At 45.1% G+C, this 72,089-nt stretch overlaps 2 protein-coding genes across 5 annotated transcripts; both read left to right on the forward strand.

Annotated features, from left to right (window-relative positions):
- The first annotated feature begins 3,363 nt into the window (after positions 1–3,363).
- Positions 3,364–23,361, forward strand: LOC311122495 (AT-rich interactive domain-containing protein 1A-like). 2 transcript variants are annotated; one of them, XM_084158072.1, is made up of 20 exons: positions 3,364–4,562; positions 8,128–8,346; positions 8,493–9,116; positions 9,303–9,437; positions 10,147–10,387; positions 10,678–10,767; positions 11,129–11,302; positions 11,972–12,317; positions 14,135–14,280; positions 14,794–14,900; positions 15,173–15,388; positions 15,655–15,859; positions 16,880–17,009; positions 17,187–17,374; positions 17,467–17,626; positions 17,872–17,997; positions 18,232–18,328; positions 18,454–19,327; positions 19,535–19,665; positions 20,152–23,361. In XM_084158072.1, exons 1-20 carry the CDS (start codon positions 3,648–3,650, stop codon positions 22,078–22,080), a joined length of 7,053 nt encoding a protein of 2,350 aa, XP_084014198.1. In that variant the 5' UTR covers positions 3,364–3,647; the 3' UTR covers positions 22,081–23,361. The 2 variants fall into 2 exon arrangements, with proteins under 2 accessions (XP_084014198.1, XP_084014199.1); XM_084158073.1 differs by having other exon boundaries at positions 15,173–15,382.
- Positions 23,362–24,013: 652 nt separating this feature from the next.
- Positions 24,014–26,615, forward strand: LOC311114577 (GPI mannosyltransferase 2-like). Of its 3 annotated transcripts, XM_084157210.1 has the most exons (4): positions 24,065–24,112; positions 24,292–24,374; positions 24,523–25,692; positions 25,862–26,609. In XM_084157210.1, exons 2-4 carry the CDS (start codon positions 24,312–24,314, stop codon positions 26,150–26,152), a joined length of 1,524 nt encoding a protein of 507 aa, XP_084013336.1. In that variant the 5' UTR covers positions 24,065–24,112; positions 24,292–24,311; the 3' UTR covers positions 26,153–26,609. The 3 variants fall into 3 exon arrangements, with proteins under 3 accessions (XP_084013335.1, XP_084013337.1, XP_084013336.1); XM_084157209.1 differs by having other exon boundaries at positions 24,014–24,374; XM_084157211.1 differs by having other exon boundaries at positions 24,043–24,374; positions 25,912–26,615.
- The last annotated feature ends 45,474 nt before the right edge of the window (positions 26,616–72,089 follow it).

Genomic DNA, 72,089 nt, shown 5'->3' on the forward strand with positions numbered 1-72,089 from the left:
GGCATTGAAGATGAAACGTGGCTGGGTCTTTTAGCATGACAATGATCCCAAACACACCTCCCGGGCAACGAAGGAGTGGCTTCGTAAGAAGCATTTCAAGGTCCTGGAGTGGCCTAGCCAGTCTCCAGATCTCAACCCCATAGAAAATCTTTGGAGGGAGTTGAAAGTCTGTGTTGCCCAGCGACAGCCCCAAAACATCACTGCTCTAGAGGAGATCTGCATGGAGGAATGGGCCAAAATACCAGCAACAGTGTGTGAAAACCTTGTGAAGACTTACAGAAAACGTTTGACCTGTGTCATTGCCAACAAGGGGTATATAACAAAGTATTGAGAAACTTTTGTTATTGACCAAATACTTATTTTCCACCATAATTTGCAAATAAATTCATAAAAAATCCTACAATGTGATTTTCTGGATTCTTTTTTCTCAATTTGTCTGTCATAGTTGACGTGTACCTATGATGAACATTACAGGCCTCTCTCATCTTTTTAAGTGGGAGAACTTGCACAATTGTTGGCTGACTAAATACTTTTTTCCCCCACTGTATACTGAACAAAAATATAAACGCAACATGCAACAATTTCAACGATTTTACTGAGTTACAGTTCATATAAGGAAATCTGTCAGTTGAAATAAATTCATTAGGCCCTAATCTATGGATTTCACATGACTGGGCAGGGGCACAGCCATGGGTGGGCCTGGGAAGGCCCACCCACTGGGATGCCAGGCCCAGCCAATCAGAATGAGTTTTTCCCCACAAAAGGTCTTTATTACAGACAGAAATACTCCTCAGTGGGGTCTCCCGAGTGGGGTCTCAGACGATCCCTGTAGGTGAAGAAGCCGGATGTGGAGGTCCTGGGTTGGCATGGTTACACATGATCTGCGGTTGTGAGGCCGGTTGGACGTACTACCAAATTCTCTAAAACAATGTTGAAGGCGGCTTATGGTAGAGAACTGAACATTATATTCTCTGGCAACAGTTCTGGTGGACATTCCGTCAGTCAGCATGCCAATTGCACGCTCCTTCAAAACTTGAGAAATCTGTGGCATTGTGTTGTGAGAAAACTGCACATTTTAGGGTAGCCTTATATTGTCCCCAGCACAAAGTGCACCTGTGTAATGAGCATGCTGTTTAATCAGCTTCTTGATATGCCACACCTGTGAGGTGGATGGATTATCTTTGCAAAGGAGAAATGTTAACTAACAGGGATGTAAACACATTTGTGCACAATTTGAGAGAAATAAGCTTTTTGTGCGTATGGAAAAATTCTGGCGTCTTTTATTTCAGCTCATGAAACCAACACTTTACATGTTGCATTTATATTTTTGTTCATTAAAAATAGGAGCTCTATTTAGGGTACTGTATTTGTTTTAAGTTTCTTTCTGACCAGGAGATGGCACCAGTGTATCCAAATCCCCTTCCTTAGATTCCTTTAAAAATTCTACTCCAGCTTTTACAGGTGGCCAAAGCATAAAAAAAAAACGAAGTCAGGAGAGGAAGCTACATTAAATCTGTGTTTCTGCACAACTGGCCCTGTGTCTGTTCTCTGGGATGGGAAGGCCCTGCATGTCTTCCAAAGCGGCAAAAACTCCTGCCTCTTCCCTTATGTATATATAGTATAGTGGCTTTGAGAGAATGGGGACAATTATTTACATATCTCCTCTGAGACCTTTTGTCCTTAGTGAAAGGTCAAAATCCTTACAGGCTTTTCTGCTACATTTACCTTGTATTAAAAAATGGCTGTTTAAGATTGATATTTAGTATGGACCTCTAGATAGATGCTTCTTCTCATCTCAATTGGGGATGTAGGCTAGGTGCAGACACAGATGGTGCTAACATAGGAAAAATAATGGCAGGCTGTAGTACCTTGAAAGGCCATATCCCGACTGCCATTATACAAATCTAGATGTTGTTTTATTGTCAAATACACCGGATAGGTGCAGTGAATTGTGTTGTTTTACAGGATCAGCCATAGTAGAATGCCAACCCAGGAGCAAATTAGGGTTATGTGCCTTGCTCAAGGGCACATCAACATATTTTGTTATAGTTTTAGAGCACTGGGCAAAGAACCATCATTCATGAAGAGTGTTGTCGATGTGTTCTTGTCTGTGAAAGGGTTACCGAGTAGCACTTCTGTCGAGCATTCCCTAGTGTGTGTATCATAGAGTGGCACCTCCTTCCTCAGCACACTCCAGACAATGTGTGTGTTTACGTGTGTATGTGATTGTCTGGGACTGATCATCACTCTCAGGCTATGAGTGGGTGTGTCAGGGAGAATGTGAGGTTGAGTTGTGAATGTTTATACATGTGAGTGTGCCTCCTGACTGGCACTTCCTGCCTTTTTCCTTATTGCCCCCTGTACAACTGTGTGTGTGTATGGGGGGGGGGGGACTGTAGATTTATCTCACATTGATCAGAATATGGCTTCAATGCAACCACACACACACAAAAAGTGGGCTCTAACAAAAACAGTTGAACGAACAGAATGAATTTTAGATTAAGGATTTTTAATACACCCAAAGAACATGGTACAAAATGTTAATTAAAAAAACATACAAAATTTACTCTGAGTAGCTATTGATGTGAGTGGGGCAAGGTCAGGGTTGGCCAGCGTAGTTCAATGTTGGCGGTTGAGAAAGCTGTGTTCACTGCCCATCCCCCACACTCACAAGAGGAGTGTTTCTGCTAGCGCGGCTGCTGTTAGGAGCGAGAGACAGAGGGGGTGGGTAGGGAGAGGGCGGGGGAATTAGTGAGAGGGGACATTAGTAGTCTCGTTCAGGCAAGGTTTTCCCTCTAAAATTCTGAGCTAATATCCATTTTAGGGCCCAACTGAATTTTGATATTTAGAACATGCTAACATGACCAGATTGTAGCTGATTTGTGTGACTATCTTATTTAGTTTTTATTTTCACTTCCTCATTCATTCTTGCGGCCTCATCCCGTATTGCGCTCCGCAGTTCGCACACGATGACACATCGACACTGGTGAAATGCTACCCCCTCACACTCAGTCCTTGCCCAGAGCAGGAGTCTTTCAACCAAACGACATTCGTTGAACGTGGATACATCATAATGAAACAACGTAAATAATAGTTATTATTATTCAGACTTCCAAATCATGAAACATGACCACTCAATCATCAGGTTCCTGCTTGGCCTGTCTCATGTTGAATTGTTCAAAAACAGTCGATAGAATGGAACAAAGCAAAGACGCATGTTTTGAGAATAGTTGCATTTAAAACCCAAACATCACTTTATAAATGCAACCACTCGTGTGCCCTTATACAATGTAAAAATGAACGAATCCACTCCGTGTTCCCACTGAGTCTAATCCGTACTTTACTTATGTCTATACGGCTCAGTAAAATGGCTGTATCTCGCGGAGCCTCGTGCTGGTTCGCTCGGTTCCTTGCCTACACTCAGGCTCAGTAAAAGAGCCCCCAGAATATTTGTCTGTTTTTATGCATCCTTGAGATTTATTATTACGTGTCCAATTATTTTCACATCGGAATCGGGAGACAAAACCGGATTCGGTCCGGTGAAAGGGGTGGGAATGAATCGGGACAAGGATAAATGGTTATAAACAATTATTTATATTCAATGCTAGCGTTTGATTGTGACTGACTCGCGGAGAGAGGGGGGTATTATGGCCGCTCAGGTCGCCAGCGCCGCCACTCTCAACACAAGCCCGCCTTCCGAACTAAAGAAGCCGGATCGAGACCCAAAGGAGGATTCTATACTGGGGGAAAAGCAGCAGGAAAACAAGCAGCCGGGATTAGAGCGCGGATCTCCGGGCCGGGGGGATCTGCACGACGGGGCCGATGTTGGAAATGCAGGGGGAGGAGGGGAACCTGAGATGAAGAACGGGAACGGGAACCCGTCCAGGACTAATAATAATCAGAATGATTCCATTGGATCCGAGGGGAATAACCATCCCGGGATGGTACACCACCACGGGTCTGGTTTTCCTCCACCTTCTTATGGATATAGTCAACACTACGGCCGGGCCCCTTTTCATCAACATGGCGGACAACAAAGCCCTGGCATGGCAGCTGCTGCAGGTCCAGCCGTGCAATCGAGCAATATGATGGACCCATATCAACCCAATTCGCACGACCATGGCTTTTCTAACCACCAGTTTAACAATTACAATCCATTCCCGAACAGAACTCCCTATTCTGGCCAAGGATACGGCATGAACCCCTCGCGTAATACCCAGGCTCCGGCAGCTGGGGGACAACCAGCTAACGTTAAGCAGCAACCAGCAGGAGGACCCACAGCAATGTCTGCATCGTACAACAATCAGAGATATAATATGGGGAATCCACAGCCAACGTCTACCCCAACCCTCAACCAGCTCCTAACCTCCCCAAGCTCCACGCGGGTATATCCAAATTACCCATCTACTGAATATAGTAATCAGGAAGGAGCTAGTAAGGGACCAACAGACACGGGCAGTAGCGGTCAGTATGGAGGGGGGAATCCGGGTTGGCAACAAAGGACCCATCATCCACCGCCTATGAGCCCTGGAAGTACAGGGCAACCCCTAGGTAGAAGCCAGGTAAAGGCCCATGTTCCACTGAACCTTTATTACTGTACATTTGGTGTAATCTTATGTATGTAGTTCACAACGTAGCAGGCCAGCCATTGTTGCTAGCCAGTTTGCTTGTAAAGACACTCTAAAATGGCTGCCTCTCGTTTTTCCAACATCACCTCATTAAACAGTATTTGTTTGGTTGGTATGAAATGTGTCACGTTCAGGCAACTATTCTTCGGTAATCCTCCTTATGAAATGGAACTTTGAACGTTAAGAGAATGAAGGAGGCCCGAATCTTGAAAGAGGTGAAAAAGCTCTAAGGCGTATATTCATTACCCAGACTTGTTTCTCGGCAGGGCGGTATATAACGTAATTAAACAGTTATTCCATAGTAGGGCTATTTATTTTGTTTGCACTGCCAACGTCAGTCGTTTTGGAATACAATTTAATGTTTTATGAATAGACTATACATTTTTATGTCGACGAGTCTGTTTTGATCATTGTGGAAATTGTGAAGGAAATGCACAACATTAGCAAGGCCAGAACACTGATGTTGCCGAGACTCAAGTGTACGTGTGTTTTGAAAGTGATTTGACGTGGACTGCACGAGTAACTAAATTATGTAAAATGTTACATTTTAATCATCACACACTGACCTATTTATTTCTGAAACTGTCATTTGGCGCCTATGCTGCCAGGAACTGCTTCCCCCCACCGCATTCTGCTTATAAACATTAGCCTAGTGATTTGAGTGGCTGACTGCACATTGCTTTGCTCTGGGATTTGAATTGCGGAGGTAAAAATCCTGCTGTCAAAGCCAGTAGACAGTTGGTCTTGGTTTGACATGCTAGCTGAGATCTGATTGGCTCCTCATCCTGCTCTTGGCCATTTATAATTACATATGATGTAAAGCAACAACAGTTCCTGATAAGTGCACACCCCCACACTGCACAAATCCATGATTGCTCATACTAAACATATTTTTGGCAATTTCTCTAAATTACTACTTTTCAATCATGTTTCCCAGACCTATGACATGCCTGTTTGCACTATTCAACATGCATTCTAGAATAAGGAGAAATGGTCAGAGTTTGGCCCATTGACCAAGTTAATCACGTTTAACCTTTGTTAATCCAGTTTGATATTGTGTGCCATTTTCTGTGCCAGCAAGTTTTTCAGCTAATGTTAATTTTTTTACATGGTATAACCTGTTGAATTTCTAGATTCATGAACAAAACAGCAACCGTGGCCAACATGGTAAATAGAAGGGTTTACGGAACTCTATAGCCTACATGTATAAGTAAAGAACTGTATTTGCACCATCCTATAAAGAAAAGCAGATGAAAATGGCTATAGTATCTTGAGGGTATCTTTACCCTCATTGTTAAGCACCCACTATTTCCTCTCATTTTTGATCAAAGATCCATTTAAATAGTTTTTGTATCTGCACCATGCATTTAAAAGCTACAAATATAAAACAACAATTTTTCTTAGTGGTTGAGCTGTGTAAACAAGATGCCAGATGAGCAATCCATCACAAACAATCCATATCACAAAAATTTTAACATTTATCCCAATAACAATTTGAAGGACCATAAGACTGTGTGGGTGTGATATGAATTTGAAATACAGATAGTGCTAAATTAACATGATTATTTGACAAGTTCAGGTTGCACAGCCTTTATTTTGTCAGGGTTTTTCACATTTGGAAGCAACTGAATTTGACCAATGTAAGCCAGGGTTTTCCAAACTTGGTCCTGGGGCACCCCTGGGTGCGCTTTTTGGCCTTGAACAACACAGCTGATTTCAAATAATCAGCTTGATGGTGAGTTGGTTATTTGAATCAGCTGTTTAGTGCTAGGGCAAAAACCAAAACGTGCACCCAGGGGGGGGCCTTAGGACTAAGTTTGGGAAACCCTTATGTAGGTAACAACAAGAACTTGCTGCAGTACCTGATAACACAATTTGGCGCAATCATATTTGGGCATGACCACTGACCAATGTAAATATCATGTAAAGATGAAATCTGCTCTGGCTACATATCTAATCCATGAATATCGCCCAGAACTAACCCAACTGTCTTGAAATGTATGTACATGCTTCGAGACTACAGTGTGGCCTGTCTGATGTATGCCCAGCTGACTTTGGTTACATGTCATAACTCACCAGCATAGTAAAGCAGTAATACTCACACACCTTTACTTCTTCCCTAACAAACTTCTACCTGACAATGTTTTGGTCATCAATAGGATCTTTGTTAGGTTTGTGATGGTAATGCATGCCAATGGTAATGTGTTAGGGAGACATCATCCACTATGTGCCATTTGATGGGTTCATCTATCAATGACATACAGATGTATTCCTGAGGCAAGGTTAGGTGTTGACACTGCATAGCGAGGTGAACATGAGCCGTGTGTATGTGATATGAGTAGCTGCTCTAGCTCATGTGCCACTGTCTCTATGTGTGACTAAGAATTCCTTCTAACCCCCCCTTGGCCAATCACAGAGACAGTCCAGCCGCCTCTCCCCCGCCTAGGGAGTCTCCACTCTGTCTTATGCAGATTAGCCATGTGCTGCTTTTATTTCTTTCAATTCATTATCTGGAAGCTGGGAAATGTCAAGAAAGGCTTTTTGCCCTACCATTTCTAAAGGCCTTTGTTTAGCAGTGAGGTTCCAGAGCTGTCTCAAGTCTCAGAGCAGTGTGCATTGACAAGGGTACAGATAAAGAAACCAAACCCATAAGAATCCACTGTGGTAAATTAATGCTTATGTTTTCATTAGCTTGTCCATTGGTTGTTATTAACATTGTTATCGACATGAAATGTTTTGACGACCGTTGTTTAGGTTGTTTTGAGTTGAGCAAGTTAAACTGATAGGCCTATGGGTTAGCCATTTACATAGAGTGAAATTATAATGTTGAGGAGAGGGAGGCCTAGAGATTTAAGAAAACATTCTCCATTGAAAGGATACCTGACTCATAGTTAGTGGTGTTCACATCATAACAGAGTAGCGTGAGTAGGCTACTTCTCCCTCCGTTTGATGTCATTCATTCAGAGCCAGAATTGCCTTCTTCCCAAAAAGGGAAACCGGCTTGGCCCCGGACCAAACAGGAGCACAGCTGGGATGGGTTTAAGATTGGGCAGACTGCCCTCCATTTGAGATGAGATATATAGCTCTGTTGACTTCTGTAACTATGGCACAGAAAGGTAAAAGTCAGGTTAATGACCGTGGGAAATGTGAGAGAGAAAAAAAAAACTCCCCTCGTTCCCTTTGCTCTAGTAATGCTCTCGTGTGTTCTGTGGACTTGCCTTCTGTCATATTTTTTTATTTGTGCCTATCAGGATAGGAAAAGGCCTCCCTATAGCGCTTGCTGTGTTGGGAAGCTTGAAATGTGTGAGTTTGCTTGCTTGCATGAGAGACCCCTGCTAGATAATTAAAGTGCCTATAAACTATAGTATAGTCATCTGCCCGTATCCAAGTCTTTTGTGATCTATGGTACATCCTGTCACCCGTACCGCTCAGTATTTTTTTATAGTGTTCATGTTATGAAGTGTTGTTCATGTATTTGATCTTTGTTTCTGCTCCACAGCCCCCAGGTGCAATGGATCCGATGGCTAAAATGAGAGGCCAGCCGTACGGAGGAGGCAGTCCATACTCCCAACAGCCTGGGCAGGGGCCTCCCCCAGGAGCCCAGCAGGGTCATGCATACCCGGGCCAAGGCTACGGTCCCCTTGGTTCCCAGAGATACCCGGTGGGCATGCAGGGCCGCACCCCTGGGGCTATGGGGGGCATGCAGTACGGGCAGCAGGTCAGTGGTGTCATCGATCTGATTTATTCCTACATTAATCTCACACCTGAATCAGCCCTCCTCTTCACACACTACTATATGGCTTGCTTGTCATATCCCTACCCATTTGCTTGTTTTCTAACTCTGGGGTCTGTATTTGTGTATAGATGCCATCTTATGGACAGCAGGGACCAGGAGGCTATGGGCCTCAGAGCCAAGGGCCCTACTACGGCCAACAGGGCCAGGCTTCACACCCAGGCCAGCAGCAAGGGCCCTACCCCCAGGCACCACCGGGTCAGCAGGGTGGTCAGACATCCTACCCTCAGCAGTCCCACCCTCCCCAGACATCAGCCTCACACGCCCAGGGTGGGCCACCCTATCCACAGCCCCACATGCCCCCCCAGTCCCAGGGCCCGCAGCCAGGTCCATCCCAAGGGCCCCCGCAGTCTCAGCCGCCCTACTCCCAGGGTCCGGCCCAGGCTCAGGCCCAGTCTGGTCAGCCTCCTTATCCCCAGCTGCAGGGGCCTCCCAGCCAGCCTCCACAGCAGGCCAGCTCCCAGGTCCCAGCAGGGTCGCAGCCCCAGCCTAGCTATCCACCCACGCAGGGCCCACAGCAGCAGCAGCAACCCCAGACACCCTCTCAACCCCCTCAGCAAGCACCAGGTCACAGCCAGCATCCACAGGGCCAGCCTGCATCCTACTCCCAGAATCCTCCACAGCAACAACAACAGCTGCAACAACAACAGTCACAACAGTCACCTTACCAACGCTTCCCTCCTCCACCACAGCAGGTACAACTGAGTGTGCAATTTATGTTTTATGATTGAGGTACCTTTTGATATCGTCATTGAACGTGCAGTACCGGTTGCCATACTTGCTCTGCAGATGGAAGGCATTGGTATTGTCACGTTGTGTATTCTCATGTCCGCATATATGTGAATGCTCTTCAATATTGATTGTCTCGTTCTCTCCCCCAGGAGATATCCCAGGACTCGTTCAGTTCCCAGTCTAGCGCCCCTCCCTCCAACCAGCCCAAAAGTGTCTCAGAGGACGTCAGCCTGCAAGGCCGGCCGTCCAGCCTACCGGTGAGTCCTCACCCAACCTGTGCAAAGGTATGCTATACATTTATAAATCAAATGATTACATTGTTCTGAAATCATAATGCATTGAAACATGTTTGCATGCTTCCATGTGACCCATTTTAGTCTTCACATAGTAAAACCATTGTGTGGGCTGTTGTGGTTAATTAATGCAACCCCTGTTTATTGTGTGTGTGTGTCTGTAGATGTCATTGGGCATGTGTAGTGTTTCTTGTGTTGTGGACTTGCAGAAATGTTGTGTGGGAGTCTGGGAGATGAATATTAGTGAATTTGAGCAGAGCTCGGGCATGGGTAAAACGAGAGCGAAAGCGCACGCGCCGCTCGTGTGTGTGTGTGTGTGTGAGAGCGTGTATCAGATTCACATGGCAGGGTTGCTCTGCGCTGAGTCGGCATACATCCCCCGTAACCATGACAACCCCCTGCTCTAATATGCTCTCTCTTCCTCAACAAGATAAATAAGGATAACTGTGTGTGTGTCACGTCTCCAAACCTAGTAGAAAGTGTGCTATCATGCTTTCCAAGACTGAGGAGATTATCCTGTATGTGCTTCTGTTGTGCTAGTAGACAGAGCTACAGGAAATGCATGGAGTTGTTATCAAGACGACTCACTGCTAACTGTACAGTCAGCTAATGGCTGTCATGTCGATTCTATCAGGCCAGCGTTTTTCCACAGCGTCTCCTCACCATAGGTCCCGCTCTCTCCTGTCTTGTGTGTCTGCAGGATCTCTCAGGCTCCATCGATGACCTACCCACGGGCACGGATGGCGCTCTGAGTCCTGGCGTGAGCACTTCAGGTGTGTCAAGCAGCCAGGGCGAGCAGAGCAACCTGGCCCAGTCGCCCTTCTCGCCCCACACCTCTCCCCACCTGCCAGGCATCCGAGGGCCCTCGCCGTCACCCGCCGGCTCCCCCGCCAGTGCCACCACTTCCCGCACGGGGCCCCTCTCACCCGCCACAATGCCAGGTGAGCACACGTACACAAGTATGCGCGCACATACATGGGTTTTTCTGACATGTACTAGGACACATGTCATTTGTTATACAAATACACAATGACAACAAAATGGCCATGGATTGAAACACTGGAGCTACTGCAGCCTAGCACCTTTTAAAACCATAAAGCTGCTTGGCTGCATTAGCTCCAGTGTTTCAATCTAATGTCATTTTGATTAACAATATTTTAAGGGACATTAGTGGCCTTGTTCCTACTCAGACGTCTTATTTACATACTGAGATAACCCTTCTGTTGTTTAGGGACCCAGATGCCCCCCAGGCCATCGAGTGTGCAGTCTGACGGGAGTCTGCACCCCGCCATGAGCCAGTCTCCCATGGCCCAGGACAGAGGTGAGTTCATCCTGACTGAGAATCCCCTCACACAGTACCACCCTGCTCTGCAGAGACCACTGACAGTGTGCTGTTTTAAAGAAACTTTGGTTGCACTTTCTTTTATGGTACCACTGGTATTTACCTGGTACTTACTAGAACATTGTGTGGTAACAATGGGTACTTTCTGGTACTTACTTCAAATAATTTTACACAGTGTATAATTGGTTAATACTTTGTAATTGCCATTTTACTATGTACTTTCTAACTAAATACTAGCTATTTTCTGTACCGAGGCGTTCTGATGTGTCTTATGAGAGATTTCCAGTGTTTTGTTGGAGGATTAACATCTCTTTCACTCTCTCTTCTTTGACCCTGCCAGGGTTCATGCAGAGAAACCCCCAGATGCCCCCCTACAGCTCACCACAGTCTGCCTCTCCCCTGTCACCCCGACAGTCCTCTGGAGGCCAGATGCACCCTGGGATGGGGCCTTATCAGCAGCAGAACAACTCGATGGGGGGCTATGGACCTCAGGGTGGGCAGTATGGCCCACAAGGTGAGTTCTGTGGGTTACACTGCAACAAAGTAGAGGGTCTCGTGGCAATTAGTTAAAGGATCCTTTGGTTTAGTTTTGCATTAAGAGAAGTAAGTTCTATTTTATGTTAAAATTTAAACATTTGGTAGACTTGAAAAATAATAACTCTGTTGAAATACCAAATATACTTTTAATCATTTTGAGCTTTAACATTTTGGTTGTCCTCTGACTGCCAATGTATAAATGCTTCCCACTTAATTATCTCACCATCCTGTCAAGTTGCTTCTTGTTTGTTCCCCCATCCAAACCTATGAAATATGTATTTTTTGCCTCATAGGAATTCCATCCTATCAGCTCATCCCTCCCTCTCTGAGTCTAGCACAGCTATTTTTAACCATGGAGAATAGTCAGCTGACATAGCAGACACCCCCCTGTCAGTAGCGCTGCCACTGTGATGGCAGGCTCAGCGCTCAGTGTGCACAGCTCCCACTGCCAGCTCCCTGTAGTGCCTTGTACAACTTCAACTGACATTTGCAGTCAAGTCCACCTTTTACAATAGAACCCCAAGTTGATTAAAGATTTAGTTTGATGTTTTGCGCATATAACTAGTCTTCCCAATGTCACCTGAGCAGTGTTTTTTTGTTACACATACATTTTTTACACACACTGTTTTTATCCATTCTACTACAGGTTACCCCCGGCAACCTGGCTACAACAACATGCCCAATGCCAACTACCCCGGCCCTGGCATGGGCAACCCCATGAACCCCGGCCCTGGCATTGGCAACCCCATGAACCCCATGTCTGGGCAAGGGGGGCCACCGTACGCGGGCATCCCCCCTGGTAGAATGCCTCCGGGCCAGATGGGAGTGCGTCCCTATGGCCCCAACATGGGGCCCAACATGCCACCCAACATGGGCAACATGCCACCTCAGGTGGGCTCAGGGATGTGCCCTCCCCCCGGCCTCAACCGGAAGGCCCAGGAGGCTGCAGCCGTAGTAATGCAGCACACTGCTACCAACTCCATACACAGCAGGTACACTATGCTCTTTACTAACCCATATTACACATGTACAGTGCACTCTGAAAGTATTCAGACCCACATTTTGTTACGCCTTATTCTAAAATTAATGAAATATTTTTTCCCCCTCATCCATCTACACACAATACCCCATAATGACGAAGCAAAAACAGGTTTTTAGAATTTATTAAAAATAAGAACTGAAATTTGACATTTACATAAGTATTCAGACCCTTTACTCAGTACTTTGTTCAAGCACCTTTGGCAGAGATTACAGCCTCGAGTCTTCTTGGGTATGACGCTACAAGCTTGGCACACCTGTAATTGGGGAGTTTCTCCCATTCTTCTCTGCAGATCCTCTCCAGCTCTGTCAGGTTGGATGGGGAGCGTCGCTGCACAGCTATTTTCAGGTTTCTCCAGAGATGTTAAATCGGGTTCAAGTCCGGGCTCTTGCTGAGCCACTCAAGGACATTCAGAGACTTGTCCCGGAGCCACTCCTGCGTTGTCTTGGGTGTGTGCTTAGGGTCATTGTCCTGTTGGAAGGTGAACCTTGGCCCCCAGTCTGAGGTCCTGAACGCCCTGGAGCAGGTTTTCATCAAGGATCTCTCTGTACATTGCTCTGTTCATCTTTCCTTCGATCCTGACTAGTCTCCCAGTCCCTGCCACTGAAAAGCATCCCCACAGCTTCACCGTAGAGATGGTGACACGTTTCTTCCAGACGTGACGCTTGGCATTCAGGCCAAAGAGTTCAATATTGGTTTCATCAGAGCAGAGAATCTTGTTTCTCATGGTCTGACAGTCCTTTAGGTGCCTTTTGGCAAACTCCAAGAGGGCTGTCATGTGCCTTTTACTTAGGAGTGGCTTCTGTCTGGCCACTCTACCATAAAGGCCTGATTGGTGGAGTGCTGCGAAGATGGTTGTCCTTCTGGAAGGTTCTCCCATCTCCACAGAGGAACTCTAGAGCTCTGTCAGAGTGACCATCGGGTTCTTGGTCACCTCCCTGACCAAGGCCCTTCTCCCCCGATTGCTCAGTTTGGCCGGGCGGCCAGCTCTAGGAAGAGTCTTGGTGGTTCCAAACTTCTTCCATTTAAGAATGATGGAGGCCACTGTGTTCTTGGGGACCTTCAATGCTGCAGACATTTATTGGTACCCTTCCCCAGATCTGTGCCTCGACACACTCCTTTCTCGGAGCTCTACGGACAATTCCTTTGACCTCATGGCTTGGTTTTTGCTCTGACATGCACTGTCAACTGTGGGACCTTATATAGACAGGTGTGTGCCTCCACCCAATATAATGTTATTTTTTTATCATTGTTAATTGGTTGAGTATGCGTTATCTGGTCCTAACTAGCAGGTTTTCTTCTACGTTGAAGGTCCAGTGAAGGTAGTGAGAGGAGGAGTGATTAGAGCAGCGGGAAATAAAGAACAGAGGAGATAACCGATGAGATGAGGACAGACTCACTGAGAGGTAGACAGGGGAGAGGCAGATGAGATGTTCTCCAGACCCTGTCACTACGAGGAATACCTGGCTCTCACATTACATCTAAACACATGAAATGCATTGGAGAATTCAGATGCAGAGTCAGGATATTTTCCGTCTTTAGTCTTTACAGTCTTCACAGGTGTACAAAGTCACTAGCCATTTTCGTATCAAGAACTCAAGGAATTCCCCCTTGCAATGGCACTCATAACACACTCTTTCTTATTTAGTGATATAGTTGCATAACTGATTGTTTTTCAGCATAAGAGATTAATTTCTCTATAGGAGAGGAATGTTTTTTACTCTGATATCATGCTACATGCTAAAAGTGTGGTTGTCCCTCATCGTTCAGGATGCCTGGCTACCCCAACATGTCCCCTGGCATGATGGGCTCTGGTGCCCCCTATGGCCCTCCCATGAACAACATGCCTGGCATGATGAACGCGCAGGTTGGCCCGCCTTTCCCTATGGGGCCCAACATGGCCAATAACTCCAGTGGTGAGTACTGTAGTCCAATACTGTTGCACCATGGTGCCCCAGGTATTTCTGATATGGTAGGATTACTTTGGTTGGGACAGTGGCCAGTAAGTAAGGCCTGATGCAATTTGTCTGCAGTGTTTTCACAATAGACCTTTTTCTCATCTGAAAGTTCTAGCATAGACTGATAGTGCGGGTAGCTAAGCATGAGTTTTCCAAAACAAAGATTGTTTTAGTGCAGTGGTTGTTAATCTACAGGTCACACTTGAGGAAAGTTTTTGCATTGGTTTCACCAGAGCATTTCCTATCCTGTTAGAAGATAACTTTGGTCAATGAACAATGGCCGCGGTATGAATAAGTTCTATAAGGGAAACTTTGTTGTTAGTCTGTATTGCTCTGAAATTAGAATATAAAAAAATGTCAGCTGCCTCTTATGGTCGTTCAGCAGTTGTTTGGTATATGTCCTAATCCAGAGAATTGTTGTTCAAAAGCCGTTGAACAGTTCTCAACCCCTCAATGTACCCTTGTACCTAGGTATGGCCCCGAGTCCAGAGTTTGGTATGGATGGGAAAATGAACCAGGGCCAAAAGATGAACAACAAAGTGGACGGAACACCGAAAGCGGAACCGACTAAATCCAAGGTGATAAGATAATGATGACTTTGTCTGTCCACTTGGGACAATTTTGTTTGCGGGCTTGTGTGTATGTTAAAATAAACGACGTTATAAACCATATTGTTTGTAAACTGTTAACACGCGTGTGACAATCATACTTTTGACTTTATTCCGTGGTTATTACAGTTGCCAGTGAGCTAGCTACTAAAGGGGAATAAGACCAATGGGTTTATAACCCAACCCTTTCCCTCGCGACGGCTCTCTCTTGACGTCTTGTGTATTCTCTTGACGCCTTCCAGAAGTCGAGCTCTTCCACGACAACCAACGAGAAGATCACGCGTCTGTACGAGCTGGGCCCCGAGCTCGAGAGGAAGATGTGGGTGGACCGCTACCTGGGCTTTATCGAAGAGAAAGCCATGGGCATGACCAACCTGCCTGCTGTGGGCCGCAAGCCCCTGGATCTCTTCAGACTCTACGTCTCGGTCAAGGAGATTGGAGGCTTCGCACAGGTCAGTGTAGGTTTGTGCTGTACTATGCATGCATGCACTGTAGTGTGTTTGATCTGTGTGTTTTCCTATTGAGCTGCCCTCTTGGCCAGGTCTCCCCTGTAAAAGAGGTCTTCTGACCTCAATGGGAATTCCTGGATAAATATAGGTTTAATAAATAAGTAGAACACACGCACAAACACACCTTAGAACAAACACACCTTAGAACAAACACACCTCATCCCCTTATCTCTGGTCCCTGTTTTAATGTCTCTGTCTTCATGCTCTATGTCCAGGTGAACAAGAACAAGAAGTGGCGTGAGCTGTCCACCAACCTGAACGTTGGCACGTCGAGCAGCGCCGCCAGCTCCTTGAAGAAGCAGTACATCCAGTGTCTATACGCCTTTGAGTGCAAGATCGAACGCGGGGAGGACCCCCCTCCTGAGATCATCACTGACAACAAGAAGGCCAACCAGGCCAAGGTCCAGCCACCCTCCCCAGGTCAGTGCCAGACGGTTATCCACACTATGCTGGGTCGTAATTATTAGGCATCAAACGGACTGCGGACTGAAACTGGTTGGGACTACCTGGTCTTGTCCAATATGAAACCCTAATTTTCGTAGCAAAATATGAAACATGTATTTCCGTTGTGAAGTTAAGTTTTAACAGGGAGTCCCATTGAGACCAAGGTCTCTTCCACAAGGGAGCCCTGCATACGCATAATTTACAAAATACAATATAATACAAATATATATTTTTATAAAAAATAACAATCGCATTCATCAGCAAAGAGGTCAACATTTTGAACTGCCCGAGAGGCACCAGAACATCCAGTTGTAGGGAAAAGCAGATTTACCTAACTCTGAGGAGACTGAAGAGATTTCATGTGTTAGCCATCCCTGAGACCGGGTATGGTAACTCATACTTATTATTAGTTATTAACGAAGTTAGGTACGGTGGCTGTTTTTTTTTTAAGAGAGCTTTATGAATAAAAAGAAAGCGATGAATCGACCTACTTGAATTCAAAGAGGGCCAGCTTACTTTCTGGTAAAGAATGCAGTGATGTGTACTGAACCTGACGCCGTAATAAAACGACGTGCACTATGTTAACTGTATCTAACGGCTTTAATGAAGTGGCAGCTGCATTCATATAGATAATGTCGCCCCAGTCTAGTGCCGGTAGAAATGTCGATTGAAGGACCTGTATAATTAAGCAATAAGGCCCGAGAAGGTGTGGTATATGGCCAATATACCACGGCTAAGGGCTGTTCTTAGGCACGACGCAACGCGTAGCCTTAGTATATTAGCCATATACCACAAACCCCCAAGGTGCCTTATTGATATTATAAACTGCTCACCAATGTAATTAGACCAGTAAATAGTAATTATTGTCATACCTGTGGTATACGGTTTGATATGCCATGGCTTTCAGACAATCAGCATTCAGGTCTTGAACCACCCGGTGAAAGTTATGTATACCCAACTCTCTCTAACTGAAATGTCCCTCTTTTGTTCCGGTAGCTGGGTCAGGCTCTCTCCAGGGCCCTCAGACCCCCCAGTCCACCAGCAGCTCCATGGCCGAGGGCAGCGACCTCAAGCCCCCCACACCCGCCTCCACCCCACACCCCACCCAGATGCCACCCGGAGCCAGGTGAGTCGCAGTGCTTCAATCTCATCCTCTTTGAGTTATCCATTGCATTCAGGAGATTCAATTCTTCAATTGGAATTTTAATTTACTTATTGAATTTAAATGGAATTCACCCCAACTCTGTTTTTAGCTGCTTTGTTAAACCCCTATTTACTCACTAAACGTCCCTCTATCTTTTAGGAGCAATGTGGCGCTGCAGGACCCATTTGCTGACGGTAGTGACCCTGCTTTCCCCAGAAGGAACTCCATGACCCCTAACTCTGGCTACCAGTCTGGCATGAGTACCCCAGAGATGCCAGCTCGCATGGGTCCAGGGCCCTACGAGGGTCCAGGGCCTAACAAAGACCCCTTTGGTGCCATGCGGAAAGGTGGGTAGAAGAGGGCTGCAAGAAAGATCCCTAGAAACTGATGGTGCTGGGAAGCTGGGTCCCTTGCTGACGGAGTGTGTATTTCTTTCCAGTTGGGGAGCAGTTCTTGCCTGCCAGTCAGGGTCCTAACAGTGGGATTGCTGAGCAGCAGCAGTTTAACCGCGGCCCTCCACCAGGTGCTATGGGGAACATGTCGATGGCTCAGAGACAGCAGTACGGACCAGGACCTTACGGACAAGGCTACGAGAGGAGGTAAGACCCTACCCACGCTTACAGACCATAGAAATATAATTACTTAGAAAGGACATCCAAATTCAAGTCAGTGTGTCTATGATGGGTGGACTGGCGGCCATATTGAGTATATTTCTATTTCTATACAGACACCATCTTTGACTGCATAGTGAATGTGTAGAAGTCTGCTCATTTCCTTTTTTAATGGAAATTATTTGTACTAAGTATGGTCAACCAACCTTGTCCTGTATGGTGTTGTTTACCAGGCCAGAGCAGGGGATGGGCCCAGAGGGCAGCATGGGATCTGTTGCACCGCAGCCAAACCTGATGCCCGCCAACACCGACACAGGGATGTACTCGCCAAACCGCTACCCACCACAGCAGCAGCCACGGTCAGTTCACAACCCAGCAACCCTCTATCTCAGGAGAGGGCTGGCACAGACTTGTGCAGACACACACCATGCACTGACTGTCCCAGCATTTATAGTCTTGCAATATTTTAAAGATTGGGTTGTTTTTCACAATGAGGGTTTATTGGCATACTAGCAGTATACTGTAGCAATATTAGGTATATAGGCACTCGGCTTATGTGGAATGTCTTGCTGATGTGTTGTGGTTGTTTACAGGAATGATTCCTATGGTAATCAATATCCTGGCCATGGTACTCCCCCTGGAGGTTCCTATCCCAATCAGCAGCCAGGAATGTACCCACAGCAACAACAGGTGAAGGCTCCAACTCACTGCAAATGCACTGGAAGTGTGACGTCACTGTAAATAACAAACTGTAATGTAGTAACCACTAGCCAATGTAATAACACCGTCTAACTAAGCGTCTTTGCTCTGTGCAGAACTACAAGCGTCCCGTGGAAGGGGGCTACCCACCGGCGAAGCGTCACGAGGGGGAGATGTACAGCGGGCCCTTCAGTGGAGGTACACAGCAGCAGCAGCAGCAGCAACAACAACCGCAGCAGCAGCAGCCAGCAGCGGCCTCTGCACCCCCTGCTGGCCAGCCAGAGATGTACCAACCCCAGTACAGTGGCGGCTCCTTCCCCGGCACTGATCGCCGCGTATCTGGTCCCCAGGGCCAGTTCCCCTTCCCCTTCAACAGGGAGCGCATGCAGGCCGCCACGGGGCTCAACGCCCAGCCCTCCATGCCCCCTCAGATGATGCAGCCAGGCCCCGACGGCCCCCAGGGTGGCATGTGGCAGGGCCGCGGGGAGATGAACTATCCCGGCAACTACCCCAACCGGCAGGGTGGTCCACCAGGGGGCTCAGCCCAGGGACCCGGCCTGAACCGCGGTTCGGAGGAAATGATGTCATCGGAGCAGCGCATGAACCACGAGGGCCAATGGGGGCCAGGTCAGATGGGCCCTCGGCAGCCCCCCTACGGCCCTGGAGGGACGGGCCCGCCCATGACCCGCACCCTACAGTCCAACTACCAATCCGCTCAGGCCATGCAGAACCACATTCCACAGGTGTCCAGTCCCTCCCCCATGCCTCGTGGGGGCCCCATGGAGAGCCGGACGTCGCCCAGTAAATCTCCCTACATGCACAGTGGCATCAAGATGCAAAAGGCGGGGCCCCCGGTTCCTGCCTCTCACATAGTGCCCCAGTCTGTGCAGTCCCCTCTGATCCGTAGAGACATGCCCTTTCCCCCAGGCTCAGTGGAGGCCACCCACCCCGTCCTAAAACCACGCCGACGCCTCACCACGAAAGATATCGGTATGGCCATTACAACCCACAACACCACCCACAATCACAAAATTATTATACATGCAATATACAATATTCACTATTTAGGGATCACATTTGGACACTACAATGATAGGTTGCTTCGGATCTCTATGAAAGTTTGTGTATTGTGTGGTCCATCAGCTCTGTGAAGGGTATCAGCTTGAGTTAAAATACTGTATTTGTATATCTCCATAGGGACCCCAGAGGCTTGGAGGGTGATGATGTCCCTAAAGTCTGGCCTGCTGGCTGAGAGCACGTGGGCCCTGGACACTATCAACATCCTCCTGTATGATGACAACAGCATCTCCACCTTCAACCTCAATACGGTGAGCTAACAAGACAGGTAGCCTAGCGCTTACAGCTTTGGGCCAGTAACCGAAAGGTCGCTAGTTCGAATCCCAGACCGACAAGTTGAAAAATCTGTCAGTGCCCTTGAGTAAGGCACTTAACCCTAATTGCACCAGACCCTGGCCGTGACCCCACTCGCCGAGGGTGTCTTGGGGAGAGTCGGATATGCAAAAAAACAATTTACACATAATATTAATACACGCAAATAGGACAAATATAAGCACCCACCAAATTATTGTTATTACACTGGCCACAATGTGGGATAAGAGGTTTTATTTAATAAAACCCCTACATGGTTAACCTATACAATCAGGAATGTCATATTTTCTGATTTAGTAGGGCTTTTTCTTTTTACATTTATCCTTTCACATTTTATTAAATTCCCAAACCCTTTTCCAGATTTTCTGTCGTCCATATCATACAATGCAAACTATTAATCTTCTCCTCCATTTCCTCCTCCTCAGCTGCCTGGCCTGCTGGAGCTGGTGGTGGAGTACTTCCGGCGCTGTCTCATCGAGATCTTCGGCATCCTGCGCGAGTACGAGGTGGGCGACCCCGGCCAGAGGACTCTACTGGACCCTGAAGCCCTGGACCGAGACTGGAGCTGCACGGAAGATGAGGACATGGAGGTGGAGGGAGAGGAGGATGATGACAATGAGGAAGAAGAGGAGGAGGAGGTGGTGCAGCGTTCAAACCAACCGGCCGGGACGACATTCGAGGGACAGGCTCAGGTGAAGCAAGAGGATGAGCAGGAGTCGTGCTCGGAACAGGACACTCTGAAAGAGAAGGACGCTGAAGATGAGGAGAAGAGGGGGAAGAGCTCCTCTTCATTTGAGCAGCCCAGCTCTTCATCGGACCCCCCTGCCCTGGGCCCGGCTACCCCCCAGGAGAGACCCAAACAGGCTAGCAAGTTCGACAAGCTCCCCCTCAAGATGGTACGGAAGAAGGACCCGTTTGCAGCAGGCAGGGCAAGCCAGAGAGGCAAAGTGCAGGAGTTTGACAGTGGGCTGCTCCACTGGAGCGCCGGCGGGGGAGACAGCACGGAACACATCCAGACCCACTTTGAGAGGAGGGAAGACTTCCTGGAGCCACGAGAACGGGTGCTGGTCGTCCCCACAGCCAGGAGGAAAAGGCCAGAACCAGAGATGGTGGGGGACAAGGACAATGCTACCACCACAGAGAAAGACAAGGAGAAGGGGGAGGAAGATCGGAGGCCCTCCCAGCCATCATCCACAGAGAAGGCCTCAACATCAACCAGCACCTCAGCCGACAGTAAGGAGGGGAAGTCCGAGCGCTCGGAAGCTGAGACAGAGGAAACATCACAGACGGAAGAGCCCCAGAGCCAGCAGGAGAACGACAAACCGAGCGGCCCTCCTGGTCAGCAGGTCCCCCAGCGTGTGGTGGAGGACGAGCCTCACAGCAAAGACGAGGGCCCACTGGTTACGCTGGCCAACTGGCAGGACGCTCTGGCCCGCCGCTGCATCTGCGTCTCCAACATTGTGCGCAGCCTCTCCTTCGTGCCTGGCAATGACCAGGAGATGTCCAAACACCCGGGCCTCATGCTGCTGCTGGGTCGCCTAGTGCTGCTGCACCACCGCCACCCTGAGAGGAAGCAGGCCCCGCTCACCTACGAAAAGGAGGAGGAGTCTGATGACAGCCTTGGCCAGAGGGACGAATGGTGGTGGGACTGCCTGTCGCTGCTGAGGGAGAACGGCCTGGTCACTCTGGCCAACATCTCTGGCCAGCTGGACCTCTCCATCTACCCCGAGAGCATCTGCCTTCCGCTGCTGGACGGCCTCCTCCACTGGGCCGTGTGCCCCTCGGCTGAGGCCCAGGACCCCTTCCCCACGTTGGGGCCCCACAGCGCAATGTCACCCCAGAGACTGGTCCTGGAGACCCTCAGCAAGCTGAGCATCCAAGACAACAATGTGGACCTGGTCCTGGCCACGCCGCCGTTGGGTCGGTTAGAGAAGCTGTATGGGACCTTGGTGCGGCTGGTTGGGGAGAGAAAGGTGGCCGTCTGCAGGGAGATGTCGGTGGTGTTGCTGGCCAACCTGGCCCAGGGAGACAGCATGGCAGCGCGTGCCATCGCTGTGCAGAAGGGAAGCGTGGGTAACCTCCTGGGCTTCTTGGAGGATAGCCTGGCGGCCACCCAGCTACAGCAGAGCCAGAGCTCTCTGCTGCACCTGCAGGGGATGCACTTGGAGCCCACCAGTAATGACATGATGCGGCGGGCGGCCCGGGCCCTGCACGCCTTGGCCAAGGTGGAGGAGAACCACTCAGAGTTCACACTGTACGAGTCGCGCCTCCTCGACCTCTCCGTGTCACCGCTCATGAACTCGGTGGTGTCTCACGTCATCTGCGATGTACTCTTTCTGATTGGCCAGTCATGACAGCTGTAGGGAGCTATGGCTCCACCTCCTCTGGGTTTCACCCCCTGGTTACAACCTGGCTTGTATGTGTGTCGGGGGCAGGGAAAGTTCAAGTGACTGTTTTTAATTTATGCAAACCCTTCAGATTCCACTCTCTGAGCCCGCTCTTGCTGTTCTCACTCAAGGAGAAGGGACATCACGAAGCTGCAGTGGTGGATTTACAAACCTTAGACTCCACAAACTGACACAACTTGTAACATTAATTCCAACTAGATGACATGGAGTGGAGAACCCGGGTTTAGGAGTGTTCCACACGTTGGGGGGAGGGGGTATTTTTAATAAAGATAAATAAATAGCTGAAAAACAAATTGTAACCAAAGTTGCTGTCTCGTTTACAGTAAGTTTGGGGATAATGTGTGCCCTTTCTCTCCCCTCGAGAGCACAGTGAGTGAGTCAGACTCTGGTTCATGTTTGGAGGTAAAGCAGACTGAGGAACGGACTGGTCTGATGGTATAGCTGCTGTAATTGGATGCTAACCAGTCAGCCTACAACTTTGTAGGCTGTTGACAGACACCTTCACTGGGGAGGCCTGTGCAGTAGATTGTAGGGCATTTTCTGTGCCGTACTGCTCTTGAGTGTCAAGCATTCTGTAAACAAGTTTCATACAGAAAAACGTTGACAATGCAGCTGTACTAGAGTTTTAAAAGGTCATTTTAGTTTGGACGTTAAAAGCTAAAAAGGCTTTCCCCAAAGTACCGAGAACCTACTACAACACCCTTACCTCCTTTCTTTATCCCTTGATTGTATGAATTGACCCTTGTAAAAGAAATCACCTCTTAGGACTGGTTTTCAACTTCAGATGCAGCTTTGCTGTGGTGTATATATGATGTTGTACATTACACTTCCTTTCTCTGTGTCTGTCTCTGTCCGTGTCACTATTCCCACACTTTTTGTTGATGAGGAATGAAGGTGACCCATGACTTTGGTTCCTGTCATCCAGTCCCTGCTGATAGACCCTCTCTCCTCCGGCCTCTCACTCCACGGCTCCTTAGTACGGCAGACTCGGGTCAAATCTGTTATCTCCTCCTGGTACAACAACAAAACTCTAGATGAAGAAACACACATTTGACAGTTATTTTCTCCAGTGATATGGATTCTGCATATTTGTATTTCAGACTATGTAGCTAAAAACATGTAAATTCCTCCTTTTCCCATTTTTTGGCTCAATGAATATCATTTATTCAGTATGAAATCTTTATACTATATGTTCCACGTGGTAAGAATAAATGTACATGAAATCTTCGTAAGATGTTTGATGGTTTTGTTCCATTGGACTTGAAGTGTCTTTTTCTCAGATGTACAATTTATTAAAAAGCAGTTTGTTTTTATTCCAGCCCAGTACTAGAACACTTGATTCAACTAATGGCCAAGCTTGATAAGCTGAATCAGGTTATTATGTTAGTACTGGGCTGGGATAAAAGCCTGCTCACTAGTGTGCAATCCCCCATGATCAAAGAAGCACCCTTGTCTCTGCTTCTTTGGTTATGACTACTTTCTACGGTTTGAATCAAGACAAACTAGTCTTGTTGATAAATGATGAATCTATACTTTTATATGGCATTTTATATGCCATTTAGCAGACGCTTTTATCCAAAGCGACTTACAGTCATGCGTGCATACATTTTTGTGTATGGGTGGTCCCGGGGATCGAACCCACTACCTTGGCGTTACAAGCGCCGTGCTCTACCAGCTGAGCTACAGAGGACCACATACTTTATATGGTATCGTAATTAGTATATTTATGAAAGGTCGTAAAAGTTATTGTAGTATTTCATTATGCAACAATGATAACTGAACATCATTCAAAGCAAATATTATTCCACTCTGTTTAACAGCTGGATACAATGTCCCTTTTTCACTCGAACCTTTATTTTGAAATAGAGAAAATACCACCGGAAGTAAATATTTAGCGGACCAACCGGTTCCAATAATAGAATGTGAAGGTTTCGGAGCTTAATGTCTATGGTTCTGACCTGGCTTCTCTAATCAAAAGGTAAAGATATGTGTGACGTTTAATTTTTTTAAAGCAAAAAATGGACCGTGTGTAAATGAATGTCAACGTTTCGTCCAAATTGCCGCCGTCTAGTTCGAGTATTTGTAGAGGCGGAATATTGTGTTGCCTTCGTTCCAACGACAGCAGGCTAGCTCGCGCTAGCTATTGTTATGGGTAAGGCTGTTCATTGAAATGACAGATGGACGTGAAGACGGTACTGCAATTCGCCGCCACCACAAGAGGCTTGTCACTACTAATACAGGTCAGTAATAATAATAATGTATTTATTTACAATAGTTGCTGGTTAACTACAGTATGACGTCCACAGATTGAAGGATTTGGATGTTAATCAATTTGAAAAGTGTAATTGGTGTGTGCTTGTCATCTCGTTTGCTGTGCCTCCCTTTCAGGCTCTCCTAAATGCTGCAATCCCAGATCACGAAGCTGATGCATTCACTCCTCCACCTGCAGAGGTGGAGCCTCGGCTTCTGGATCCTGCAGTGCAATGGTTTCTGGGTGGCCTTTCCCACTGGGATGCAGAGCATTTCCTCTTCATCGCTGAGAGGGGTTACCTGTATGAGCACAACTACGCCTTCTTCCCCCTGTTCCCTGTCATACTGCGGGGGCTTGCAGAGACTATACTACGACCCCTCAGTGGCTGTCTTACACTGCGTGGACGCCTGCTACTGGCTGTTGCCTTGGGTAACAGCGCTCTCTTCCTGCTGAGTGTGGTAGCACTGTATGGACTTGGCCGCGTGGTGCTGCAGGACCGGCGTCTTGCTCTAGTCTCCAGTTTGCTTTACTGTCTCACCCCTGCCAATGTCTTCATGATGGCTGGTTACTCAGAGAGCCTGTTTGCTGCACTGACCTTCGGTGGCCTCTTTCTCCTGGAGAGAGGATACACCCTCAGAGCCTGCCTGGCTCTGAGTATAGCTACTGCTGCGCGAGCCAATGGACTTGTGAACGTAGGATTCTTGCTGTATCTGCCCCTGCAACAGGCCCTGTCCAAGATCCGGGGACTGCATAAGGACAATAACAGGCACAACAAATGCTTCCACTACACCTGGATCGTCGCTCGTCTCCTGTTCACGGCTGCATTGGGCACAGCAGTTATTGCGCTCCCCTTCTTGGTCTTCCAGTACTATGGGTACAGGGCGTTCTGTACACCCTCCCTCTCCTTGGAGCAGGTTTCCCCTGCCCTCATCCAGCTGGCTGAGGATAAAGGCTACAGGGTCCCTGACGAAAACGCACCCCCACCCCTCTGGTGCCTGCGACCCCTCCCCCTGCTCTACTCTCATATCCAGGATGTGTATTGGGATATGGGCTTCCTGCGCTACTTCCAGCTTAAGCAGATACCCAACTTCCTGCTGGCGCTGCCCATGGCAACTCTGGTCATGGCGGCGGCCTACATGTACTATAGTGATAACCCAGCCAGGTGGCTGAGACTGGGGCTATGGGACGGAGGGGCAAACAAACGGCCAGACAAACCCACACCTGGATTTTACAGCCCCAGGGTGTTTTTGTATGTGGTGCATGCTACAATGCTCCTGGGATTTGGAACATTCTGCATGCATGTGCAGGTAAGGAACTAATCAGTGGAAAAGTTTATGTACGAGGATTTTAATAAAGGTCTAGTGGGGGAACAACGGTCACATAATGTTAAACAAATTGCCGTGTTTGAAGATTTTTATGAAATACAGGCAGCTCATTTAGTCCATTCATGTTTTTCTCTTTTGCTGATTTCTCCAGGTTTTGACCCGGTTTCTGTCTTCCTCCTCCCCTGTACCTTTCTGGATCAGTGCCCACCTGCTCTTACTCTATGAGCCCCTCCTTCAGCGAAGGTCACCACCCACATCCAATAAGGGGCAGCAGCGGGGGACACCCAGGACTGTCTTCTTGTACTTACCCCAAAACCCCATTGTTCATCTACTGTCCCGCTGGAAGACATGCTCTATCCCCACGCGATGGATTCTAGGGTACTTCATCTCCTATTGGCTTATGGGCCTGGCACTGCACTGTAACTTCTTACCATGGACTTGATCTGACACTTTCTACTAAAGACCTGATGTGTGCACAAAATACTATTTGAGGGCAATAATAATAGCTCTGAATCGTGTCATTTTCTGCCTGCTGCATAAATAGACATTGCCGTTTTAGATAGTAACTGGCTACTCACCTCTGTTAGTGTTAGGCAATAAGGTTCAAGTGTTTTATTTGTACTCCATCTCATTTTCAGAAAATAGCTTATTTTAATATTTCCCTAACAAACGTTGGATTGATTCGCAATCCAGCATTGATGCACTGATTATTCCATTCACTTGAAATGTTCCATTATATAAAATTGTCTCTGAAAATGTGCAGTTTTTGCTTTTTGGAGTGCATTCCAGTGCATCTGTTTTTGTTGACATTTTATTGTATTTTTTGTTTACTAAAGAGATACTGTGTAATAAAGCATTGCTGTGTTTTTTTTAAGAACCTGACAATTAAAATAGTATGCATCACAATAAATGTATCTTTTTTTTGGGGGGGGGGGTAGATTCTACTTGCAGCATTTCAGCACCACGGACAGCGAGCCTTCAATTTCTAGTTGAAACACCTAGAAAGTTATGATCAAAAGTAAACGAAGCTAGCTAGCGAACTTGCTGAATTTATACAGACAATGCATGGCTAGCTACTGTAGTTGACCTTCTGATAAAACCTGCATCATTACAAGCAAATGACATTGAAACTTGAAAAGGTGAGCTGTGTGAGTTGTGTGAGTTGTGTGTGTGATTTTTATTTAAGAATATACAGTGAGGGGAAAAAAGTATTTGATCCCCTGCTGATTTTGTATGTTTGCCCACTGACAAATAAATTATCAGTCTATAATTTGAATGGTAGGTTTATTTGAACAGTGAGAGACAGAAAAACAACAACAAAATCCAGAATAACGCATGTCAAAAATGTTATAAATTGATTTGCAATGTAATGAGGGAAATAAGTATTTGACCCCCTCTCAATCAGAAAGATTTCTGGCTCCCAGGTGTCTTTTATATATACTTAAAGGGAGTGCTCCTAATCTCAGTTTGTTACCTGTATAAAAGACACCTGTCCATAGAACCAATCAATCAATCAGATTCCAAACTCTCCACCATGGCCAAGACCAAAGAGCTCTCCAAGGATGTCAGGGACAAGATTGTAGACCTACACAAGGCTGGAATGGGCTACAAGACCATTGCCAAGCAGCTTGGTGAGAAGGTGACAACAGTTGGTGTGATTATTCGCAAATGGAAGAAACACAAAAGACCTGTCAATCTCCCTCGGCCTGAGGCTCCATGCAAGATCTCACCTTGTGGAGTAGCAATGATCATGAGAACGGTTAGGAATCACCCCAGAACTACACGGGAGGATCTTGTCAATGATCTCAAGGCAGCTGGGACCATAGTCACCAAGAACACAATTGGTAACACACTACGCCGTGAAGGACTGACATCCTGCAGCGCCCGCAAGGTCCCCCTGCTCAAGAAAGCACATATACAGGGCCGTCTGAAGTTTTGAATGATTCAGAGGAGAACTGGGTGAAAGTGTTGTGGTCAGATGAGCCAGAATCAAGCTCTTTGGCATCAACTCAACTCGCTGTGTTTGGAGGAGGAGGAATGCTGTCTATGACCCCAAGAACACCATCCCCACCGTCAAACATGGAGGTGGAAACATTACGCTTTGGGGGTGTTTTTCTGCTAAGGGGACAGGACAACTTCACCGCATCAAAGGGACGATGGACGGGGCCATGTACCGTCAAATCTTGGGTGAGAACCTCCTTCCCTCAGCCAGGACATTGAAAATGGGTCGTGGATGGGTATTCCAGCATGACAATGACCCAAAACACACGGCCAAGGCAACAAAGGAGTGGCTTAAGAAGAAACACATGAAGGTCCTGGAGTGGCCTAGCCAGTCTCCAGACCTTAATCCCATAGACAATCTGTGGAGGGAGCTGAAGGTTCGAGTTGCCAAACGTCAGCCTCGAAACCTTAATGACTTGGAGAAGATCTGCAAAGAGGAGTGGAACAAAATCCCTCCTGAGATGTGTGCAAACCTGGTGGCCAACTACAAGAAACGTCTGACCTCTGTGATTGCCAACAAGGGTTTTGCCACCAAGTACTAAGTCATGTTTTGCAGAGGGGTCAAATACTTATTTCCCTCATTAAAATGCAAATCAATTTATAACATTTTTGACATGCGTTTTTCAGGATTGTTTTGTTGTTATTTTGTCTCTCACTGTTCAAATAAACCTACCATTAAAATTATAGACTGATCATGTCTTTGTCAGTGGGCAAACGTACAAAATCAGCAGGGGATCAAATACTTTTTTCCCTCACTGTATTGTTTTGAATTATAATGACCCAACCGAATCCGGGCGGGCGGGTTGTCCGCTTTGACGCCTCACTCAATTAGAACGTGTCTCTATATTTGCGTTGGCGCTATAGTCACACAAAACAAAAATGTCATTCACTTTTTTGGAGCTTATTTGAATTGGAAGTGGTAGCTGTCTGGGGAGTATGGTGATGGCGGTGGATGAATGGCACGACAATGGGCCTCAGGATCTCGTCACGGTATCTCTGTGCATTCAAATTGCCATCAATAAAATGCAGTTGTGTTCATTGTCCGTAGCTTATGCCTTCCCATACCATAACCCCACCGCCACCATGGGGCACTCTGTTCACAACGTTGACATCAGCAAACTGCTTGCCCACACGATGCCATACACGCTGTCTGCCATCTGCCCGGTACATTTGAAACCGGGATTCATCCGTGAAGAGCGCACTTCTCCAGCGTGCCAGTGGCCATCGAAGGTGAGCGTTTGCCCACTGAATTCGGTCAAGATCCTGCTGAGGATGGCGAGCACGCAGATGAGCTTCCCTGAGACGGTTTCTGACAGTTTGTGCAGAAATTGTTTGGTTGTGCAAACCCACACTTTCATCAGCTGTCTCAGATGATTCCGCAGGTGAAGAAGACAGATGTGGAGGTTCTGGGCTGGCATGGTTACACGTAGTCTGAGGTTGTGAGGCCGGTTAAGCATCCTGACAAATTCTCTAAAACGGCATCATGGTAGAGAAATTCATATTAAATTATCTGGCAACAGCTCTGGTGGACATTTCTGCAGTCATGCCAATTGCACGCGCCCTCAAAACCGGAGAAATCTGTGGCATTGTGTTGTGTCAAAACGGAACATTTTAGAATGGCCATTTATTGTCCCCAGCACAAGGTGCACCTGTGTAATGATCATGCTGTTTTTTCCAGATTGGCAACTACCACCTTCAGAGACTACGGTGAACGTTTCATCCCATGCAGGAGCTGCACCTATTTTGCACATTTCCGGGATAATATTTACCGGCCAAATTTCCAATGTGGAAACTCAGCTTATTGAGGAATATGTCTGAGCTGGACATCCTAATGACCAACAGTTTCGCCCACCTGCTTCCAGAGATTCTTGCTCCTTCATCCTCTACCCTGTGTCCTGAGGGTCCAGCTCAGGGGGTTTCTAACACATGCCTCTACCCCCGGGTTCCCTCTCACGTCAGGCCTCGAGGGTGTCTGAGACTCCAGCATCCCACCCTGCTCTGAGGGTTTCTATTGATGGTGTGGGTCCTCCGTCCCCCATCTCCTGTCAGTCCTCAAGGAGGCACGGAAAAGACCGGACATCCACGACCATTCACCTTCCTCCAGCCATCATCATTGGTAGCTCCATGGTGAGGCACATCTCAGTTACAGTCTACAGTCAAGGATATCACATGATTTCTTCCGTCCGTACAGTCCAGGGATATTTTAGCCCCGATCTTGATAAGGAATGACCATACCAGAAGATTTTATATTAAAGACAGTTGTACTTAATGGATTACACCACATATTTGCCGTGGTAAACAAGGTTGTACTTTATTTGTTGTTGTATGGAATAATTGTCAAATCACCCTTAGTCTACTTAAAAAGTAGGACTACGTTTTTCTTATACCCACCAGAGGGCGAACATATCTTGAAAGTCTTTGGTAGCAAGCAGGACTAAGGTAACACCGACGTCAGCTTTTAGGGAGCGTTAATAAGGTGACCAATAATAGTTGCAATTGAGATCAGCTGTGCGGGTGAATTTAGCCCATATTGATGGTTTAACGAGAGATCAGCTGGCGATAATCTGGTGGTCATCGATGGTTGCAATAGGCTCATAAAGTGCAACTTTACACCACAGCAGTTAAACTTTTGGCACTAGTATAAAACTAGAACAGAGGCAGACCAAAACACAAAGAACATGAGGGCATGTTTATAGACAAGCAAGTCCCCCCAGCAATGTTCCAACATCTAGTGGATAGCCTTGCCAGAAGAGTGGAGGCTGTTACAGCAGCAAAGGGGTGTCGTGATGTGAATTTAACATTAATCTGAAGACTTATCTCTAATTCACTATGTTTATTATTACCCGATTTAAATTAATCATGTAACAATTAACTCATTAGGATCTGGGGCACCACGAGAGCAGTTCTTTAAAGAGTTACCATCTCCCGAATTAAACTCTAAAAGGTTTTTACCTATCACATCTATAAACAGTCAACTTATTAATCATAACCTCGTATCATATAATTCTGAACAGTCGTAACCTCCTTGCATCTGCTAAAACCTGAGCCGTACATATGATTCAGTACTACACAAATTGGTTTAATTATTTATTTACTAGCTAATTAAATGGGAACACAGGATAAACATACACACTCTGCACCGGTTATTGACTGGAGAAAACATGTCCCTAGCGGAATGACAACAACATGGCTGCTTGTTAAAAAGAAGAGAGAGAGAGGGACAGAGAGACTTAACCTTGATACATTCAGAAACTACGCTCACCTACAGTACCCATATACTTTGCACACGAACCGCCGCCCGCTTTGAGTAAGAAATCATGAATTTATTTACGTGAAATGCCTTTGTTCGCCGGGAATCTCTCGGTGAACCGGACCGCCTTGAAATGGGGGTGGGCCTTTTCACGGCACGCTTGTAAGTCTCTTATTGTCCGAAATGGTTCCAACAGTCTTCTACTGTTGTCTTTCTTCGTAGTTGTCCGGTCTCCGATAACTTGTCATGTAGTCCTAAACAGAACTACAGAATTGATTTTCCTTCCATTCGCTCTTGAAGTTGCTTCTTTGAAGATAGGCTACCCAGCCGTATCGATGGTTCCCCAGTCGGGTGATGAGAGTAGCGTAATACGATAGTTTGAGCAGAGTAGCAGATGGTCCTACTTAAATTAGCTTTCGAAGATACCTTACTTAGGACAGCTAATCAGCCGTACCAGTGATTGTCCGGGAAGTGAGTTTATTTTCTTCACCTCATGTTGAGATTCAAAGTTCCAACCATTTTAAACGTGTAGCTGCCGCTTCACGTTTTTCTGGTCTGGTGTGTTAATTTCTTTACCCATCATTTATACACTCTGCTCGAAAAGGGGCAGTTCCGGCCGGCTGACACGCTCTCTGACCTCACTTCAGGCGGTGACTACTAACTGTGCAAAGTTATGAAAAACATCTCTTGACTTCTCAAATCACATCCCTCTATTAACAATTCTATTCTTTCCACATTCCTCTACGGGTGAGAGGGGGTCAGATTGAAGTTATTCATTGCAAACCTGATCTGACCTATTTGGATTCTTGTGGACAATCATGACAGGGGGACCAACTCCATATTAATGCCCATGATTTTGGAATGAGATTAATTTGTATAGCGCTTTTCATTACAGAGTTATCTCAAAGCTCTACTGAGGAAAACAAAATGACCAATTATATACAATAAAACACATTTAGAATCAAGGCAGGTAAAATAGCAATAGTGTGATGGTGCTAAATACATTTCAGATTGGGACTAGGACTATGACAAAGACAGTCTGTAGAAGTGGGCTTTAAGGCCCGTTTTAAAAGTTCAGATGGACAGGGAGAGCATTCCAAAGGCGAGGGGAAAGGGAGCAGATGGCCCTGTTCTCCATAGTTCGGAGACGTGTCTTGTGGACTTGAAGCAGTAGGGATTGGCTGGAACGGAGAGTGCGAGGTGGCTCGCTGATTGAGGTGAGATCGCTGATGTAGGTGGGGCTCAATCCGTTCAAGGCTCTAAATACAAGCAGGAGGAGTTGGACCAGGATCGGGGTAATGTGGTCTGACTTCTTGGTCCTAGTCAGGACCCCTGTTCTTGATTAGTTGGAGCCTCTGTAGTGAGGCCCCCCAAAACAGCGCATTGCTTTAGTCGTTCCGAGAGAAGATGAAGGCATGGATGACTTTCTCTGCATCTGGCTTGGAGAGTGATGGTATGACCCGTGCAATGTTTTTTAGAAGGAAAAAGTATGTTTTACATGTGGGCATCGAAGGACAGAAAAGGATCAAACTTGACTCCCAGGTTGGAGAGGACAGATAGATGGCCTGGCCGTTGATTGTAGGGCAGATGTTTCCAGCACTGGTGACCTGCTTGGGTGTCCCAATAAGCATAGCCTCAGTCTTGCTACTGTTCAACTGGAGGAAGTTCTCTTTCATCCATGCCCTGATGTCCTCTAGGCAGCTGCTGAGTTTTACTGGTGCAGAGATGGTGTCCAGTTTGGTGTTAATGTAAACCTGGGCATCGTTAGCGTAGCAGTTGATGTTATAGTCTCTGAGGTTTTGGCCGAGAGGGAGCATGTAAATTAAAAACAGGATAGGCCCCAGCACTGACCCCTGTGGGATTCCGCATGTCTGCAGACTCCTCCGATCTGGACTCTCCAATAGTGATGTATTGCTTCCTATTGGAGAGCTAGGAGGAGAACCAGTTCAGAGTTGTTCTGGAGACAGCATCGTGCTCTCAGACACCGCAGGAGGGTATTGTGGTCTACGGTGTCAAAAGCAGCACTAAGATCTAAGAGGAGGAGGATGCTAGGAGATCCAGAATCAGCAGCCATCAGTAGGTCGTTGGTAAATTTAACCAGAGCCGCTTCGGTGCTGTTTAATGGCCAGAAGCCAAACTGGAAACCTTCTACAACTGACTAGATGACAGATGTGATTGAAGCTGGTTTGCAACCACTTCTCCCGCACTTTTGATAGGAAGGGATAGGATATCCTGGTCAAGGTTGGGTTTCTTCAGTAAGGACGTGACTGCTGTTTTGAAGATCGATGGTACCTCTCCGGTCAGCAGGGACTTGTTGATCAGGGTGGTGACAAACATAAGCAGGCTAGATGAGAGGTATTTGTCTTGGGGGGTGGTAAACAAGAATAACAGTGAGAGGATTTGGTTGTTTACATTTAAAAGCAAGGCACTAAAAAGACTGAAAATCAGCAAGAGTCAATGGGTTTAAAATAAAGCAGTCTCTGTATAAAACAGCAAGGCCTCCACCGCGGCCGTGGCTGTGCGCCTTTTCAATGTATTTGTATTCAGGCGGAGTTTCTTAATTAAGATGGTGAAGGTCACTGTCTCTGTGCCATGTTTCAGTGAGACAGATGTCAAAGTCATTGTCAGAGAAACTCTTACAGAAGAAGAGACTTATTCGTTAAGGATTGTAGAGTGCAAAACGTGTGGACGTATTGGTGGAAACAGATTCATTGCATTGTGGTTGGTCCACTGCGCTCTGTATGGACTGTATTGGCTTGGAGTAGGTGATGTCAATTGCCTGAGGGTTAGCCTGCAGAACTGGCAAGTGATCATTATTGTCCAACTTCGGTGTGCATGTTGTACTGCTCACATTGTGAGTGCGCACAATATACTTTAATTCCTCGCCGTCTGCATGTTTTATGTAGGATCCCGTATTGCATAAGGCTGTTCTTGAGCTCCTTGCTCAGGGTTGTTTTAATCTGTTCAAAACTTCTGAGGAATCCTTGTAGTGGAGGAAAGTTGTTGCCATTTCTTAATCTTTGGTCCAGCCTTCGGTCCAGGAGATGTGAGGAAGATCTAGGCTAGTTTTCGAATCCAAACAATTAGCTAGTTGATTGGAGAAGTATGCTAATATCTTGTCAGATTTCTGTATTCAGTGTGTTACGAAACCGATTAACTAGCCTGTTAATATTGTTGCACTCGCAAAGTCTAGGGGTCTTAGGCCTAGTTCACTGGTCTGTAACCTGATTTAAGATGTGCATCTATGTGATAAATCAGCACCTAGGTGTTGAAAGTACATGTGCCCAGGGAGACAGCAACCTTACCTTGGTCCAGAGGCAGCTCTGTCTCTTGACCTCTTTTGGGTCAGCCGAGCCCAAGCGGATTATTATGTTCAGATGGTGACGGAAACCGATATTTACAAAAAGGAAAACTAAAAACAGGCATGCCTAAACTAAAGATTTAAAATCCAAATGAAAGGCCTCATGGCCACCAAATGAACCAGCAGCCTCACGGCTCGCAAGTAGGGACACTGACTGACAATCCTTAATTAGCTGCATCTGATGTGCTTATCAACCAGGCTCACCACCAAGACAAGGTTGCTGCTTGCCCCTGGGGGAATGGAGTGTGGAAGTGGTAGTGAGCTGTAGTGTGCTGTCTAAACTACCTAACCTATTCCCTAACAAGTACTTGATTAGCTTTAAAAAAAAAAGAAAAGCTGATCATTAAAAATAATGCACATAAAAAACACTTAAAACAAATTTGTCACTAAGCGCCATGGCAACCAGGTAAAAAAAGTAGTCATTAGATAATGGGCTACTAAAATCAACTAAATGCTCCCTTGTTATTGTTTCATAAACTTTGATTTGCTGTTATATTTCAGTGACGAGGAGCCAATAGAGGTGCATCAAAAGAGATGTGTAAGGATGATTTATATTATTTGCATACTTGGCATTTGAAGCCATTTTCATTGATTCATCTGAAAATATGTGTCTCAGAACTAACTTCCAGTTAGTATTAATACTTAAAGTTATTGTCCTCATACAGTCATGAGAGGCAGTTAGTTCATTGACTCTCTAATGTGTTTCATTTCTACATAGATTACTATGTACCCCATTCTCGGGAATATTGTGGCATTTTTTTGTATTTATTTGTATTTATTAGGGATCCCCATTAGCTGCTGCCAAGGCAGCAGCTACTCTGCCTGGGGTCCAAACACATTAAGGCACTTACATTTCATATTTTAAAAAAAAAGATAAAACAGTACATCATATAACATTATTACACCACTACATATTTACAATACAAAATGTATAATACCACCAGACAACAATTTTACAATGCATGTGTGTGTAGAGTGCGTGTGCGTGTATCTGTACCTTTGTGTGTGTCTCCCCACTGTTCCATAAGGTATATTTGTATCTGTTTTTTAAATCTGATTCTACTGCTTGCATCAGTTACCTGATGTGGAATAGAGTTCCATGTAGTCATGGCTCTATGTAGTACTGTGTGCCTCACATAGTCTGTTCTGGGCTTGGGGATTGTGAAGAGACCTCTGGTGGCATGTCTTGTGGGGTATTTTATTTATTTATTTTACCTTTATTTAACTAGGCAAGTCAGTTAAGAACAAATTCTTATTTACAATGATGCCTACACCGGGCCAATTGTGCGCCGCCCTATGGGACTCCCAATCACAGCCGGTTGTGATACAGCCTGGAATCGAACCAGGGGGTCTGTAGTGACGCCTCAAGCACTGAGATGCAGTGCCTTAGACCACTGCGCCACTCGGGAGCCCGAGTATGCATGGGTGTCCGAGTTTACACAGACAGCTCGGTGCATTCAGCTTGTCAACACTTCTTACAAAAATAAGTAGTGATGAAGTCAATCTCTCCTCCACTTTGAGCCATGAGAGATTGACATGCATATCATTAATGTTAGCTCCCCGTGTACTTTTAAGGGCCAGCCTTGCTGCCCTGTTCTGAGCCAATGTGGCACCTGACCACACAACTGAATAGTAGTCCAGGTACGACAAAACTAGGACCTGTAGGACCTGCCTTGTTGATAGTGTTGTTAAGAAGGCAGAGCAGCGCTTTATTATGGACAGACTTCTCCCCATCTTAGCTACTGTTGAATCAATATGTTTTGACCATGACAGTTTACAATCCACTCCAAGCAGTTTAGTCACCTCAACTAGCTCAATTTCCACATTATTCATTACAAGATTTAGTTGAGGTTTAGAGTTTAGTGAATGATTTGTCCCAAATACAATGCTTAGGCATTAGTGATGAAGGAAGTGAATGGGAATTCGATCTCCGCCATGCAGAGTTATGAGTGCAAGCATAGTACGCTGCCTAACACTTGTGTATCAGGTGGCCAGGCCCACCAAATATAGAGGGCAGGGGAGGACTCCAGCTCTGCTGCAAGCTTCTGGGTGGACATTCCTCCCATATGACCTCTCCTACACCCCTAGCATTGAAAGAAGAACTGAGACTCGGTGAGATTGACCCTTATACTGATGAAATCAGTGTTATCTTGCAGAACATTGAGGAAAATACTGAGGAGGAAGGTGTAAGTGAAGAATGACAAGTGGATGTACAGTGGGGAAAAAAAGTATTTAGTCAGCCACCAATTGTGCAAGTTCTCCCACTTAAAAAGATGAGAGAGGCCTGTAATTTTCATCATAGGTACACGTCAACTATGACAGACAAAATGAGAAAAAAAATCCAGAAAATCACATTGTAGGATTTTTTATGAATTTATTTGCAAATTATGGTGGAAAATAAGTATTTGGTCAATAACAAAAGTTTCTCAATACTTTGTTATATACCCTTTGTTGGCAATGACACAGGTCAAACGTTTTCTGTAAGTCTTCACAAGGTTTTCACACACTGTTGCTGGTATTTTGGCCCATTCTTCCATGCAGATCTCCTCTAGAGCAGTGAGGTTTTGGGGCTGTCGCTGGGCAACACAGACTTTCAACTCCCTCCAAAGATTTTCTATGGGGTTGAGATCTGGAGACTGGCTAGGCCACTCCAGGACCTTGAAATGCTTCTTACGAAGCCACTCCTTTGTTCCCCGGGCGGTGTGTTTGGGATCATTGTCATGCTGAAAGACCCAGCCACGTTTCATCTTCAATGCCCATGCTGATGGAAGGAGGTTTTCACTCAAAATCTCACGATACATGGCCCCATTCATTTTTTCCTTTACACGGATCAGTCGTCCTGGTCCCTTTGCAGAAAAACAGCCCCAAAGCATGATGTTTCCACCCCCATGCTTCACAGTAGGTATGGTGTTCTTTTGATGCAACTCAGCATTCTTTGTCCTCCCAACACGACAAGTTGAGTTTTTACCAAAAAGTTCTATTTTGGTTTCATCTGACCATATGACATTCTCCCAATCCTCTTCTGGATCATCCAAATGCACTCTAGCAAACTTCAGACGGGCCTGGACATGTACTGGCTTAAGCAGGGGGACACGTCTGGCACTGCAGGATTTGAGTCCCTGGCGGCGTAGTGTGTTACTGATGGTAGGCTTTGTTACTTTGGTCCCAGCTCTCTGCAGGTCATTCACTAGGTCCCCCCCGTGTGGTTCTGGGATTTTTGCTCACCGTTCTTGTGATCATTTTGACCCCACGGGGTGAGATCTTGCGTGGAGCCCCAGATCGAGGGAGATTATCAGTGGTCTTGTATGTCTTCCATTTCCTAATAATTGCTCCCACAGTTGATTTCTTCAAACCAAGCTGCTTACCTATTGCAGATTCAGTCTTCCCAGCCTGGTGCAGGTCTACAATTTTGTTTCTGGTGTCCTTTGACAGCTCTTTGGTCTTGGCCATAGTGGAGTTTGGAGTGTGACTGTTTGAGGTTGTGGACAGGTGTCTTTTATACTGATAACAAGTTCAAACAGGTGCCATTAATACAGGTAACGGGTGGAGGACAGAGGAGCCTTTTAAAGAAGAAGTTACAGGTCTGTGAGAGCCAGAAATTGTGCTTGTTTGTAGGTGACCAAATACTTATTTTCCATCATAATTTGCAAATCAATTCATAAAAAATCCTACAATGTGATTTTCTGGATTTTTTTCTCAATTTGTCTGTCATAGTTGACGTATACCTATGATGAAAATTACAGGCCTCTCTCATCTTTTTAAGTGGGAGAACTTGCACAATTGGTGGCTGACTAAATACTTTTTTTTCCCCCCACTGTATAACAAAGCCAATCCCAGTCACAAAACTAAATCAGACAAGTGACACCACACAGACATTGGTAGCCGATCCTCAGTGTTGTCAGACTTCCAAATACGCCATCGGGCAGTCAAGGTAGCTCACAGTATATTCCAGAAGATCAAAATGCAGCTTGGCAAGATAGATCAGGGCGATATCCAGATGGAGGTGGACAGCAAAGAGCAGGTGGAGGGCATCCTTGTTCTAGAGATTGTTGAAAGTGCCTTGGAGAAGCTGGATGATCATGTGATTCCTCTGAGACGCTTCTAATAAGAGTCAAGGAATATCAGAGAGCTTCAAACTAAAGATGAAAAGGATCTCAATTAAACCAGTCAGGGCTGTCCTCGAAAAGGTTGTTGCAAAATTTGGCAGCTCCAGTGAAGACATCCCATTGCTGAACTTAACATCCAACCACTGCAGCCCAAAAGTTTCCATGTGTGCAGTAAGGAGTCGGAGAGTGCTCTCTTCTTTAGCTACAGACATCATATATGTGGTCCTGCATAAGCTGGTGGAGACCTCTGGTGGTAAAACAGCTGCTTGCTCAAGTCACATGGAGATCAAGAACCTTGTCCGAGCATTGTCGTCCAAAAACCCAGAATCTCTTCCGACAGACTTATCAGGGTCTCAAATTGAATTGGTGTCAGAGGAAATACTCCAAACCAAGCTAAAAAAAAGATCATCAGTCAGGAGTTTTTGAGTAATTCAGGGGAACAAATAGAGTTTGGTTTTCCATGTGAAGCTCAGGATGTTGTTGAATAAATCTTACAGACACTCAAAGGTCAAGGGTCAGACATTAGTCAGTATGGATACATGGCTATTGACCATGTATCCTCCTCTATATCTTAGACCTTATTCAAACACACAAGTGAGACTCACCTCAATAAAGACAATGCAAAAATACCTAGTAAAACATCACATCACCATTGGGAATGAGACCCTGGTCTCAGTTGGGCTACCCTGAATAAATAAAAGTTTATAAATAAAACAGCTCACCTGTTCTCTAATCCCCTGCATCTCTAGTACAGAGCTGGCCAAGTTCCGTGGTTCGCTCTCAAAGTCAGCTATGTCTCTTCTGAAGGAGACATATGGTGAGCGATCCACAAACCTCAAGATGGAAAGGGAACTTCCAGCCTGCATCTCACATCCAAGATATGAGAACCTGGTGATACAGCCTTACATGTATATAAAATAACCTAGTGATACAGCCTTATGTAAATAGCATAGACATCATTTTACATAGAGTTACAGCAGAGGTGTTGTCTCCTATTGCACATGGACACACAAAGGAGTGTAACCAGGAAGCAAAACATTATTTGTCTGAAGTCAAGCCGAAGACAATACCTCAAACAATGCAGTGGCCCCTGAGAACAGAAACAGACCTTGGTCCTTGACACTGACTGCAGTCGTACTACAGATACCTGTCAGTGAAACTACATGCAAAAGCTGTCAATACCCTCCATGCACTTACTCAAGTCCACAGTGGAGACGTTTGTGAAGGTGATGGATCAGTGCAAGCTATCCTCATGTCATTCAGAGCAGGGAGTGCTTTGAACGAAATGCAGCCTTCCTAGAGTGGTGACGCCGAGCTGTTGAAACAGTCTGGACTTCAGACATCAGGGGAGGAGCTGAAGATGAACACAAAGAGCTGTGATGATTTGGCAACTTCATTCTGTGATGTTGTGACCAAGTCTGTGATGAATTCTTTGCTGTGGGATAACTCTCCCCAGGCCTCAACAAGCAACACAGGTAAGTCTGCAGCTATCATCTTATTTAAAAGGTAAAAAGTTAGAGCGCCTCTATTGGCGAGTCAATTTCTGACCAACCAAATTATATTATTACATAGGCCTACCACAGCTTCAGTTTTTGCGAAGTAAATGTATCCTTTATGGAGTGGGATGGTGGGTACTTATATTTTCCTATTTCACACATGTCAAAGTGTGTATTAATACGCATGTGTGAATTAGATTTTTTATTTTTTTTGCATATCCCAACTCCCCCTGAGACAGAGTGGGGTCACGGCCTTGAGCATATTTACTCACATTTAACCTTTACTAATTTACTAATATGTACAGAATTAAATCCCTCAATAGAAATTAGATATCATGTAAGCATGAGAATAAAATATCTATTAGCGCCTGTTCCATGTTAATAATTTGTAGTCTATGCTTTTATGATTAATGTTATGTAGCTGTCAAAATAGGCTGCTTTCATGGAATGGAAGTTAACTGAAAAACATCAAACACGTTGTGAGCATTGAGCAGTAATTGGTCACACAAAAAAACATGTAGGCATTGATCAGTAGTAATTACATTTTTATTACATAAAAAAAAAAAGCCTACAATGTTATTTCCTATAAACTATTTGATTAATCAAAAATTTACTTATAAAAAATACAACTAGTAGTTTATTTGAAAGTGACCAAAGAGATTTGGACAGATACTGACGCATTATTGCATCATGTGCACTGTTACCATAGAAATAGGGACTGTTACATCAGTATTACATCATAGAAACGGTTTGTCAGTGTGGCATTTTTATAACAGAGAGTGATGGTTATCAATCACTGGATCATTTTTTCCTGAGGGCTTCCCTGGCACAGTAAGGCTGCCAGCACTATGAGAAGGTATTTTAGGAAGACGTCACCAGTCAAGACAGCCGTGCACACTGAAGAGGAGCCTCACATCAGAGCCACCCAGGCAGACTGGAATGAGGGAAAACCCAGCCAGTCACAGGCCAAACACCATGAGGCACCCGTCTGGGCCCAGACAGCCAAGGAGCAAATGAAAAGTGCATTGAAGCCCCTGGAATCTCCAGCTAATAAGGAGCCAACCTTAACAACTGCACCACAAACACCTGGGAGTAGCAACAAGGCAGGATGGTTTAATGTACTTGAGAACCAACCCAGGACAAAGTCAGCCCGGCAGAGTGTGAGGGCCCGACAGATGACACCAGATGACAGTCTATTTTATTTTCTTGAGAATCTGCACGCTCAGCAAGTTGAAACAATTGAGGATATTGTGACCCGCTTAATAGGCGAAATCTACTACGATGAGACAGGTACCCAACCAGACACCCCCATTCCTGGCCTGAGTGAAACAGCTTTGGACCTCATTGATAATGTGGTTGATGAGCTAAAGAACACCCCAAGTGGCCTGTTTGCTTTACATACCGATGAGCCTCTGGTCCTCCCATCTAGTTATAAACGTCAGGTGGCCAAGAGTGTTCACAAAGAATTGCTTTCCTGCACTGGTTCCCAAGAAAGCTTATGGAAGGCTGTATCCTCGGGCCACATGGTGAAAGAGATTGCCAGCTCAATCTCTCAGGAGGTGTCCAAAGTAACCAGCAAGATTGGGGCTATCTATCACACCAATAGTGTCAATCACACTGATAGTCCAATCTCACCCGGCCCCAGAACGGACACGAATGCTTCTTGGGTGTCCTGTGCAGCCTCAGACATCTCTGAAGATCTTGTCCTCAGAATCCTAGACTTCATATCATACTGTCGGTCACCAGACAGCACCTGGAATGGGCCACAGAGCCGATGCTCCACTGACATGACCGGAGATCTCATGGATGCAGTCATGGTGGAGCTCTTCACTAACACAGCCATGCGGACGACTCCAGAATATGAGCACCAGCAACAATGGGGCAAACCCTCCCTTACAGATCTGGAGAAAGCTGCCAGATTAGTGTATGAGAAGATGGTGAAGGAAACTGGCTCAGCTGAGGCAGTGCAAGACGCTCTCAAGCTCAGAAGGAAGCTTGTAGTCACAGCACTGGCTGATGTAGTGGCAAAGCAAGTGTACAAGCACTTCTCAGAACAGGAGTCAGACTCCACATATCTCCCAGACCAAACCAGCCACAAAGATGACTGCCCTGTTACGAGCCACAGTAACAGACAGCTCACACCTGAGCTTGCTGCTGTTCAATCTGCCAGTGAGTGCATAGTGAACTGCAAGGCTGTGTGGGAGATCATCTCCAGACTGCTGCAGGAGATTTGTCCTAACGTGCCCATGGAAGAGAAGCGCCACCTTTATGCTCAGGATCTTTTTCATTGTGCTATAAATCAACTGTCTGAGTCTCCAGGGGTAACAATATGTGCTGATGAGACTATCTGTGACGTCTGCCGCCATCCACAGGCCATTGAGTTAATCCGCGGCCGTGTTCTGGAGTGCCTGCAATTTCAGATGAACCTCATGGGCTACAACTTAAGCTCTGCCCTGGATGCCCAAGATGAGGCTCTCAGCTATTTCATTGTTGCTCATCTTGTGCAAGAGACCCTGCTGTTGATCTCAAGTCAGACCAATGGCAGCTCCCCTGAAGTAGACTCAGGTTCCCACCATCAACCTGAGAGTCAAACACCACTATATGTAGTGAGCAGCAAAGTAAATTATGAAGATTGGCCCACTTGTCAGTCAGAAATCACTGTACCAAAGGGCCATTCCACCATTTCTGCAACCAAAGGCTTGTCACCTAGAGCTTGCCTTTCCACTGTTTCTGCAACCAAGGGCCTATCACAGATGCCAGGTCAAACGCCACCATATGTAGTGAGCAGCAAAGTAAATTATGAAGAATGGCCCACGTGGCAGTCAAACATCACTGTATCAAAGGGCCTTTCCACCATTTCTGCAACCAAGGGCTTGTCACCAAGGGCTTGCCTTTCCACTGTTTCTGCAACAAAGGGCCTATCACAGATGCCAGGTCAAACATACACTGGCAGAAGGGGGCCCACAGTCCTGAGTGTGAAAATAAAAAAGGTACAGTAGGTGCTTATGCAGTAACAGATTGGAAATCCCCCAAACTCTGGCGAATTCAAATATCAATTTTAATGTTTGACTTAAAATGTCATACACATTATTTTATGCAGTTTTGTAGACATTCTTTCACAGCTGAAGGATTGAACCATGCGTTTGTATGTCAATACAGCACTCGCACAGAGGAATTCATATCACACCGTCAGAAAGGATCATTCGGTTGAAGGAGATGCAGAGGGAGTCATCTTCTGAGGTCTCATCAGGTTTGAACCATGCATTTGCGTTCAACAAGTGTATCTCTACTTCTTAAGGAATTATACTCTGGTAAATTGTTGTGGAAAGTATTGACTGTCTAATTATATTCTCCGTCTCAGTGGAGATGACGTCTGAAAGCCATGGACACAGAAGAGGGTGTTTTGGATGGTTCCTCTCTAAGCTGATGTGCGCTGAAGACATCCACTGGTTTGAGTAATGTTTGAGTGTAACCAAACATTCAAACCCAAGCTGAATGACTAATACAAGTTGAAGGGTGGAGGAATGTCAATAAATCAAAGCAAGCCTACTTTTACCTATTATTGTGATTCAGTAATAGGTGATTCACCATGGTTTTAGTAAGTCATATAATTTCCATGATATGTATAGTCATTTTAGCTGCCAACCTTCCATAGCTAGCTAAGAATATGACGCAAAGATTATTTGCTGGTTTGATTGATGCCTGAACAGCAGCATAGCCTATTATGAACACAGTGCCAGAAACATTCCATTTAAAACTATACAGTGCCTTCAGAAAGTATTCTCACTTGGACAATAACCTAAAATGCACGGCCAAATCTACACCAGAGTTGCTTGTCAAGAAGACAGTGAATGTTCATGAGTGGCAGAGTTACAGTTTATACTTAAAGCTGCTTGAAAATCTATGGCAAGACCTAAAAATTGTTATCTAGCAATGATCAACAACCAATTTGACAGAGCTTGAAGAATTTTTTAAAGAATAATGAGCAAATGTTGTACAATCCAGGTGTGGAAAGCTCTTAAGAGACTTACCCAGAAAGACTCAGAGCTGTAATTGCTGCCAAAGTTGCTTCTACAATGTATTTACTCAGGGATGTGAATACTTATGTAAATGAGATATTTCTGTACTTCATTTTCATAAAATTTGCTAAAAGAATTCTAAACATGTTTTCACTTTGTCATTATGGGGTATTGTGTGTAGATGGGTGAGGAAAAACAACAACAATTTCATCAATTTCGAATTCAGGTTTTAACACAACAAAATGTGAAATAAGTCAAGGGGTATGAATACTTTCAGAAGGCACTGTATATTTTGAAATGCTATAAAAGGAAGAGTAATTAGTGTGACAGAAAAAAAATACTTATTTTCTTAGTAGTACAGTAGCTGCCACTCAAATGTGTGTCACGTTCGTTGAAGGACGGGTCAGACCAAGGCGCAGCGTGAAATGCGTACATGTTTATTTCACCAATAAACACACTAACAAAACAACAAACCAACGAAATGTCCTAAGTCCTAAGGCTAAACACCAAACAAGCCTACTCACGGAACAAGATCCCACAACCCATGATTGCCAATAGGCTGCCTAAGTATGATCCCCAATCAGAGACAACGAGCGACAGCTGCCTCTGATTGGGAATCACACCCAGCCAAACATAGAACTAACCAACCTAGAATATAAACATAGAACAACTAACATAGAATATCCACACCCTGACTCAACATACAAGAGTCCCCTGAGTCAGGGCGTGACAGTACCCCTCCCCCAAAGGTGCGGACTCCGACCGCACCAACCTGACATGACAGGGAAGGGTCCGGGTGGGCATTCCGTCTCGGAGGCGGATCCGGCTCCGGGCGTGACGACCACATTCTCTCCGCCTCCCCGTTATGCCCCTGGTCTGGTCTGGACCTCGGCGCGCTGCTTCCCCTCTCCTTCCTCCCACGATGTACCAAGCCCTGTCTGGACCCTGGTGTGGGAGACCCCGAACCTGGAGAGGGGCTGACGTCTGGACTGGAGCCGCTGACCGGAGCTGGACTAGGCACCGGTGGAGCGGACTTCTCTGGCTCCGGACTGGAGCTGCTGACCGGAGCTGGACTAGGCACCGGTGGAGCGGACTGCTCTGGCTCCGGAGTGGAGCCGCTGACCGGAGCTGGACTGGCACCGGTGGAGCGGACTGCTCTAGCTCCGGAGTGGAGCAGCTGACCGGAGCTGGATCAGGCACCGGTGGAGCGGACTGCTCTGGCTCCGGAGTGGAGCAGCTGACCGGAGCTGGATCAGGCACCGGTGGAGCGGACTGCTCTGGCTCCGGACAGGAGCTGCTGACTGGTGCCGGACCAGGCACCAGTGGAACGGGCAATGGCCGTGCCGGACTGGACACACGCACCACTGGTCTGGTGCGAGGAGCAGGCACGGGCCGAACCGAACTAGGAACACGCACCACTGGCTTGGTGCGAGGAGCAGGAACGGGCCGGACCGGACTGGGAACACGCACCACTGGTCTGGTGCGAGGAGCAGGAACGGGCCGGGCGGACTGGTAACACGCACCACTGGTCTGGTGCGAGGAGCAGGAACGGGCCGGGCGGACTGGTAACACGCACCACTGGCTTGGTGCGGGGAGCAGAAACGGGCCGGGCCGGACTGGGAACACGCACCACTGGCTTGGTGCGGGGAGCATGGACGGGCCGGGCCGGACTGGTAACACGCACCACTGGCTTGGTGCGGGGAGCAGGAACGGGCCGGGCCGGACTGGTAACACGCACCACTGGCTTGGTGCGGGGAGCAGGAACGGGCCGGGCCAGACTGGGAACCCGCACCACTGGTTGGTGCGGGGAGCAGGAACGGGCCGGGCCGGACTGGGAACACGCACCACTGGCTTGGTGCAAGGAGCAGGAACGGGCCGGACTGGGAACACGCACCACTGGCTTGGTGCGGGGAGCAAGAACGGGCCGTACCGGACTGGGAACACGCCCCTTCTGTTGCCTGACCAGCTCCTCTCTCCTTGCCTCCACTATTTCCTTCTCCCTTTGAGCCTCCTGTAGCGATAAACACACTAACAAAACAACAAACCAACGAAACGTGAAGTCCTAAGGCTAAACACCAAACAAGCCTACTCACGGAACAAGATCCCACAACCCATGATTGCCAATAGGCTGCCTAAGTATGATCCCCAATCAGAGACAACGAGCGACAGCTGCCTCTGATTGGGAATCACACCCGGCCAAACATAGAACTAACCAACCTAGAATATAAACATAGAACAACTAACATAGAATATCCACACCCTGACTCAATATATAAGAGTCCCGAGTCAGGGCGTGACAATTTGATTTATTTTTATATAATTATTACGAGATAAGGTCGTCAAAAGTGACACTGACTCTTACTAAACTAGAGACTGACATTCTTTTTATATTACGTATCAGCAGGGCTTATTATTTTATATCATGCCTATTTAGGAGTGCCTTTTAATCACTTGTGCTGTGTGTTGTTTACAACGATTGCCTTTTGAATTGCATTAACTATTTATTTGCTTGCATGGTGTGCTGTGATCCCCAGATTGGCATGGACTACATTGACTTGAGACAGCTGTTGCCAATTCCCTATCACCGCCTCCCTCCCCAAACTAATAGCTAAACACGCCCCAGAAACAGTTTTGCCAATTTAGCGACTTTGTCGTTCTATTTAGCGCGTTTTCAGACCCCTCTAGCGACACATTTTCAGAAAAGCGACTAGCGACAAATCTAGCGACTTTTTCTGGTGTTATTGGAGACTTTTGGAGACTGACGTGAAAGCACGTATCGTTCTTACTCTTCTCAACGAGCAGCAGGTGCTGCCGTGGGCCCCACCCCCGTCCCAAAGCACTCACAGGAGGCCCAGTCCTCGCGCAGCAGTCCCTCCCAGCTGCAGTCAGAGCAGGAGATGTTCACCCCTCCGTGTCCAGACTGCAAATGAATTGCGCATGCGGGAAGCCGCCGCTGGCTGATCCCGCCCTGGCTTACATTCAGGGCGGGATGTAAATGTAGGGTGTTTTTTACTCACTTTTTGTCTCTCCCACGACGTTATTCCTCTCTCCTACAGCGTCCATCACAATTACATGCACATGGCCAATTATGCAAATTAGGTGATGACGTCATTTAGCGACTTCTAGCGACTTTTAGGACAGCCAACAGCTACTTTCCTTACTGAGGAGTTGGCAACACTGCCCAGAAAAGGCATAGATGGAGAGACAGCCCAGCAAGCAGCCACTAACAACCGAACCAGCCATCAACTAACAACCCCTGCTCGGGAGGAATAGCCGAACCCTACTTGGGTACAGCCGAACAAACAAACCCTGCTCGGGTAGCGCCAAACAAACAAACCCTGCTCGGGTAGAGCCAAACGAACATTGGCCACCGCTCTGAGTGAATCAACTGCTGTTAGTTCATAGTTAGCCTTTAGCCCTAAATCCTAGCCTTTTTATACGTTCTAATCGGGCCATAGTAATACTGTGTTTGTCATTGTTGTAAAATCTGAATTTATAATACAGAACTTTTGATTGTACTTTGGCCTCTCTTTGTGGTTGTGTTTGCCGTGGGATTATAGCTACTAAAGAAAGCAATTAATAAATAAAGATGAATACATTACTAGCATGTTAGAACTCTGCGTTTGAAATAACGTTATTAGGAAATAATTCAATAACTCATTATAGCGAAATAATCCATTATCTCATTATTACGAGAAAGATAACGTTATAAGAAGAAAGAGTTCAATTGTTATGAGAAAGATCACGTTATAATGAGAATGTCAATAATCCGGTTGCACGTTATTATGAGAAATAGCCTTTATTATGCTGAAACATTAGCATAGGCTATGCAAGCTTGGCTTCCTCTCATGCACAGGTTGACATTATGGCCGGTTTGCTAGAGTTGATCAATTTTTATTTTCTCCTCGGTTTGAGGCATTGGGAGATATTAGTGTCATTGGGCAATATAGATTGTGTTGTCATCAGTTTATGTCCTTGACATAGCGTTATTCCTTCTTGATCAACTGGGCCGACATTGAAAGCTTCATGGATACAAACGAATACATCTTAAATACGTCCAAGCAGGATGTGGTGACCCAAAAGAGTCAGGTGGTTACTTCACATTCTAGTCCCTTATGGAGTGCGCATTTTGGGCGGAAGTCTCAGGGAACAAGATTAGCTAGCTAGCTACATTACCTTCACAACCAAGAGGACATAGAAGAACAGCTGAAGTAAGTTTCCTTTTTGTCTTGTAATTTCACATTTGGAAGGTGCATTGAAACAATTAGCCAGCTTGCTAGCTATATGAATGATGCATTGAAATTAGCTACTCTCGAGGGGATCACTATGTTAGCTAGCTATGGCTGTTCTCAAGAACAAGCAAGCCCCTATCTGAGAAGCATGTCCGACTGATCGAGCATTCTACTCAATGCATTGTAAATGAGCGCTGATTTAATCAAAAGTGCATTACAGTGGCTTGGAAAGACAATGACATTGGAAAAGGAGGCAAATAATTAGTAGGAAAGTCTTTTGTCATTTTGATGTCTCCAGATCGACTTTAGATGCAGTATAACGTTAGCTAGCTAGCTAAGATTAAGGGGAGATCACCGGATTTTAGATAGTGTTGATGATCACAAGTTTACTGGAGAACGGAGACCAAGTAGAGACTTTCGGACAAGGTGGATAATTGTATAATATGAGGCAGTTTATTCAGAGGTAAAGATATCTGTAAATAGCGTGCACGGACCCGTTCGTCAACCTCGTAGGGAGATATCTGAGAGAGCGAGCCCCTAAACATTGTGTGCTGACATTTTATACAATAAAATAAAGTAGGTTGATTCTAGTAGTTCTGATCTTCTGATTGGTCCTGATGAGTTGGTCGAGGTCACTTCCATTGCATTGGCTCTGAGTCGGGTTCTCTGTCTTCAGATGTTCAGCCTAAGAGAAGGGGGTTTTTGTGTGTGTGTGCTTAACAATGATGATGTGTGTGTGTGTGTGTGTGCGTGTGTGTGTGTGTGTGTATGTGTGTGTGTGTGTATGTGTGTGTATGTGTGTGTGTGTGTATGTGTGTATGTTTAACAATGATGATGTGTGTGTGTGTGTGTGTGTGTATGTGTGTGTGTGTGTGGGGGTGTGTGTGTGTATGTCCTCAGAGCAATAACTCGTGAGTTGGGAGAACTGAGAGACCTATGGCGTGGGTGTTGTCCATAGCCACCTGCTGATAAGGCCGACAAGATAGAAGTCTTTGTGCATTGTATTAAATCCAAAGGCCCAACACAAGATGGGTTATGCACAAGATTTTAGTCAGACCAAGCTATAACATTATATATTTACTACGACAAATCCCTCTCTTCACGTCTCCCCAGAGACGTGACCAAGTAACAGTAAAGAAGGAAAACTTAAGACGTGACACAAGCTTAATAGTGCAATTGGCAAAATAGGGAAAACTTTATCAGAAGATAAAGTTTTACATTCCCCCTCTTCACGTCTCACAAGAGACGTGACAAAAAGCTTAAATGCTGCAATTGGCAAAATAGGGAAAACTTTATCAGAAGATAAAGTTTTACATTCCCCCTCTTCACGTCTCACAAGAGACGTGACAAAAAGCTTAAATGCTATTCATCATCCAGATATCCTTGGTCAGCATCGTCAATAGCAAGCAAAGGAAACATCTGACCGTTATCTGCAGGATGTGGATCAATAGCGGTGGTTATAATCCTGGTTGTCAGCGTCCGTATGCATGGAATGCAACAGCATCCACAAAGCACTAGAATTGCAGCAAAAACAGAGATGGATACAAGTATAGAAGAAACAAGCGTTTTATATTTACCAAACGCATCCATCCAAGAGTCCCACATTGAAGTATCCACCCCTGAGTGGCTCTTCATTTTGCCATTAAGAGTTCGTAACCCTTCCAGGGCGACAGTCAAGCTGCCATCTGTGGCTGTATTGTTGGGAATAAAGGTACAACATTGTTCACCAAACATAGCACATACTCCTCCTTTTTCAGCCAGGAGCATGTCGACAGCAATACGATTTTGGAAAGCCATGAGAGAGGTCGCAGCCAACTGGCCATGCACCGCCTCAAAACCTTGTTGTGTCCAATTGCCTAATTTTTGAACATTAAAATGGACATAATTGATTCTGTCAACATTTTTATTAATCGTGCACCACCAGCAAAATGAAGATTCAAAACCTGCGGCTACTTGGTCAATCAATTTATACTCATCTGGTACCCCCCTAGGGACCCCAATTGCATCAATGTAGGTTGGGTCCCCATGAGTAGGGCCCACAGCGCGCCTGGTCCTGGTAGGAATTAAGTCAGACACATGGGTCACCAGCTCCTGAACACCTGTTGGATACACAGAAATTGGTAGCAAAAGAGAGACTAGTGCACAGGTGCCTGTGGCATTTCCAGGCAGTCCATCAAACAGATGAACGCCTCCACACCACCACCAGACATCAGCCCTGGAAACAGGTTTAAACTCAGCATTAGGCGTATAGATAAACCGACACCATCCAACAGGTACCATACCCAACAATGGTAGACCTTTCGTGAAATTAACACAGGTAAAGTTAGCTCTAGCCACCTGATAGGAAAAAATTGGTTTCTTAGTTGCTTTAGTAACCAAGGGATGAACTACGTCCCATAGTGTACAATTGGCGGAAGGGTTGTCATGTTTCATGACAGACAGGAAGCATTCTGGCGTAATGGCGGCAGGGATAATGCGAAGCAATGGCCGTGCCCCCATACAAACCACACAACTCTGATGAGTCACCTTTGCCGCTTCCTCAGTCAACAAGAGCCAGTTGTTAGAAAGGCCGGAGACACCTGTAGCGGTCAAGATTGCATCATCCAAAGTAGGTGGAGTGGTAACCATGGTAATTGGTCCCCATCTACCTCTACCTGTGGGTTTCACAATGTTTTTTCTATCGTCCTTAATTGTAGAAGTGGAAGGGTCGGGTGTTGATACAAAACAAACAATCAAGTTCCATTTAAAATAGTAAATATAATATGGAGGCCTATATTTACTATATGGACCGGTGTCCATATATGGAGCCAATATGAAATATTGGCAGCCCTTCCTCTGGCCTGGTGGGATAATTAACTTCAAGCCATTTTGTTCTTTGGCCAATGTAAGTCCCTTTCGCCATAACAAGACGTTCCGTCCTGTTGAATAACTTGACCAATCAGGACCTGTCTCGGCGACTAGGTTTTTCCAGGACCATTTATCCAAACCCCCCAATGTCATGTACCAATGATATTGGACTTGCAATAACTTCCTGTTTTCATTCTGCCCAGTAGTTTCCAACATTCCCCAAGGGACGGTGACAGTGGTGGTAGTATTTATAGGGATACATAGGGTGGTACTTCTAATTTGGTTGGTAGTACAGTTTTGGTCGCTATTAAAAACATGTCGTTTTCGTAAGGTATGGGTGTTTGTTCTGACGGTGGCGTGAGATGTGATATTATTAGGACTAGTGATATTAGTATGTGGATGTGCTAGTTGCTGTATTAGCCATGTGAAAGTTCCCATGGAAACTCCAGTGACTATAATGAAAATAACAAACAAGGGACCAGAGATACCCAGTCTCTCCCAGGGAGGTCTATGTCTCCTCCCAGGGCGAAGCCCTCCAGTCTCTGTTAATGAGAGTCTCCTCCACATTCTCACAGACTAGGAGCCTCTGTATTTGGTGCCGAATTTAGGGCGCTCAAGTCAGCCCTGACCTCAGTCAAAGTTCTGGAAGGAGTTGGTGCTGGTGTGCAATGTGTAAGGTGGTGCCAAGGTGCGCCCAATTTACCTTTGACCTGGACTGAGTGTGAAGTAACCTCCTTCACTTCGTACGGTCCAGTCCACCTGGGTTCTTGCCACTTTCTCTTGTGGACCTTAACCCTCACCCAGTCACCAACCTTTACCTTCAGCGGCGCCGGATCTCCCGTCAGCTCCCCCTCTTGGACCTTGTGAATCTGTTTGGAGAGAGCTGCAGAGAGTTCCGTTAGTTTTCTCACATATTCAGACATTACAATTTGTTGTACATCAAGGGCGGGCATATGACCTCCCTCCCTTGGTGGACCAGGCATGACTCTACCAGTCATAATCTCATGTGGAGAGAGATGGGTGCCTGCTCCTGGAGAGGCTCTCATGGCCATCAACGCCAGGGGCAGAGCTTCAACCCACGTCAACTTTGAACCTGCACATACCTTGGCTATCTTAGCCTTCAAAGTTTGATTGGCGCGTTCCACGAGGCCCTGAGATTGCGGCCGGTACACAGACCCAAACTTGTGCACAATGCCGAACCTCTCCTCCACCTGTCTCAGGTGTTGGTTACTGAAATGGGACCCGTTGTCGGATCGAATTTGTCTTGGAACCCCATACCTTGGTATGAGTTCAGTCTGCAGCCACTTAATAACTGACCTAGCATCCTCACGTGCTGTTGGTATTGCCTCAACCCATTTGGAGAATCGATCTACCATTACCAATAAGTACCTTTTCCCATTAGTTACATTATCAGCCCCCATGTCAGTGTAATCTATGCTAATGTCCTGAAAACATGCATTAGGTACTGGGTATGAACCCATGGGTGTTTGGAAAGGTTTCTTTGGGTTGTGGCTGCCACAAATGCTGCACTCATCACAAAACAAGTCTGTCATGTCCTTAATGTGTGGGTGCCACCAAATATGGGAAACCTTCTGTAAAGTTTTGAGTTTCCCTTCATGGGTGGGCCCATGAGCCTCACGTATCAGCTCGGGACAGAGATTAGCTGGGGCCACCAACCTGCCGTCATGGCATCTCCAAAGTTCATCAGGTCCTTTGGTGGCTCCCATCTGTCCCCATACCGAGTGCTCATACGGGCCCGCTGTGAATTGTAGTTCCTTTATGTGTTGGTCTGTGAGTTCTGTTCTAGCTGGTTGAGTCTGCATATGCTGCTATGTTCCCTTCTTCTCCTCTATAGCAGCATCCATCGGTGTACAACCATAGATCAGGATTGGTAAGGGGTTCGTTTCCCAAGTCTGGTCGCAGTTTCAGTTCCTGTGCCGCCCTCTCTTCGCAGGAGTGTGCCAACCCTTCTTCTGCATTGAGTGCGTCTGCCATGTTTTTGTCGGTGTTGACAAAAGTAATGTGTGATTGGGTGCATTTATTCTGGATTTTGTTCTTTCTTTCAGCGCTGAACGTGAATTCCTTGCTCATCAGATATGCTGCAACCCCATGGTGCGTATGGATTTCCAATTTGTGGCACATTACCAGGTGGGCGGTTTTTTCAATAGCTTTTGCCACTGCAGCCACGTACCTGGAACATGTTGTCTGACCTGCTTCAATATGGTCCAACTTAGAGGAATGATACATCAGTACTCTTCTCTCCCCCTCTTGTTTCTGAAAAAGGATGGAAGAAGTGAACCCCTCCTTTTCAGAAACATCAAGATGAAATTTGTTTTTGTAGTCGGGTGCTGTCAGAGCTGCTGCCACCGAGAGATCGGTTTTTAGGAGAGCAAATGCTGTTGATGCTTCAGGTGTCCAGGTAAGTGAGGAGTGTAAGTTTCTTGGTCCTGCTTCCTGGAGTTTGGGTGGGTTCCCACTGGAGTTTGGATGCTCTTCTGATCATAGGCCCAAGGCTCCTTGCTTCAAAACCGTTTCCAACTGCCAGTGTAACATGGGGAGCAGATTCTTCGCCCAGTAGGTACCAGGATTTCAAATGGGAAGGTAGGATAACCGGAGCAGCCACTCCTTCTTGTCCACACACTATGGTACAACATCTGATTGTTGGTGTCAGGTGCATCATGTTTTCATCCCAGTCATCGGTATATGGGTTGACATCATTATCAGTCACATTAAGTGTACAGTGGATTTCAGCTTGAGGAGTCTTGTATGGGTGAAATGTGTAAATGAGTTGTCTCAGCTGGTTGAACTTGAATTGAACCTCAGGGGTTCCTTGGCCGGATTCGATGCACTTCAACCAGTATATTTCTTGGGTCAGGGAGAGCACTGGGGTTGGGATGATGGGTAGCATCAGCACCCTAACTGGATGAACTGGTGTGGAGGTAATGGGATCAATGGAAACCTCCACACCCTTTTCGGTAAGGTAGATTGAACATTTCAGTTTGCACAATAGGTCCCTTCCTAATAGGTTGATTGGACAGTTGGGACAATATAGGAATTGATGCTTCAAATTGGAAGGGCCCCATTGGAAGAGCAATGGTATGGTCTTGTTTTGTGCTTCGGGTGTTCCTGATACCCCCACCACCTGTATTGATTCCGAAGAGAGTGGTTGACGAGATCTTATGGCAGAGTACGTACATCCTGTATCCACCAAAAATTGGTGGGTAACTCCCTCCACTTCACACATGACAGTTGGTTCAGTGTGGAGTGGAAAATGCTGACCCCCATTCCCGTTCTGTGGTGGTGGGCAGCTTCAGGGCCAGGGAGAATATTCGTCTGTCATGCCCTGGAAGGTAGGAGCTGGCTGCTGGTTAGGCTGTTGGTTTGGGTCTTGCTGTGGGTGGTTATATGCTGGTAGGGCAGCATGTGGCTGGTACATCGGTCTTGGGCCTCCTCTTGATCTGAAGGCATAACCTCTACCCCTGTTTGCCAGCCAGTGTTGCTGTTGCGGACTAGGTGGTAATGGACACCATCTGACAGAGTGTCCATATTGATGACAATTGTAACAGGCCCCCCCATTACCTTGTGGCCTTGGCCGTCTCCATTGAGTCTGGTATTGTGGGGGTCCTCCCCTTCCTCTACCTCTCCATTGTGGTGTACCTCTGCCTCTTCCCCTCCATTGGGGTTGATGGTTAAATTGTGGGTGTTCCTTACAATCACGCCTAAAATGTCCAGCTCCTCCACAATTGTAACACAGGTAGTTCCCTCCTCTTGGAGGACCTAATGGGGTGCCCTGCTGAGGCCATGGTCGTGGTTGTGGGCCAAAAGTCATGGTGCCTGTTAGGCTGTATAGTGAGGTGGGGTCAGGAGTGGTGCTGGTACTGGCCTCTGGGGAAGCTGCTTCAGTGGCCACACACATCGTATCTGTTTTCTTTGGTTGCACCCTCCTGCTCTCCACTATTGCCCATGTCCCTATTTTCAGCTCTTCCTCGGCTTTCTCAACTGCCACCTCTAGTCCTTTCTTCATAAAGGTGAGTTGCCCTTTAGACGGGGCACCCCCGCTAAAGTAACCTGCCTGTGTCCATTTGAGTTTCACTCCCTCCCACACTTTCTTCACTGTCTTATACTGTTCTTTCCCTCCCGCTCTATCCTGTATTTTTTGATCTAGATATTCATTAAATTTGAGTTTTGGGACGGTAGTGGTTGCCATGGTTATACAGTTTATTAGACTATCTTGGTGCTCTCAGCCCGTCACTGGCCGAATCCAGCAATGTATTCTTGGCGCTGACTGAGATTTATCTCTGATGTCCCACCCTCGTACACAAAAAATGTTCAATACTTTATTCTTAGGAATTATTTTGCAAAAGGTATTATTGTTTTTCAATTATGCAAATTATTATATATTTTCCCAAAAGGTATCAGAACCGCCCTTTTGGAACAATATATTAACAAACCCGAGCGCTCCCAAAACAATCATCAATTTAATCCCAGGAATTATTTTGCAAAAGTTATTATTGTCTTTCAGGTACTCGAGCTATTATATACTTTCCCAAAAGGTATCAGAATCGCCCTTTTGGAAGAATACATTAACAAACCCAAGCGCTCCTAAAATAATTATCAATCTAATTCTAGGAATTTATTTAGCAAAAGTTATTATTGTTTTTCAGGTATTCGAGTTATTATATATTTTCCCAAAAGGTATCAGAATCGCCCTTTTGGAAGAATATATTAGCAAACTCGAGCGCTCCTAAAATAATTACCAATTTAATTTTGGGAATTATTTTGCAAAAGTTATTATTGTTTTTCAGGTATTCGAGTTATTATATATTTTCCCAAAAGGTATCAGAATCGCCCTTTTGGAAGAATATATTAGCAAACTCGAGCGCTCCTAAAATAATTATCAATTTAATTTTGGGAATTATTTTGCAAAAGTTATTATTGTTTTTCAGGTATTCGAGTTATTATATATTTTCCCAAAAGGTATCAGAATCGCCCTTTTGGAAGAATATATTAGCAAACTCGAGCGCTCCTAAAATAATTATCAATTTAATTTTGGGAATTATTTTGCAAAAGTTATTATTGTTTTTCAGGTATTCGAGTTATTATATATTTTCCCAAAAGGTATCAGAATCGCCCTTTTGGAACAATATATTAGCAAACTCGAGCGCTCCCAAAATAATTATCAATCTAATTTTAGGAATTATGAAAATACCAACACCACAAGAGGGAAAAAGTTCAAGTCAGCTTTTAGCGCAGCGGCTACATAACAGGCAAAATAGGACTCAGTGGTCCTCTTAAAAGTTATCCACTAGTTAGTCTCATGAAACGGCCAATCTTACACAACATTCAGGTTATCATTTCAACAATTACATTTTCATTACATATCAGCATCAACACACGAATTCAGTTTAAGTTCCTCACAGTACATATAGTTGAGTGCCACGTCAACCAATTGCCCGACTATCTGAACTTGTATTTTTATTTTTTTGATTCTCCTCAAGGAGACTCCCAGTCGTTTAAACCATTCAACTGGCGTCTAGTCGGGAGAACCTTTTCTGGACTTGGATTCTCACGGAATTAACTCAACCCGACTATCTGAATCTTTTTATCAAGTCACCAGATCCTTCTCTTGTGGATCAAATAAAAAGGGTCCATCGCTTGTGAACCAAAACCTCTGTAATAGGCTCCTCACTAGAAAGCCGCATTTCAACAGGAAATAAAACCACTGTAACTAGACTTCTTCTCTTAGAGTCACATTTCAACAGTAAAAACCTAAGATTTCAGATATCAACAGCAAAAAATAAAAGGGTCCGTCTCTCGTGAACCACAACCTCTGTAACTAGACTCCTCCCCTAGAGAGTCACATTTCAACAGTAAAAACCTAAAGAATTCAGATATCTTTACATATATGCCTTTTGAGTCATAATAGATATGTTATAAATTTAACAGTAATCCATACTCACGCCCAGTACTACTGATCATAATTTGGGTTTATCCTACAATACAATATGCAGATTTTGTTTTAACAGGTTCTGCTTACCTTTGTATTGACGGCCGTCTAGATCAGTTTCCTGAGGCGAGCTGGATTCCCGGCTGCTCCTGCGGACAGGTCACCCGTCCTTTCAGATCCGTCTCTTACTTGTCTCCTGTCTCTATCAACTTTTATGGACCGAATTCAGAGTTAGAAAACCACCCTCTGCTACCAAGTTTGTTGATGATCACAAGTTTACTGGAGAACGGAGACCAAGTAGAGACTTTCGGACAAGGTGGATAATTGTATAATATGAGGCAGTTTATTCAGAGGTAAAGATATCTGTAAATAGCGTGCACGGACCCGTTCGTCAACCTCGTAGGGAGATATCTGAGAGAGCGAGCCCCTAAACATTGTGTGCTGACATTTTATACAATAAAATAAAGTAGGTTGATTCTAGTAGTTCTGATCTTCTGATTGGTCCTGATGAGTTGGTCGAGGTCACTTCCATTGCATTGGCTCTGAGTCGGGTTCTCTGTCTTCAGATGTTCAGCCTAAGAGAAGGGGTTTTTTGTGTGTGTGTGCTTAACAATGATGATGTGTGTGTGTGTGTGTGTGCGTGTGTGTATGTGTGTGTGTGTGTGTGTGTGTGTGTATGTGTATGTGTGTGTGTGTGTGTGTATGTGTGTATGTTTAACAATGATGATGTGTGTGTGTGTGTGTGTGTGTGTGTGTATGTGTGTGTGTGTGTGGGGGTGTGTGTGTGTATGTCCTCAGAGCAATAACTCGTGAGTTGGGAGAACTGAGAGACCTATGGCGTGGGTGTTGTCCATAGCCACCTGCTGATAAGGCCGACAAGATAGAAGTCTTTGTGCATTGTATTAAATCCAAAGGCCCAACACAAGATGGGTTATGCACAAGATTTTAGTCAGACCAAGCTATAACATTATATATTTACTACGACAATAGTTAATGTTAACATTGCTAGCTAGCTATTTTTATGAACTTTGCTAGCTAATGACAACATTGCCGTCTTGACGACATGATAATGATGGCAAAGTTGTTTCCTACTAAACATTTGCCTACTTTAGCAATGTCATCAAATTTCCAGGCCACTATAACATTCCCAGAAGACATGATATAAAATATTTCAAATCAAAATGTTGTGAAGTTGCATGTATTTGAAAATATCTACATTGGTCATTCCAAAATAGTTTTTTAGTGTTGTCATGGAAATAAATGTATTTCCTATTACCAAGTCATTTACGGTTTCTATGCCTTTAGTTTTCCATGTGGACCAATTTATCTGTGAATTCTGAAAATCTATCTAAGGATTGTTCCATAGGGTTGTGTTTTTAGGGAGTGATATTGGTTCTTGTAGAATACGTTTAATTTTCTTCCATGTTGATGTAGTGTTCTTAATTATGAAGTTGTTAATGTTCTTAAGCTTTATCCTTTGAAAATAGACACATGAACATATTCCGGGGATGAGCATGCGCATTTTCAATATGTACCCATTGTTCCTCTTTAGTGCATTTAACTATATGTTGCAAGTAAAAGTTTTGGGTGGCGAGTTAATACAATTCCAAGTCTGGAAGGTTAAAACCACCTTCAGACTTAGGAAGATGTAAAACCTTCCTTTTTATCCTATGTGTTTTATTTGCCCATATAAAGTATTTTATGACCAAGTACACTTTTTTTTTCTTTTTTCTGTGGGGTAATTGGTATCACTTATTAAGCATCCTAAGTATTTTATATTAAAGGATTGCTGTAGATCATGAGTTATTATTTTTCCTATTGCCATTATTTCATTTTTTTCCACGTGAATTTTAAATCCTGAGATTTGAGTAATCTGAAAATATTTTTAGCAGGGGGGGCATTGACTTTTCAATATTGGTCAGGTATATCAGGAGCTCGTCTGCAAATAAGTTTAGCTTATATTCATGTTTACCAATAAGGATACCTGTTACATTTGGGTCCTAAATCTTTCTGCAAGCGGTTCAATTGCCAGTGCAAACAGGAGGGGGGAGAGAGGACATCCCTGTCTCGTGCCCCTTTCTAAAGCAATTTCTCTGATAATGTATTTGTGTGTATTTTTGCTTTAGGACATTTATATATTTTTTACATGTATTGTTTCAGCTGGAAAGTTGAAAGCTTCCAAAGTTTTGAATAGAAAATGCCATTCAAGAGGCCTTTTCGGCATCAACAGCCATTATTGATAAATCTATATCTTGTTTTTTAGCGTATTAAACTGAAACTTGTTCTTGTATTTGTTTGTAAGTGTCTATTTTTAATAAACCCTGTCTGGTAAAACTTATGCCATTCTATCACTTTTGAGCTTTGTTATAGTTTTATTGTCACAATTTATTAAACTTATGGGGCTGTAATCAGCAGGGGACTCGCTGAAGTTTCTAACATGGAACTAGGAAGCAATGAATGTGTGTTGTCATTTGTGTAAATACTTTTCCCCAAAATGTTAAATATGATTCTATGGAAAATAGGAAATACATTTATTTCCATGACAGAATTAAAAAGCAATTTTGGACTGAAAATGTAGATATTTTCAAATACATGCAAATTAAAAGTTTAATATCAAGAAATTTCAATTTGAAATCTTTTGGACATCAGAGCAATCTTGAGAGAATCCTGTTTGAGTCAGAAAATGATATTCATATGATAGGTAAGATATACAAAACCTTGCAGAGAGCCTAACCAACTGATAATCTCTTAGAAAAAAAATTATACTTATACTGAACAAAAATATAACATGTAAAGTGTTTCATGAGCTGAAATAAAAGATCCCAGAAATGTTCCATACATACAAAAAGCTTATTTAGCTCAAATTGTGTGCACAAATTTGTTTACATCCCTGTTAGTGAGCATACAGTATCTCCTTTACAAAGATAATCCATCCACCTGACAGGTGTGGCATATCAGGAAGTTGATCAAACAGCATGATCATTACACAGGTGCCACTCTAAAATGTGCAGTTTTGTCATACAACACAATGCCACAGATGTTTTAAGTTTTGAAGGAGCGTGCAATTGGCATGCTGACTCCAGGAATGTCCACCAGAGCTGTTGGCAGAGAATTGAATGTTAATTTCTCTACCATAAGCCTCCTCCAACGTTGTTTTTAGAGAATTTGGCAGAACGTCCAACCGGCCTCACAACCTGGCTCCCCACTAGGTGCGCCTGGCTCCCAAGTGGGTGGGCCTATGCCCTACCAGGCCCACCCATGGCTACGCCCCTGCCCAGTCATGTGAAATCCATAGATTAGGGGCTAATGAATTCATTTCAATTGACTGATTTCCTTATATGAACTGTAACTCAGTAAAATTGTTGCATCTTGCGTTTATATTTTTGTTCAGTATAAAAATAACTGATATTGGCTCAAGATGGAGGGAATGTTGGAACATAACTACCGAAATGACAGTTTAAAAAATGTATGCTTAATCCAGTATAAATTAATGTACTATAGAATTTATTACACGAGACAAAATTCACATTCTAAAGTGTCTTAAGTGTAAAACCATCAATGACTCAATAATCCATGCCTTCTGGCAATGCTATAAAGACCAAAAGTTATGGGTGGAGTTAGAAATGTGGCTGTCAGAAGTATTACAATGTAAATGTACTTTTAATCCATCGGTCATATGAGGTGCAGTGAGATACCCGATGGGTTGGACTTTTCTCGTCAATCATCTTGAAAAAAACGTATATAGCCTACTTAACTGGAAATCAACCAATCCTCCATCATTAACACAGTGGAAAGGTCAAATGCTTTATTATCTAAATGTTGAAAGTGAGTAGGAGACAGAGAGAAACAAAACGGAGCAGTTTGAGGCCATGTGGTGGAGTGATGGAGACACTAACAGCTTACAGAGTCTTGGTGGTACACAATTAAGGTCACAGTTATGAAAACTTAGGACACTAAAGAAGCCTTTCTACTGACTCTGAAAATCACCAAAAGAAAGACGCCCAGGGTCCCTGCTCATCTGCGTGAATGTGCCTTAGGCATGCTGCAAGGAGGCATGAGGACTGCAGATGTGGCCAGGGCAATAAATTGCAATGTCCGTACTGTGAGACGCCTAAGACAGCGCTACAGGGAGACAGGACGGACAGCTGATCGTCCTTGCAGTGGCTGACCATGTGTAACAACACCTGCACAGGATCGGTACATCCGAACATCACACCTGCGGGACAGGTACAGGATGGCAACAACAACTGCCCGAGTTACACCAGGAACGCACAATCCCTCCATCAGTGCTCAGACTGTCCGCAATAGGCTGAGAGAGGCTGGACTGAGGGCTTGTAGGCCTCACCAGACATCACCGGCAACAACGTCGCCTATGGGCACAAACCCACCGTTGCTGGACCAGACAGGATTGGCAAAAAGTGCTCTTCACTGACGAGTCGTGGTTTTGTCTCACCAGGGGTGATGGTCGGATTAGCGTTTATCGTCGAAGGAATGAGCGTTACACCGAGGGTCCGTCATGGTCTGGGGCGGTGTGTCACAACATCATCGGACTGATCTCGTTGTCATTGCAGGCAATCTCAATGCTGGGCATTATAGGGAAGACATCCTCCCCCCTCATGTGGTACCCTTCCAGCAGGCACATCTTGACATGACCCTCCAGCATGACAATGCCACCAGCCATACTGCTCGTTCTGTGCGTGATTTCCTGCAAGACGGGAATGTCAGTGTTCTGCCATGGCCAGCGAAGAGCCCGAATCTCAATCCCATTGAGCACGTCTGGGACCTGTTGGATCGGAGGGTGAGGGCTAGGGCCATTCCCCCCAGAAATGTCTGGGAACTTGCAGGTGCCTTGGTGGAAGAGTGGGGTAACATCTCACAGCAAGAACTGGCAAATCTGGTGCAGTCCATGAGGATGAGATGCACTGCAGTACTTAATGCAGCTGGTGGCCACACCAGATACTGACTGTTACTTTTGATTTTGACCCCCCCTCTTTGTTCAGGGGCACATTATTCAATTTCTGTTAGTCACATGTCTGTGGAACTTGTTCAATTGGTCTCAGTTGTTGAATCTTGTTATGTTCATACAAATATTTACACATGTTAAGTTTGCTGAAAATAAACGCAGTTGACAGTGAGAGGACATTTCTTTTTTTGCTGAGTTTATGTATTGATGTGTGCCATTTTTAAATTGATGTACAGTACCAGTTAAAGGTTTGGACACACCTACTCATTCAAGGGTTTTTCTTAATTTTTACATTGTAGAATAATAGTGAAGACATCAAAACTATGAAATAACACATATGGAATACTGTACTGTAGTAACCCAAAAAGTGTTAAACAAATCAAAAAATATTTTAGATTTGAGATTCTCCAAATAGCCACCCTTTGCCTTGATGACAGCTTTGCACACTCTTGGCATTCTCTCAACCAGCTTCAGCTAGAATGCTTTTCCAACAATCTTGAAGGAGTTCCCACATATGCTGAGCACTTGTTGGCTGCTTTTCCTTCACTCTGCCGTCCGACTCATCCCAAGCCATCTCAATTGGGTTGAGGTCGGGGGATTGTGGAGGCCAGGTCATCTGATGCAGCATTCCATCACTCTCCTTCTTGGTAACATAGCCCTTACACAGCCTGGAGGTGTGTTGGGTCATTGTCCTGTTGAAAAACAAATGATAGTCCCACTAAGCGCAAACCAGATGGGATGTCGTATAGCTGCAGAATGCTGTGGTAGCCATGCTGGTTAAGTGTGCCTTGAATTCTAAATAAATCACAGACAGTGTCACCAGCAAAGCACCCCCACACCATAACACCTCCTCCTCCATGCTTTACGGTGGAAACTACACATGTGGAGATCATCCGTTCACCCACACCGCGTCTCACAAAGACACTGTGGTTTGAACCAAAAATCTCCAATTTGGACTCCAGACCAAAGGACACATTTCCACTGGTCTAATGTCCATTGCTCGTGTTTCTTGGCCCAAGCAGGTGTCTTCTTCTTATTGATGTCCTTTAGTAGTGGTTTCTTTGCAGCAATTTGACCATGAAGGCCTGATTCACACAGTCCCCTCTGAACAGTTGATGTTGAGATGTGTCTGTTACTTGAACTCTGAGAAGCATTTATTTGGGCTGCAATTTCTGAGGCTGGTAACTCTAATGAACTTATCCTTTGCAGCAGGGGTAACTCTGGGTCTTCCATTCCTGTGGCGGTCCTCATGAGAGCCAGTTTCATCATAGTGCTTGATGGTTTTTACGACTGCACTTGAAGAAACTTTCAAAGTTCTTGACATTTTCCGGATTGACTGACCTTCATGTCTTAAAGTAATGATGGACTGTTGTTTCTCTTTGCTTATTTGAGCAGTTCTTGCCATAATATGGACATGGTCTTTTACCAAATAGGGCTATCTTCTGTATACCCCCCCCCCCACCTTGTCACAATACAACTGATTGGCTCAAACGCATTAAGAAGGAAAGAAACTTCACAAATTAACTTTTAAGAAGACACACCTGTTAATTGAAATGCATTCCAGGTGACTATCTCATGAAGCTGTTTGAGAGAATGCCAAGAGTGTGCAAAGCTGACATCAAGGCAAAGGTTGGCTATTTGAAGAATCTCAAATATAAAATATTTGTTGATTTGTTTAACACTTTTTTGGTTACTACATGATTCCATATGTGTTCTTTCATAGTTTTGATGTCTTCACTATTATTCTACAATGTAAAAGATAAAGAAAAACCCTTGAATGAGTAGGTGTGTCCAAACTTTTGACTGGTTGTGTAGTTCTGTCCTTGAGCTGTTCTTGTCTATTAATGTTCTGTATTATGTAATGTATCATGTTTTATGTGGACCCCAGGAAGAGTAGCTGCTGCTTTCGCAAAAACCTTATTTACATAAGTATTCAGACCCTTTGCTGTGAGACACGAAATTGAGCTCAGGTACATCCTGTTTCCAGTGATCATCCTTGATATTTCTACAACTTTATTGGAGTCCACCTGTGGTAAATTGAATTGATTGGACATGATATGGAAAGGCTCACACCTGTGTATATAAGGTCCCACAGTTGACAGGGCATGTCAGAGCAAAAAGCAAGCCATGAGGTCGAAGGAATTGTCCGTAGAGCTCCGAGACAGGATTGTGTCGAGGCACAGATCTGGGGAAGGGTACCAAAACATTTCTGCAGCATTGAAGGTCCCCAAGAACACAGTGGCCTCCATCATTCTTAAATGGAAGAAGTTTGGAACCACCAAGACTCTTCCTAGAGCTGGCCGCCCGGCCAAACTGAGCAATCGGGGGAGAAGGGCCTTGGTCAGGGAGGTGACCAAGAACCCGATGGTCACTCTGACAGAGCTCCAGAATTCCTCTGTGGAAATGGGAGAACCAGAAGGACAACCATCTCTGCAGTACTCCACCAATCAGGCCTTTATGGTAGAGTGGCCAGACGGAAGCCACTCCTCAGTAAAAGGCACATGGCAGCCCTCTTGGAATTTGCCAAAAGGCACCTAAAGGACTCTCAGATCATGAGAAAGGATTCTCTGGTCTGATGAAACCAAGATTGAACTCTTTGGCCTGAATGCCAAGCTTCAAGTCTGGAGGAAACCTGGCACCATCCCTAAGGTGAAGAACGGAGCGCTCAGGACCTCAGACTGGGGCGAAGGTTCACCTTGAAACAGGACAACAACCCTAACCACACAGCCAAGACAACGCAGGAGTGGCTTCGGGACAAGTCTCTGAATGTCCTTGAGTGGCCCAGCCAGAGCCCAGACTTGAAGCTGATCGAACATCTCTGGAGAAACCTGAAAATAGCTGTGCAGCGACGCTCCCCATTCAACCTGACAGACCTTGAGAGGATCTGCAGAGAAGAATGGGAGAAACTCCCCAAATACAGGTGTACCAAGCTTGTAGCGTCATACCCAAGAACACTCGAGGCTGTAATCGCTGCCAAAGGTGCTTCAACAAAGTACTGAGTAAAGGGTCTGAATACTTATGTAAATGTGATATTTCCTTTTTTTTCTCACATTTTAAAAAACTGTTTTTGCTTTGTTATTATGGGGTATTTATTGTGTGTAGATTGTTGAGGGGAAAAAAAACAATTTAATCGATTTTAGAATAAGTCTGAAAAGTAACAAATTGTGGAAAATGTCAAGGGGTTTGAATACTTCCCGAATGCACTGTAATTTCAAAGTGTACAAGTAAGCGAACTAATTTGTAAACGTTAGACATTTTAGAAAGCTATTACTACTAAAGCATAATTTCTAGAATAAATAAATAAGTCAATACCAGAGGTGGCCAACCTCGCTCCACTGATCCCTGATCTACTGGGTGAGCAGACTTACATTCCAGCCAAGCAATAGCACACTTGATTATTAACTAATTAGGTTTGATACATTGAATCAGGCTCTATCACAACCGGCAGTGATTGGGAGTCCCATAGGGCGGCGCACAATTGGCCCAGCGTCGTCCAGGTTTGGCCGGTGTAGGCCGTCATTGTAAATAAGAATTTGTTCTTAACTGACTAGTTAAATAAAGGTAAAATGACAGGTGTGTTAGTGCTGGGCTGGAACAGAAGTGTGCACACCCAGCAGGGTTGGCCTTTTTTGTTCACAGAATTTGCCAACATAGGTACACATATAATCCATGGTATACAAGGATGTACCCTTATTCTCTTGGTACATTTATTGAGACCTCTTCATCTGCAGACAGGGTTTCACAGCTCTCTATCTGAGGACAGAAAACATCACAAAGAAACAGGCTGCATTATACAAAAATTAGACAGCCCTGAATATTATGTTGCTATCTCTCTGTCCTCAGGTTTGTCTCGCTAGGGACTGGAGAATTATTTCATAATGTCCTCCCACAAAGGTACCTGCCCTTTCCAGAGTAGTTAGCTTGCTACCAACCTAGCTACAAATGCATTTAGTTACAACAATATATACATTAAGATAGCTAGCTAATTAGCTAATATGAAGTTAAGCAAGCTGGTGATATTTAATTCACTTAGCTAACTTTACATACTGTATAGCTAGCTAACAATGGTAGCAAACATTACATTAGCAGCTCATTTAAGTTAGCCTGCACACAACGTTTCTCTAGCAAGCTAGCTAATAATACATTGTTTTTGATAATTTTCTAAATATATTTACTTACTTGAATAGGTTCTCCCACTGCCTCAGTTTTCTGTGTCCTTAGAATTTTTGTAATAATGGGCAATCTTCCCGAAGTTTCCAGTGGCAGCAGAACGCAGCCAGCCATGTGGACGATTGGAGGCATCCAACATACTGACTGTGGTCTTCCAACATGGCGCCTGGTGCGGTTGCTAGGTGATTTGTGACACAACTGCAAGCCTTCTATAGCCTATTTAGCGAGTTCAGACCCCTTCAGCGATTTTGTTGGGGGGGGTTAAAGATTCTAGTGACAAATTCAGCTACGTTTCAGGCTGCCCTTAGGGAGTGTTGACACCAATGATTTAATTTAGCAACTTTTCCCACTCAATTCTGTCACAAACGAGAGCGGGAGAAGCTGTCTCTGCAACAGAAGTAACATAATGGTGCATAGAAGCACAAGGGGAGGGAGGTGTTGTGCGGCGGGAGAGGGGGCAAAACCGCTATGTCGGGGACCGCAGCTGTGCCAAAGCAAAGTAAATTGGTGCTGTGATGTCATCTAGCAACAAATCAAGGAGCGGATCTCACTGAAAAATAGTTGGCAACACGGCCTGCACATATGGAGAGGACTATCCTCACCTTGGCAAACAGATCTCTTTGTCCAAACCTCCAGTTTTGTTACCGGTAAGTTAATAGTTTTTAAGAAAGGTGCTGAAGAAACTGGGTGATATGTTTTGAATACAGGACAGTCTTGTGTTATGATGACTATGATAATTTCCTTTTCTATCGTGGTGTTCCAGTATTAGTAGTGAACAGCTGTAGGAAATTGTGAACACATCTTGTGCTGCTTTTACCTTTTGCACAGATTGTACCGCAAAGTGTTCAGGCAGGAGTATGGGGAACAGAATGGGCCTGAGATGCTCTCAGCCCTAGAGAGGCAGGTTGGGGAGTATAATCTTAGATGCGGTGAGATCTGCGCCAAGATTGAGAAATCTTCTGGAGGAACCCCCTTGGGGATATCCTGACTCAGTCTGAGGATGAGGCCACAATCCTAGAGGGCCTTCAACTGTTGAAGGACATCCTGAGGGAGGATGCCTTTGCAGGGATAGGTCAGGCTGGTCCTCGCCTCATCATTACAGATGGCTGCAAGGGGAGCATTAGGCAGGGCATTTCCAGGGGCCAAACTGCTCCTCTGCACCTTCCAGCTATTCCAGGCAGTGTGGAGGTGGCTGTGGAGTAGATATGAGAGACAGGCAGGCCCTCTTTGCTGTCGTCAAAGACATCATGTATGCCGCCGTGAGTAGATTACGTTGAAAACAACGGTCGGCCATCTTGGAGGCTGTCTAGTTCTTATTGAGCCAGAAGAACGTGTATTAATCCTGCTGTAGAATTCATTGCGGCCAGCAGGTAAAACTAACGACTAAAATTAACGAGTCACTCAGAAAGAATGAATCATGACTATCGAATCATGACTGGATTGATAAGGTAATGTTAGCCAAACGTGTGCTTAGTGTGGGGATCAATTTTCTTACAACTAGATGTGATGCCTAGCTTAGAAAGAATACATTAATGATTAAACATAATAGGTTTGTGCTGTACTGATATAGATTGTTTAACATAACAAGCTGTGATTAATGTGAGGAACCGTTAGGGGGTAGGCTGAGACAGACTTGTGACTCACACACACACTGCCTCTTTGTTAAACCGCTCAAGGACATGTGTTCTGCTACAATGAAGAAGAACAAACTATGTCTGAGGTTGCTGACTCGAGACAAGTTGTAAAGATAACAACTAATGCCCGGCAACAGTGAAGCGCCAAGGGGCTGGGACCAGCCTGTGCGCCATTGATAGGTTGGGTAAGTTTAAACCACACCCAGCCTCTACTCTGACAGGCCCAGCATGGAGCGGGAACTATCTCTGTCAGAGTATTTAAAGAAGAACTTATAACAATGGTTCAGTTCTCTGACTGCCCTGCGTGGTTTTTCAGTGGGCCCGTATATACGAACATCATATTTACCATTCAAGTGTTTGCATTAATTAAAATACTAGTCTATTTTAGAAGACGTGTATTGACCTCTTTTTGTTCCTATACCAGATTTGAATGGACGCAACTTGACATTAGCAAACGTAATTTACATTTTATAACAATAGCTGCTAATTATTTGAATTTTAAGACACAGCTGCAGTGTAATGATTTGATCGTTTCTCCAAATATTTTGTTTGATCAGCTTGGTTGCAAACTTGTTTATCACAATACTAGAAAACTTATCAGCAAAAACAAACTACCGTAGCTAGCTAGCTAGTTAGCAACACCAGCACATGAACTGCGTTTTGCTTGCTTTGACACTTTTCGTGTTTTTTTTAATAGCATCCACTCTAACCATCAGATTACTCAGGTCAGGTCTAAACTTCTATAACTCACTACACTGTTTTTGTTTTGTTTGCAGTAAATAATGACCAAGCCAAAAATTACTCAGTGCCCCACTGCCCTGCCCTCAATCCACTGGCCAGGAAAACATGCCAGGCATTCAGGCTGGGCATTGGGCGGTCAATACGGTCAAGCATCGTAATTCGTCCAGGTTAAGCGAGCCCAGGTTGTGGTAAGTGAGAACCTTCCTGTTTTACCCATTTCACACTATTGAACTGAGCTGAGCTATACTGGGCTGGCCTGGTTATACGTGCATCCACCATAGTTGCTGGAACCGTGCTGTAAAGGACAATGTTAAAAGAGAATATCTGCTTTAAAACAACTACAGAGTCAAGTCAGAGAGTCAAGTCAGAGACCAGGGGCCATATGTACCAAGCATCTCAGAGTTGGAGTGCTGATTTAGGATCAGCTTTTTCCTTTTAGATCACAACAAATAAGATTATATGGATAGGGGGATATCTAGTCCTAACGTGATGATGCTATCCCTTGCCTGGACAGCAGTGCCACACATTTTTACATAGACGAAAAGCTAAATGTCCCTTGTCTATCACGTATGTTGAATACAATTATATTTGAACTTACTCTACCAATTGTCCGTGGGGTTGGTCCTTATACTTACTTACTTATTCTTCCTCATTCCTGGCCTGTAAGTACGCACAACTGCACACACAACCCCCAACCTGGATGACCAGGGACTGTTTTGTCTGCCTCCTACCCTTTGACATGTCCGGCTTGGTTGCACCTGCCGGGGGTATACACCCCCTTCGGCATAGCTTTCAGGGTCATTGGAGTACGCAAGTCTCTCCACCGCAGCAAGTTGACAGTCCAGGAGAGGGTTGGTCCTTATACCTCAATGAATTTGAGACAAAATATCCAAATGAACTTATTATTAAACAGACTTTTGAAACAAGAGTCTGTTGTATACCCACTTCCTCATGTACAAATAAAAGTCCCCCACATGTTACGCTTGTTTGTGCACATATGGCGGTGCATATGCAGGACTTCTATTTTGACACGAGGAAAGCAGAGGCAGTGGGACTACCAGGCACGTGATGGCATTGTCACATCGGGACTAGGGGACCTGATGGACTCGGGGACCTCATGGACGGGGGAGCCTGATCCTAGATCAGCACTCCTACTCTAAGATGCGTGATACATATGGTACATATTCCCCCTGATCTCTGACTTGACTCAATTTGTGACCATAGAAGTTATCTGGAACGAGTACAAATGTGTCCGAGACGAGACCAAGACACCCAAAATGCGGACTCGAAAGTAGACAGAGACCAGTTTCAATACTGTGGCGCAGTGGTCTAAGGCACTGCATCGCAGTGTTAACTGTGCCACTAGAGATCCTGGTTCGAATCCAGGCTCTGTCGCAGCCGGCCGCGACCGGGAGACTCATGGGCGGCGCACAATTGGCCCAGCGTCGTCCAGGGTAGGGGAGGGAATGGCCGGCAGGGATGTAGCTCAGTTGATAGAGCATGGCGTTTGCAACGCCAGGGTTGCGGGTTCGATTCCCACGGGGGGACAGTATACAAAAATATGTATTCACTAACTGTAAGTCGCTCTGGATAAGAGCGTCTGCTAAATGACTAAAATGTAAATGTAGTATGTGTCATGATATTTATTTATGCATGAACTATACATTCAAGAACATATAGCCTATAATTCTGCAATTTTTAGATGGCAGTTTTTGAGATGGGTTGTTTTAATATCTTCTTATTTAAATATGTATCATTTGATGTTACCATAATGTGTTGTAATAAAAAGAAAGATACAGCATCTAATACAGATACAGTAGGGCACCAGGGCCATATGAAATGGAATAATTCAGGAGTATAATTTAACAAAGGGCAAATGGACAGCTTTGTCATCATTGGACAGATAGAAGTAGGCTTACAGTTGGAGCATACTGTTCTAGTGCTTTACTTTTGTGTTCTCTGTAAAGATCAGAAATGTAGTGTTGATGTTTGTGTTTCAGGTGCAGGAGTTGCATGAACTGGGTTATAAACCCTTCCTGCTAATGGGGAAGGAGACCAGGAAGGCCAATCAGCTGTGGGCTGCTGACATTGTCACAACCTTGGGTCCTGTTGAAGAGGGCCCACACAAATAAGTTTGAAAGAAGATGGTCTATCTCTATGAGTACCTTCTTAAAAATAATTCAGATTCTGTATATTGCAATTAAAGAAATCAAGAGTTTGACACCCTGCTTGGAAAAGATTAAGGTATCAATTTCATTTGTGTAGTTCTGGGCTGATTCCTCACCGTTCTCATGATCATTGCAACTCCACGAGGTGAGATCTTGCATGGAGCCCCAGGCAGAGGGAGATTGACAGTTCTTTTGTGTTTCTTCCATTTGCGAATAATCGCACCAACTGTAGTCACCTTCTCACCAAGCTGCTTGGCGATGGTCTTGTAGCCCATTCCAGCCTTGTGTAGGTCTACAATCTTGTCCCTGACATCCTTGGAGAGCTCGTTGGTCTTGGCCATGGTGTAGAGTTTGGAATCTGATTGATTGCTTCTGTGGACAGGTGACTTTTATACAGGTAACAAGCTGAGATTAGGAGCACTCCCTTTAAGAGTGTGCTCCTAATCTCAGCTCGTTACCTGTATAAAAGACACCTGGGAGCCAGAAATCTTTCTGATTGAGAGGGGGTCAAATACTTATTTCCCTCATTAAAATGCAAATCAATTTATAACATTTTTGACATGCGTTTTTCTGGATTTTTTTGTTGTTATTCTGTCTCTCACTGTTCAAATAAACCTACCATTAAAACTATAGACTGATCATTTCTTTGTCAGTGGGCAAACGTACAAAATCAGCAGGGGATCAAATACTTTTTTCCCTCACTGTATGAAGGAGACAGGTTAAAGCCTTAAGACATGGATTGTGTATGTGTGCCATTCAGAGGGTGAATGTGCAAGACAAAAGGTTTAATCAATTGAAACACACACAAGATACCTGTTAGTGCTGAATGCATTTGTTTATTTACACCTTTAACATAATTTAAACATATTGTGATATGGAATCAAATTGTAAAATACACTGGACAAAAATAAACATGTTAAGTGTTGGGCCCATACACACAAAATGCTTCTTTCTCTCAAATTTGGTGCACAAATTTGTTTACATCCCTGTTAATGAGCATTTCTCCTTTGCCAAGTTAATCCATCCACCTGACAGGTGTGACATATCAAAAAGCTGATTAAAGAGTATGATCGTTACACAGGTGCACCTTGTGCTGGGGACATTAAAATGCCACTAAAATGTGCAGTTTTGTCACAACACAATGCCAGAGATGTCTCAAGTTGAGGGAGCATTTCATTGGCGTGCTGACTGACCAGCCAACAGCGAGTTGCAGTAATCCAGACGGGAGATGACAAGTGCCTGGATTAGGACCTGTGCCGCTTCCTGTGTAAGGCAGGGTCGTACTCTGCGAATGTTGTAGAGCATGAACCTACAGGATCGGGTCACCGCCTTGATGTTAGCGGAGAACGACAGGGTGTTTGTTGTCCAGGGTCACGCCAAGGCTCTTTGCACTCTGGTGATACTAAAGCACTCATCCGATTTCAAGTTTATTACATCTACTGTA

The sequence above is a fragment of the Coregonus lavaretus genome (assembly GCF_964263955.1).
Source record: "Coregonus lavaretus genome assembly, chromosome: 3".
Classification (NCBI taxonomy): domain Eukaryota; kingdom Metazoa; phylum Chordata; class Actinopteri; order Salmoniformes; family Salmonidae; genus Coregonus; species Coregonus lavaretus.

Coding starts and splice junctions, on each gene's coding strand:
- LOC311114577 (XM_084157209.1), top strand. CDS start 24,312: ATGGACGTGAAGACGGTACTGCAATTCGCCGCCACCACAAGAGGCTTG. Junction 24,375..24,522: donor GCTTGTCACTACTAATACAG/GTCAGTAATAAT, acceptor CCTCCCTTTCAG/GCTCTCCTAAATGCTGCAAT. Junction 25,693..25,861: donor CATTCTGCATGCATGTGCAG/GTAAGGAACTAA, acceptor TGATTTCTCCAG/GTTTTGACCCGGTTTCTGTC.
- LOC311122495 (XM_084158072.1), top strand. CDS start 3,648: ATGGCCGCTCAGGTCGCCAGCGCCGCCACTCTCAACACAAGCCCGCCT. Junction 9,117..9,302: donor TCCCTCCTCCACCACAGCAG/GTACAACTGAGT, acceptor TCTCTCCCCCAG/GAGATATCCCAGGACTCGTT. Junction 17,998..18,231: donor CCACCACAGCAGCAGCCACG/GTCAGTTCACAA, acceptor GGTTGTTTACAG/GAATGATTCCTATGGTAATC.